The 68777-nt window shown below is 55.8% G+C and overlaps 3 protein-coding genes across 8 annotated transcripts in view; all 3 read right to left on the bottom strand.

Annotated features, from left to right (window-relative positions):
- CPNE7 (copine 7) overlaps positions 1 to 4072 on the bottom strand; it is a 12158-nt gene extending 8086 nt beyond the window's left edge. For all 5 annotated transcript variants that reach the window (XM_070398365.1, XM_070398362.1, XM_070398363.1 and 2 more), the window contains exons 1-2: positions 3803 to 4072; positions 1943 to 2125 (exon numbers count right to left, since the gene is read on the bottom strand). In XM_070398365.1, the coding sequence (XP_070254466.1) occupies positions 1943 to 2125; positions 3803 to 3976 (357 nt within the window). In that variant the 5' untranslated portion in view covers positions 3977 to 4072. The remainder of the gene's footprint in view (positions 1 to 1942; positions 2126 to 3802) is intronic.
- Positions 4073 to 13316: 9244 nt separating this feature from the next.
- Positions 13317 to 35848, bottom strand: DPY19L3 (dpy-19 like C-mannosyltransferase 3). 2 transcript variants are annotated; one of them, XM_070399062.1, is made up of 19 exons: positions 35716 to 35848; positions 34622 to 34774; positions 34097 to 34233; positions 28654 to 28744; positions 26688 to 26809; positions 26017 to 26162; positions 24864 to 24987; positions 23829 to 23963; positions 21984 to 22115; positions 21415 to 21516; positions 20441 to 20514; positions 20091 to 20249; positions 19268 to 19381; positions 18844 to 18955; positions 17076 to 17132; positions 16343 to 16425; positions 15761 to 15893; positions 15484 to 15642; positions 13317 to 14605 (listed from the first exon to the last, which is right to left on the bottom strand). In XM_070399062.1, exons 2-19 carry the CDS (start codon positions 34740 to 34742, stop codon positions 14399 to 14401), a joined length of 2208 nt encoding a protein of 735 aa, XP_070255163.1. In that variant the 5' UTR covers positions 34743 to 34774; positions 35716 to 35848; the 3' UTR covers positions 13317 to 14398. The 2 variants fall into 2 exon arrangements, with proteins under 2 accessions (XP_070255163.1, XP_070255164.1); XM_070399063.1 differs by lacking the exons at positions 13317 to 14605; positions 15761 to 15893 and having other exon boundaries at positions 15486 to 15642.
- A 2238-nt stretch (positions 35849 to 38086) lies between these two features.
- ZNF507 (zinc finger protein 507) lies at positions 38087 to 53839 on the bottom strand. The gene is made up of 6 exons (XM_070397786.1): positions 53709 to 53839; positions 47248 to 49379; positions 45950 to 46067; positions 42525 to 42639; positions 41621 to 41755; positions 38087 to 41530 (listed from the first exon to the last, which is right to left on the bottom strand). The coding sequence occupies exons 2-6, from the start codon at positions 49375 to 49377 to the stop codon at positions 41182 to 41184; spliced, it is 2847 nt and encodes a 948-aa protein (XP_070253887.1). The 5' UTR covers positions 49378 to 49379; positions 53709 to 53839; the 3' UTR covers positions 38087 to 41181.
- Positions 53840 to 68777: the final 14938 nt, after the last annotated feature.

Raw genomic sequence — 68777 nt, 5'->3', positions numbered from 1 at the left:
GCAGCCTCAGGCGGCTGGGTGTCCTCAGCTGGTAAGTGATGGCCTCCCCCCACTGCTGGGAGGAGCAGTGACTTCCCGCATGGGGGGAAGGGGGAAGGGGACCCCACCCTTCACTGGCCGAAGACCCAGGGGGTCCTCAGCTACGCCACGGGAGGGTGGCACCGACACTCCTAGCGCTGACCTGACCACCCCACGCCAGCTCTGGTCTGGCCCGAGCTGGGCGACCATGAAAGAGAGTGAGTCCAGGCAGGAGCCGGGATCTGCCCACCCACCCCTCGGGGGTGCCTGGATGGCGGCTGCCGAGCCCTCGGGAACATTCTGTGCAGAGAGAAGCCAGGCCCAGGGTGGGAACGCTCTCTGCGAGGTGGGGGGGCCTCGTGCGGGCCCCCCCCTGACTCTCCCATGGTGGGCTTCCCTTCCGGGCCTCCTGCCAGGGACAATGGGCAGCTGGCCGGGCAGCTGTGGCCATAGCGCTTCCTGCTGTTCAGTTAAAATCGACCCTCAGCAGCGGCCGCAGGGGCTTCGCTCTAAGCACCCTGTTTCCTGGGAGGAGGTTCAGGCAGAGTCAGGGACTCCCTCAAGGTCGCCATCGCCTCCCCGCTGCCCCCTCCACCACGGACTGACCCCTCCCCCACCGACTGTCACTCCCCTGAGGGCAGGGCATCCGAGGGAGTCGGCCAGGAAGATGCTGGGCAGGAGGTTCTCAATGGGCGTGTTTGTTGTCTGAAGTTTATGTGAACATCCAGACATGCGTGTCCATGGATCTGCACCCATGTGTGTGCACGCATGTGCCTGTGCCTGTGCGCACACACATTTGGGGCGTCTGTACATATGTGTGTGTTTGTGCACGCATGTGTCCGCATGTGCATGTATGCAAACACATGCATGTATACAAGTGCTTCTGCACACCTTCCCGAGCGCATGCTTGTACACACATGTTCGTGTGTGTGTGTGTGTGCGCGTGTGCTGTCCTCTTCCGTGCTAGTGATGGCAGGTGGGGGGCATGCTGCCCTGATGCTTTTCCCCGGGACCATGTCCTTCCTAACTCTCAGTCCTCTCATCTGTGAAATGGGTGACAGAGGGTGTGCCCTAGACCAGCTCCGGCCCAGGCAGCGAGGGGATGAGTCACACAGACATCACGCCGTGTGAAAGACTCAGGACACAAATAGGAACATCCCCTGTGATTTATGGACATGAGGCTCTAGAGCAGCCTGCGGAGGAGGGGGGGCCTGCGTGATCTGGGGTGCTCGGTGCACACAGCTGCCTGACTCATCCCTCTCAACCCTGAAGGTCTCCATGTCCTACTGCATGTAGATCAGCCTCAGTAAAATAGAAGTGCCCCTCAGGGCATTGGGGGCATTAAATGCGGGACAGCCTGGCAGGAGCCCCTGTTAACACTGCGGTGGGGCGGTGGGGGGGCGGGGACACTGTGCCCCTTGCGGGTGGGGCTGGGTGAGGAGCCCGCTGGGCCGGCCTCGGCCGCAGGGAGGGACGGGGAGAGCCCGTGCGCCCACGGGGAAAGGCTCCCTCATGCCCTGGAGGTGAAAGAGCAGCTGCAGGACAGAATACTATGCACTTTGCTTTAAAACTACACAGAGAAAAAATCGCACGCCTGTTCCTCCTGCGAGAGTCGTCTCTGGTCAGATGTAAGGACCCGGGGAGAGGCAGGCGGGAGACGGGCCCGCAGCCCTTCTGTGCTCTCGGAATTCTGAGCCCCACGAAGGTATGACCAGTTTAGAGGGACATGTGTTTAAGGATGGCCCCTAAGGAGCTTGTAGAGGAGCCGGGGAGATGGCAGAGCCAGGATGCTGGTCCAGAGGGACCGGTGGTGCCCACGCCCACGCCACCCCGGGCATCGCGCCAGCTCTCAGGACAGCCCAGGAGCCGTCCTGCCCTCCTGGGTCTCTCCTGCCTCGTCCCTCCCGCGGGGAAGGGCGCCCACCTGCCCCAAGGTGCACTCCATGCCCCCCAGGAAGTCGTCGTCCTGACAGCTGAGGCTGCCGGGCCCGTGGCTGTCATAGACCTCAAACCGCAGCTTCTGCGCCTCCTCGAAGTAGTAGTCGAGTGTGAAGACTTTGGAGAACGTGGGGTGCAGGCAGCTCCGGACCACCTCCGTCCTGTCCACCTGCAGCAGCGGGAGCAGCCCGCGGGGGCTTCCACCAGGCCCCGCCCCGGGCCCAGCCCCGGTCCCCGGCCCTCAGGCGCCCTCTCCTGGGGAGACCCCCACCAACCTGTGCCCACCCATCAGGACCTAGCTCACCAGGACCCTGGGCACCTCCCCCCTGAAATGAAAGTGACCCCTGGCAGACATGGCGGCCCCGTCTCTGCACCTCCTCATCTCGCGCCCGCTTGGCCTGCCCTATCCCCATATCACGTGGGGAAACAGAGGCTCAGCTCTCTGAGTCAGGGGCGGAGCCCAGGAACCTGGGCTGGGCAGACCCACAGCAGAGACCTCTCCCCAGCACCAGCTGGGCAGGCAGGGGGGGCCCCGGTGGGGGCACAGAGGCCGGGGTCCAGCTCTCTCCTCCATCTAACGCGCCCCCACCCCCAGCACAATCCCCCCTGTCAGGAGGTTTCTGTGCGGACCTTCGGGGTCCCACAGGCTCCCGCACCCAAATGAGTGTCGGCATTAGGCAGCGCCCCAGCCGAGCTACAAGGGCTAATGGGGGGGAGGCTGGGGCACAGGACTCCTCCCTGCACCCCCTCTCCAGCACCCCTACTGCCAGGCAGATCCTGGGCCGAGCCGCCCTTTCACCCCTGAGGTGGGTGACCTCGGGGTTCCTCAGCCCCAGGAGGGGGGGCAGAATGACGAGAGACTGCACAAGGTCAGAGCTCACCCCTCAGCAGCGGGGTCCCCTCCAAGGCCCCCACCGAGGCTCCTGCAGCCAACACCAGTCCCCCCTCGCCCCCCAGCACCTCTGCTCTCCCCCTTTGAGGTGAGACGGTGACTGAGGAAGCACGTTGTCCGAGCGCCCAGGGCTGCCACCTCCCAAAGGGAGGGCCGAGCCGGGGTGACGGGCGCCCGGGTGTGGGAACCACCCTCAGGACGGAGCGTCCAGGGGAGAACCCCGCGTCGCGGAGGCAGAAACGCCCCAGAGCCAGGTCCACGGGGAGCACGAAGGCGGACCAGCGACCCCCACCCGCGCCCCCGGCTGCACTGGCGGGTCACCCTGGAGGCGCCCCAAAGTGGAGGCGACGGGCTGGGGCCCCTCTCGAGGGGCGTCCCGGTCTCGGGGTCCAGTCCTGGCCGGAGCCGTGCCCCCTCCCTGCCCCGGACCCCGCGACGCTGCCTCTGCCGGAGGAGGAGGACCTGGCACCGAAGCGAAGCTCCCGGCTGCCCTGTGCAGAGGACCCACGACCCCAGCCCAACTCCTGCTCCCACTCGCAACCCGCCCTCCCGGGCCCTCAAGACCCGGGGACCCCACTCAGCACCCCCTCTATGTCCCTGGAGCTCGCCCGCCCCTGCGGCGTCCAGTCCAGCCCCGACCGGCTCCCTCGGCTCCTGGTGCCCACTCTCTAGTCCTGGTAACCCCGACCCCGTGCACCGCACCCTGACCCGTGCACCCCACCCCGACCCCGTGCATCCCACCCCGACTCGTTCCCCCCACCAAACCCCATGCACCCCACCCCGACCCCGTGCACCCCACCCCGACCCGTGCACCCCACCCCGACCCCGTGCACCTCACTCCGACCCCGTGCACCTCACTCTAACCCCGTGCACCCCAACTCCCGGACGCCCCGCCCTGCGCCCTGCCAGCGTCTCCAGCCCCGGGCTCTCTGCGCCCCCGGCCCCGCCGCCTACCTGCACCCACTGGCCCTGCGCCTGCAGCAGCAGCACCACGCTGGGGTCCGACTTGGTGAGCGGGTCGCGGTCCAGCAGGTGCCGGCAGCTCAGCCGCAGCTCCACCTTCGAGGCGCAGGGCGCAGGCACCACTCGGGGGGCCACCGCCGCCCCGCGCGCCCAGCCCGTGCTCATGCTCCCGGCGCGGACCCGGCTGGGCGCACCGAGGGGGCCGCTGCCCGCCAGTCAGCGCCGCGCCGCGGGCTGAAGATGGCCCTGCTCGGCGGGCACACGCGGTTCCGCTGCCGCCACCACCGGGGACTGAGGCGGGCGGGGCGGGGCGGGCGGCCGGAGGCGCGGGCAGTGGAGGGGCGGGGTTTGGCGGGTGTGTGATGGGGGGACTGGGGAGGGGACAGCGGCGGGGAGCCTGGGCCGAAGCAGCTGGAAAAGGCGTGGCCCCGGAGAGGGTGCCCGCGAAGGCTGGGCTGGGACCCGCCCAGGGCACGCGGCGCCCTCCTGGACTGTGGCCGGTGCCCGGGGCCAGGGTCCCCCAGGCAGGAAGCGAGGGCGCCGCGGAGCGGGTTTAGCACCGAGTCCCTGCGTCTTCCGCGAGCTCTCGCCCATCTCGGGTCCCAGGCACTGGGCGCCGCTGTGCGCCGGGCGCGCCTGGGCTGGGGCTGGTGGCAGACGAGCTGGCATCCACTTTGGTGGGACTTGCCCAAGAGGAGGACCAGCCCCTCCCTGTCCTGGGGGTGCCAGGCTGAGGGTCAGAGACTGACCAGGTGTGTGTGGGCCTTCCACACCCCCCCCCCCCCCCCCCAGCCAGCGGGAGGCAGCAGGTCCGGTCCATGGGAGGGGCTCCATCTGCCCCATCTTCACCCCCACCACCGGGTCCTGGCAGGCGAAGGGCTGTGGGCAGAGGCCAAAGCCACCTCCCCGCACACTCTCTGCCCGTTTTTGCCTAAAAGTGGGGCACAGGCCTGCCCAAAGCCATGGCGGGAAGAGGGTCCAGGTCAGTGGGTCCAGCCTTGTTCTGGCCACGCCCCACCTGAGCCTCTCTGACATCCTGATGCCCCTGTGACAGGGAATTCTCATTATTCACAAAGCGAACTCCTACTCACAGGGAGGAAGCCTAAAAGGCCATGAGCTTGGTCTAAACAAACTTCCCAAGAACATGGCATCCATGAAAGAGAAAAATAAAAGAACGAAAGCACAGTGGAAGTACTGAGGAAGAAATCACTAAGAAATTATTTAAAAAATAATAATATAAAGTGATAGGAAAAAATAGCAAATAAAGTTTCAAAACATATAATAGAGAACTGAAATGCATAAAAATGTCACAATATATATATACTGTATACGAGGCCCCTAGAACCATAAGAAATACAAAAATTCATGGTTAAAAACTCATTCTCAAATTGCCCCCCTTAAACATCAAATTGCCCCCCTGTGGGTGTGTGCCCCACACTGGGAACCACTGGTCTCAGGTGAAAGGGGCCCAGGATGAGGGGAGCAGGGACTAGGCTCCGTGCACTCATGCTGCTCAGGGCTCAGCCTTGGTCCCCGGGACCCCAGAAGACGACCCTGGGGTCAGAGGGCCTGCCCCACAGGAAAGGGTGCTCCCAGTGGCCGTGGACTGCGGGAGGTCCCCACGGAGGAGGAGTCCGCGGGCAGGAGGCAGTGGATGGTGTCCCTCAAGGTTGGACAATAGGGTTGGGCCCTGGTGCCCTGGGAGGGCTGGCCCGGCACCAGACTCACTTCCTGAGCCTCTGGCTGCTGAGGTGAGGGGCAGGCCACACACAGAGGGATGTGGTACCCCTTCTGCCCCACCTGCCCTCCGTGTCCACCCCTCTTGGCAGCTGGCCCAGGTTCAGGCCGCCTTGGACACCAGCCTGCACCCCATGCGTCTTTCCCAGGCCAGCTTCCCAAGGATGGAGGTGGGGAGAGGGGGACTCCGAGTCCTTAGTCCACCAGCTGAGCACGTGGGCTGTAGGGGTGCCCCTCGGGCTTGTAGGGGCTCCAGGCCCTCCCAGAACCAGCTTCCCCAGGACACCTGCCCGGCCTGCACTTTGGACTGGACCCTCAGCCGTGCTGAGCGGCTGTGAGGATAAGGACGGGGACCCCGGCGAGTGGCTTGCTCTGGTGGGCACCCAGCCCCACAAAGGCACGTGCAGTGGCTCCTGGCAAGGCTCAGGGTCTCCCCTACCCTCTTGCAGGCTCCTCCCGCCAGGCCTCGGGGAGCCATCGCGAGGACTGACCCCCAAGCCTCACTTCAGCACCAAGGACAGCGCCAGCATCTTGGGCTCTCCATGCGTTTGGCTGGGCTGACTGCCATGGGGTTAAGCCTCACAACCATCCCACAGAAGAGGAGAGGGGTGTTTCCGGGCCCGGACGGCGTGGCTCAGTGGTTGAGCGTCGACCTATGAACCAGGAGGTCACAGTTCGATTCCCGGTCAGGGCACATGCCTGGGTTTCGGGCTCATTCCCCAGTGTGGGGTGTGCAGCCGATCCATGATTCTCTCTCGTCATGGATGTTTCTGTCTCTCTCCCTCCCCCTTCCTCTCTGAAATCAATACCAATATGTGTTTATTAAAAAGGCAGGCTCTGGTGACTTGCCCACGGCTGCCCCAGTTCAGCTCTTAGACATCACCGCTCGCACCCTGGGAAGTAACAGGGACATTTCCGTCCACTGGGGTCTCCGGCCACAGCCTCACAGTGACAGATCCCACGCGGTGACCTCGGGCCTCTGCTTCGGGGCGCGGTGGCTCCAGAAAGCACTAACGGAGAAACCGCAGAGGAAAACGCTGGAATCCATGCAGCCCTGGCCTTCGGGGCCTGGGTCAGTGCAGCCTTCCTGAGGGCCTGGGGGAGGCAGCCAGGCTGTGGGGCTGCATGACCATCCTCACCACCCAGCCCACAAGGGCCCAGGGACCGGGCGGGGCCGGCGGGGAGGGCAGGGCGCCCCAACGCAGGAAATGAGTTCCCCACACTTCATATATTTTGTTGCCATTTTACAGGAAACAATAACACATGTTTCCTGTTGAAAAATTAAAAAAATGGAGATAAGCAAGTGAAAATAAAGATCCAGACATAAACGGCCAACAGTCTATTTTTGTCCCCCAGCTTTTTCCCAGGCAGATCTATTTGAGTTAATTTCCTATACGTTGTCTCCAACCCTGAGCCCTTACCACTCATGGCTGCTCAGACAGCCAGCCTGGGGGACCCTCCCATCACGTCTCAGAGCCAGGTCCCCGGGCCCAGGACTGCGCCAGGCACCGAGTTAGCGCTCCGTGAACGCGTGGGAAACAAGGTCAGGCTGCTATGTCTGGCAACCTGTTTCTCTCAAAATTTTTTTTATTAACAACATTGGATGGCCTTCCTCCTTCCATTGATGGAATGTTGTCACCCCACAGCTCACAGGTTGGAACCCTGACTCCCAATGTGATGGTGTCAGGAGGTGGGGCCCGTGGTGATTAGGTCAGGAGGGTGGGGCCCTTGTGAATGGGGTTAGTGCCCTCACAAAAGAGACGCCACAGTGCTCCCTGCCCTCCACCACCTGAGGACACGGGACAGCCGAGGGCTCTCGCCAGACACCCCCAATCTGCCGGCACCTCCGTCCCGGACTTCCAGCCCCAGAGCTGAGAGGAGAGTGTGGCGTCTGTTACAGCAGCTGAACACACTGACATTTCACACCTACAGCAGGGGCCAGGGAGCGGCAGCCCTGGGGCCAAATCTGCAGGCTGCCTGTTTGGTAAATAAAGTGTTTTTGCAATAAAACCTTAGCAGCTCCAGATGGCACTAACGGAGAGAAACCGCGGAGGAAAAAGCTGTCCATTCAAACAGAGCTGTGTCTGCTTCCCTCTCCAGGAGCTCAGCGGGGTCCTGTCCCAGGGACCACGCGGCCCAGAAAGCCGGATGTGTTTAGTGTCTTACACGTGGTCCTTTAAGAAAAGGTTTCCAGGCCCTGGCGAGCACACTGTGCAAGACCCGCTCTCCCCTCTGGCTTCCCTGCCCCTGGCCCCCCATGCCCAGAGGGCACCCTGCTTGCCCAGGGCGAGGGATGAGAGAGAGAGAGAGAGAGAGAGAGAGAGAGAGGGAGAGGGAGAGGCCCACTGACCTAATCCTGGAAACCTTTGTAACCTGATAGCAGCCCAATGCCCTTTACTTTTGTCTATTCAAGTTGCTGGGTACCGCCCTCATGTAAGGACGAGGGGCCGGATCAGACCAGGCCTGAAGGTCAGGAGGCGGGGACACAGGGCGGGAGCACGGAGACCCTGACGTGGGCCAGGGAGGCGGACGGTCCACAGGGGCCGTGTCTCCAGCTGACGGACGTCCTGGTTTCCTCTCCCTGACTCACTGGGCATTTGATGATATTCTGGGTAAGCGCCCGCCCGCGATGGGCTCTGCCTTTCCCCGCACTCTCTCTGTCCCTTTCATCCGTGACCCAGTTTTGCCGCCTCCTCCCCAGGAAGCAGCGCCCTTTCTGGGGAATTTCCAGAGGGGTGGGAGCTGGCCGGGCGCTGGGCTGCGTTCTGTTTGCCCCCCACACTGTGGGATTGAGAGTCCACCACAGCGTGGGGACCGAGGCTTAACGAGGAGGGAGCCCCACTGAGGCCCCGCAGCCAGGCCTACTGCTCCCCACACCCCCTCCTCACCTCTGACCGGGTGGCCGGACCTCAGCATTTGGGAGGCGCCCGGAAGGGGGACATGCAACTGAGGGCCATGCCCGAGCCCTTCCCAGGAGGGGGCCTGGAGAAGGCTCTGGAAGACCAGCTCTCCTCCCGACAGTGCTCCCGTTGCCTGGCAACAGGTGGCCGTCTTCACTGGCAGCCCTGGGGAGGGGGTTCCTGGCTGTCACAGTCAGGGTCCCAGAGCCGCCTGGCCAGGCTTTCTGCACACCCTGCACACGGCACCTGCTGTGTCCTGCCTGTTGGCAGGCGAGGAGGTGTTCACGGTGCTGCACCCGGGGCCCAGCGTGCAGTCGGTGCTCAATAAGTGTTTGCCAGGTGAGCAAAACAGAGAGAACTCGGAGAACAGAGGGAATCAGGAGAGAAGCACGAGAACGCAGAAAACGGAGAATCAGGGGAAAATGGAGAGGTCCTTGACCTTTCAGCCTTGACCCCTGACCCTGACCCTGACCCATTTTCTCCCGATTCTCTCCGTTTTCTGATCCTCTCCCGAGAGGAAAGAGCTACCAGGCACCTGCTGGCCCTCATGTTCACTGTGGACGCTCCCTCCCGGTGAAATCTCTGTGAAGACAAGAAAGATACAGGTGTTGGTTTGTTTGTTCCTGGCCGTGTCCCTGCAGCCTGGGACCGCGCCTGCACACAGTCCATGCTCAGTAAGCATCTGTTCTCTCGTCACCTGTCTGTCTTCACCAATTCCCTCCATCATGTCCGCCTCTCCTGGCCCCCACCCGTCTGCCTGCCAGTGCCCACACCCCCTCAGCCCCCGTGGACTTTCCGAGGCCCAATACCAGCTGCGCCCGGCGTGCGGCCAGCACTCAGCGCCTATAGGTCAGAGTCCTGACGGTCAGCGCCAGGCAGGCCCAGGGCCAGAGCCGGGTGAGCCAGCGAACATAGGGCATGTTCTGGGGGGGTGTCCCACAGCCCATGGAGAGGACAGGCCTTGCCGGGGACAGGGGACCACTCACTCCGCCTGGGCCGGTGGCCACGACAGACTGTTTGCAAGTCCCAGGGGGGCCAATGGACAAAGGACCTTCGGAGGCGGAAGCCGCAGATCGGCGCGAGCCCTAGCGCCCCCTGGTGGCCGCCACGGGCATTGCGGGCAGCACGTTGGGAGCCTGTCAGAGCCCCATCCTGGTGGTTTCTGTTCACGGTGCTTTCCGTTGCCATGGAGTTGTACACGTTGCTTCACGTCATTCCGTTTGCTGATCCTGACTCTGGGCTTGTCTTTTTCACATTCCCGGATCTTGTATATTTTTCTTAGGTTTATCAGGTGTTTCTATCATTTGTCTTTGAAAAGGAAGCAGCCTTGAAAAACCAGCTTTTGGGGAGGGGGGGGGGGAATGCATTTACCCTTTCCACTCATCTTCTAAACTTCCTAATTTCCTCATTTGCTTTGTTGGTTTTCTTTTTTTTTTCCATTATGAAAAGTCCCAAACTAGTTCAAGCGTTTTTAAAAAATATGTTTTTATTGATTTTTAGAGAGGAAGGGAGAGGGATGGAAAGATACAGGCTTTCCACTTCAAACTCACCCTTTTGCAAATTAAATTCACTCCTTTGCGAAGCGAAATCACCCTTTTGTAAATCATATTCACTTTGGGGTGAAAACAGAGTGAAGTAAAAACATCAATGAGAAACATTGATCGGCTGCCTCCTGCACGCCCCCTACTGGGGATTGAGCCCACAATCCAGGCACGGGCCCCCACCGGAATCAAACAGGTGACATCTTGTTTCATGCGTCAACTGCAACCATTGAGCCACACCGGCCAGGCCAAACTAGTTTGAACTGTATCATCTATTTGCCCAAGACAACGGCTGGGCTCCTCCCAGCTCCCTGGCAAACCCCATCTTTCGGTCTCTGGGCTCCTTCAGGCGCCTCAGGGCATTGAAGCTGGACTCGGACGAAGGGACTTAGGAGCTGACGTTACGGAAAGGAGACTCGCACACTGTTGACAGGTTTGACGGAGTCACAACAGGATGACGCCAAGTCGGCAACTGCTCCCAGGAGGCAGAGGCTGAAACTCATCGACTGCCACCTGGAGGCTGTGTGACAGGACATCAGACAAAAGACGCTGCCGACCTTGTTGGATCGGCCTGTCAGCTGCCTGTGAATGGACCTCTGCCGTCTGCAGACCCTCCTACGCACGCAGAGGGCTCCCGGCAGCTAGCGCGTGTGGCCAGCTGCGCGCAGGGTCAGCACAGCACCGGGCCCACTGCGTGTCCTCTGAGGGGAGGGGTGCAGTCTTCCCAAGCATTTCCGTGTGCAGTTCCCACACCGTCTCTGAACAGCTCGCGCGTCACCTGCACGCTGTGACCGAATGTGTGCGGCCCCACCTCCCCGAATGCTGAGGGCCCAGGAAGTGGAAGCGGAAGCCGAAGCCAGCCCAGGGCCCAGACACACAGCACGCGCCCTCCTCAGGGACCGGCTCGCACGCCCTCGAGGCGCCGGTGGACAGACGAGCAAGCGGCTCCTTGGGCTCTGACTTCAGAGGGACACGCCTTGTCGGAAGGAAAGGGCTTTATTTCGTGTGGAATCTCCATAAAGTCAGTTATAAAAGCTCCCGGTGAGCTCTCGCCCACAGGACGTTGACACACAGGACACCGGTCGCCACGCCAGCCGGCCCCTCTGGGGGGCGCTTCCCCCGACGGCCCAGCACCCTCTTCTAGGCCAGAAAACTGCCTGTCATACAGGAAGAGTCTGTGACCACAGTGACCAGGACACATGAACTGAGAACATTTCAACATCCTCCTACGAACCCCAAGGTTTAAAAAATGGGGGATTATGTCCCTTCACGTAAGTTCTGGCCACAGATGAGCTCAAGTCGCTGTAGCTCAGACGAGGCTCACGTGGAACGACGGAATAGCTCCTCCGCCCCGTCCTCTGTCGGCGCTTGTCCGTCACCCACTCACCCGCCCCTGGTGGAGGTCAGAGGTCAAGGACACGGTCATCAAGGGGACAGCAGCCGGCCTGGATGACGCCCCACCTGTGACACCCCGATTTAAACTCTGCAGAAGTGACTGGAACCTTCCAGTCCTCATGGAGCCTCCCAGCCCCGGGACCTGGTTGGTGTTTGGAGAAGTGAGGGTCCCGGCCGGGGCCCTGACCCTGAACACACACTGTGCTTCGTCTGCGACTCCTGCACGGGGTCCTGCCTGGAGCGCCCTTTGAGCATAAACCCTGCCACCAACGGCGGGTACAGCCTAGTACTGCCTGGCCAGCCTAGATGTTTAAAAGGGGAATAAGTACTTAAGTCTATGATGCAATCGGAGCTCAGACAGTTCCTTGAATTCTGTGTTCCCAACATCTGATTATTCCAACCACACCCGATTGTAAAGCAATTTTTATGAGCAAGTCAGCCTTTATCAGATCAAATCATTCCTGTTGATTTTTGCAGAAGCAACTGTTGGCTTTACCCCATTTTCCGGGTTCAGGGGAACTGTGGACTCAGGAGCACAGAGCTTCCCGGGAGGAGGGAGCGGAGGGAGAAGCAGCCTGGGTGCTGGGCTGGCAGCCAGGGGGAGACGCTGGGAGCTGGTGAGTCACTAAATGGGTGAGAGCACTTCCTGCACCAGAGGCCCCGGCTGCTGCTCTAAAGCAGATGAGTGTCATCCTGTCCCTGAACAGCCGCCACCTGAGGCCATCACATCTGAGCTGCCCAGAGCTGTGTGGCGGGGCTCAGGCAGGGGGAGAGCAGCACAGAGAGCATTATTTACATCTCGGCGGGACCTGGTCACTGGGAAGGGAAGTGTCGTGCGTGTGTGTGCGCGCGCACACACGCGTGCGTGTGGGGGACTCTGTCTGCAGGGTGTGGGCACTCATGTTTTTCTCTGAAGCCTGAACCCGCCTGTGCGGCAAGAACAGCACCAGCCTATGAAGAGACCCCCAAGGCCACACACACCGCGAGGACAGGCCTGAAACCTGAGCACATGCTCCCGAGACTCCAAATACGAAAGAAAGGCTGCAATTAACGCGCAGGGACATCCGAGATGAACGGAAACATATCTGAGAAAGAGGGTTTGGAATGGAACCCGCAGCCGGGTGGCTCAGGGGTTAAGCGTTGACCTATGAACCGGAGGTCACAGTCTGATTCCAGTCAGGGCACATGCCGGGTTGTGGGCTCGATCCCCAGTGAGGGGCATGCAGGAGGCAGCTGGCCCATGATCCTCTCTCATCTCTGATATTTCTCTCTCCCTCCCATTCTCTGAAATCAGTAAAAATATATTAAAAAAAAAAAAAAAAAAAAAATGAGCCCGCAGCCCATCAGGCTGTGCCCTGCGTGTGCCTGTGCCCGAAGCTCTCACCTGTTATCACCCATCATCCCCCGCAGAGGGCTCCCCTCGGGGGCACAGGATAGGCAGGATCAGGTGTGCCAGTCGCACGATCTGAGAAGCCCAGCTATCGTCCATTTTTATTTCAACAGGCTTTGGTAAGAGCTGAGCAGCCTGGAGTCCAACGAGGCAGCGTGACATTCCTCTAGAACAGTGGTTCTCAACCTGTGGGTCGCGACCCCTTTGGCGGTCGAATGACCGTTTCACAGGGGTCACTTAAGACCATCGGAAAACACATATATAATTACATCTTGTTTTTGTGATGAATCACTATGCTTTAATTATGTTAAATTTGTAACAATGAAATTGGGGGTCACCACAACATGAGGAACTGTATTAAAGGGTCGCGGCACCAGGAAGGTTGAGAACCACTGCTCTAGAAGCTGCTTAGAGAGGAGTGGACGAGCATAAAATCACGGGACGCGTGACACACACGGCGGTGCCTGTGGAGACTGACTTCACTGTAACCGCAAGGGGCCGTGGGAATCACTCCCAAGGGCAACAACAGGGAGGACGTGAACTTCATCGGCCATCCTGTTTTAATGAAGCGTACAAAATGCTTTCACCAACAGCTTTATGCCCCGTGATTAGAAGTTAATTATGAAACCTCGCGAGCAGACGCAGAGCCCTCATGCGCAGGGGTGGGCGGGACGTCGAGGCACTTGGGTGCGTGGAGGGAGGAAGTGACCCGCCCCCGGCCCCTCACAGTGACGCTGGAGACCAGTCCGACTTGGCAGGAAAAGGCCTCGGCCGGAAATACTGCATCAGTGACGCAGGTAAGAGACAATATTTAGAAAATATTCAGGCTGCAAGGCTCTAGGCTGTAAAAATACAAAGGCTAAAAACAAAGCATTTATAAAATTGTGCAAACCCGGTCAATTTAAACAAGTAAGAAATCAGGAGAAGTTATCTTTCTTGCAGGATAGGAAAGTGGTGTCAGTAGGTTGTAAAATGGTAACACTGGACAGGGACACTCACACGGCCACATACACATTCCCGCCCCTTAAAGACTTACAATGTGGATCCTGAAACCTCCCTGTGTCCGGCACTCACACACGCACACGTATGCGCCCACGCACACACATGCACCCACAGGACACGACACGTGTTACACGGGAGCACAGCAAGACATTCTGGTTACAAGGACCTAACATGATTGTTCTGGAAATATTAAAAGCATGGTCATCTGAAAATATTATAAAACTTGTAGGTGAAACAGGACAACAAGGAGCCTTTGAAAAGCCACTGGCTGGCCTTCACTAGTGAGACAGTGTTACCCAACGTGGTTCCGCACCCTCGATGCATTCAGCCGCCTCGGCCGGAGGTCACCGGAAAGTTCAGACGGGTGTGGATTTCCCACAGGACGCGTGGCGCTTCAGGCCACCGATGGACACGTGCAGTTTCCCGGCCACGGAAGCCTACGTCCCTCCTGGGAAGCTGAGACCATTTAGGCTGGAGAACACCCCAGAGGACAGAGCCGAGGCGATGGAGAGGCTGGCAGAAGAGCCTCCAACGGCGGGGACGGCGGTGTGAACATCGCCGAGCGCAGAGCGCGCTGCGACCACAGCGCCGAGGCTCCAGCTGCATCACCACGAAACGCTAGCTATCGAGCCTGTCCCGACGGAGACGGAGACGGAGCGGGAGGCCCGGCCACGTGCTTCTGGAGCCGGTAGACGTGGAAGGTCTTGTTCTGAAACACGCGGGTGAAGAGCGCCGCGTAGGCCGGCAGGCCCCTCCGGATCTCCTCGCAGAAGCGGGGGTGGCCTGCAGGCTGCAAACCCGCCTCGTTCTCTCCCGGGCCGTCCATCATCTGAAGCCAAAACAAAACCAAGTATAATTTGGTAAAAAAAAAAAAAAAATCAATCAATCAAACTTATAAGAAACAACGCGGTAGGGACAGGAGCCAGGCTTCTTCAGTGAACGTAAGGGACGTGGTTCCGATGGCAGTGGCTGCTGGAGGTCACACGGCGTCCCAGTCCCGGCAAAGCTGGGACAGATCTCAATCTTGTCTGAGGGGGACACGCTGTTTCTCACAAACGTGACCAGGAGGACTCGCTAGGACCCAGCAAACCTCAGCTCACTCAGTGGCCGTGTGAAAACAAGACAGAGCGGAACGCACACAGCCCGGGGCCGGCCGCCCTGCACTCAAGGTGGTGAGGAGGGACTCTGCTTGGGCAAGAATCCGAGCTTCCAGTCCTTCCCCCGGCTCCCCTGAGGCCTTTAGGGTGCGGGAGCGGGAGTGGGCGGTGAATGGAGAGTCACACACCGGTCGGTGGGGGACCGGGCAGGGCTCTGGGCCAAGCTCAGCTGGTGGCCACAGTGCAGGATCTGTGCTGGGCGCCTGAACTTGTCTGAGAGACTAGCTCTTAGCTCTGAGTCTGGAACCTTGTACAGTGGAGTCTGCCTGGAGTGCACGCTGGCCTGGGAGAGCAGGGACATGGGGTCCGGGAGAGAGGGAGACGGAGCGGCTGCCACAGCCACGAGGGACCAGCCCACTGATGCTCGAGCTTCAGAAAGGCTGAGGTTTTGGTTTTGGTTTTAACAGCAAAACCTTCCACATGACCCGTGGGCAGAGGCTCCTGACCAGCCAGCTGTAGGCCAGTGCCCCGTGTGCAGACGCCTGGAGACCATGCTGGCTCAGGGCCTGGCCCCTCTCAGAGCCTGGAGCCCGCCCGCGCCCGCGCTCACGTGTCCGTTGGCCACGTCCAGCAGGTCCCGCAGGCGGCAGCCGCGCCGGTGCCTGCGCTCGAAGCAGATGCTGTCCTCCAGGATCACGAAGTCGGTGCCCAGAGCGCGCAGCAGGGCGTGCACCTCCTCGGGGGGCCTCCGCGCATAGACCTGGTACACCTGCGGGCGGTGACCGATGAGCGGGCGGGGCCTCACCTCCCACGGGGTGGGACCTGAGCCCTGGACACGCTCCTCCCTAGTCCCCGGGCCCTTCCCAGGTCCCACGCAGGGCCCTCACCGCCCGGGTGCGCGCCCGCAGGCCGCTGTCCTCGTAGTGCGGGTGGTTGGTGAGCGTCCTGCCCGTGCACAGCTTGACCCCGGCCAGCAGCTGCATGCTGCCCGCGAACACGGCCGTCCGCGGGGTGTTGGAGCTGAAAGGTGAGTGTCTCAGCCCCAGCGCGGTTTCCCCAGGTCAGGTGACGGGTGGGGGTCCACCTGAATCGTCAACCCCCACGCTGTGCAGAGGAGCCGAGCGGGCATCCTTGGGGTTTGACCGGGGCTGGGACCTGCGCTGAGAGGAGCTGTGACCCATCCCCAGGGGCTGAGCATTTACTCCCATGGATGCTGGGACCGCAGCCCAGCGCCCAGCAGGGCCCAAGCTGGTGCCAGCAGGCGCCCTGCACCGAGTGGGGACCCGCCCATCACTCACTTCCCAGCAAAGGCGCTCACCCACTTAACGCCAGGAGCTTTCTAAGGGAGCAGACGGAGGCGGGATACCCGTGAGAGGCGGGGCTGACCCCAGCCAGGTGACGCCCGAGTGGCGGGAGGTGACGCCCGAGTAGTGGGAGGTGACGCCCGAGAGGCGGGAAGGGCCCCTTACTTAATCCAGTGCATCAGCTCCACGGTGTCGGGGTCGTAGAATTCCCTCAACTCCGACAGCTCATCCATCACTCCCGGCCAGAACTGCAGTGAAAAGCAAAACAAACAACAGTCACCCTCACCCCCAGCGGGCGCTGCGGCGGAGACGGAAGAGCAGGGGCTGCTGAGCTGGGGGCTGCAGGGCAGGAGCTGACTGGGAACTGCTCGCTGCCGGGCTGGGCCACCGCCAGGCGACAGTCCCAGCCTCTAACTATCAAGGTGACAAAGCATCAGGGTCATTGACATGACGAATGCCCATTCCCTAAGCGAGTCCACTGCGAACAGGGACCATTTCCTCCGAACCTGCATGGCAGGCGTTGCGGCCTGGGCTGCCCTGCCTGTGGGTGCCCGCCGCCCTCGCGGGGACGGGAGCCTGTATGACACACGCAGTGAGGGCACCCGCACTCCGTAGAGAGCAGGTCCCGGGGGAGCAAAGCTCCTACTTCATTCACCTCAAAACTGGTCTGGAAACATCTCTATGTGCAGGATTCGCACCATCTGAATAGTAAGTCGAAACCAAAACTGATCAGAAGGATTGAGCTGGTAGTGTTTACCTGACTATCTGGAAACAGACCAGTCCTCCTACCAAAGCCAGCTCCCCGAGGCCAGGGAGAGAGTCCTTACCCCGAGGGCACTCTGCCGGCAGCCCACCCAGCCACGCGCCCATACTGCACCAGGAGGCACCGCCGTCCTACCTTGCAGCCCAGACAGAGCAGCGTCAGCAGGGGGACTGCGTGCCGCACCACACACACCTGTGGAGACAGTGTTAGTGACAAGTGTTTGGGACACGTTTGGCTCACAGTTTTGCTTTGTAAACATATGACTTAAAAAAAAATGACAGAAATACAATGTAAGGGAGCATTTAATGGGGTGAGTGTCTCCAACATGCAAAGCCACCGAGCCATGGTCAGGGTTGGGGTCGCTGCCCACGCTGCCTCCTAGTGAGGCCAGAGGGCAGGACATGCAGGGCCTGGAGGCTGGTCACCACTGCCCATTGCCCACCGCTGTCAGGTAGCGCATTATAGTTACACTAGAGGCCCGGTGCACAAAAATTTGTGCACTCAGGTGGGAGGGAGGGCCCCTCAGCCCGGCCTGTGCCCTCTCGCAGTCTGGGACCCCTCGGGGGATGACCACCTGCTGGCTTAGGCCCGCTCCCCAGGGGATTGGGCCTAAGATGGCAATCAGACATCCTTCTGGCATCCCGGCAGCCCTCGGGGGATGTCCACTCGCCAGTGGGGAGCAGGCCTAAGCTGCAGTCGGACATCCTTAGCGCTGCTGAGGAGGCAGGAGAGGCTCCCACCACCACCACTGTACTGGCAGCCGTCAGCCTGGCTTGTGGCTGAGCAGAGCTCCCCCCTGTGAGAGCGACTGACCACCAGAGGGCAGCTCCTGCATTGAGTGTCTGCCCCCTGGTGGTCAGTGTGTGTCATAGTGACCAGTCATTCCCAGTCTTTCTGCTGTTAGGATCAGTTTGCATATTATCCTGGTGCACGGGTGTGGGCCGGCTGGTTTGCTCTGAAGGTTGTCCCAGATCAGGGTAGGGGTCCCACTTGGGTGCCTGTCCAGCCTGGATGAGGGGATGATGGCTGTTTGCAGCTGGTCACACCCCCTTCAGGGTGGAGGTCCCCACTGGGGTGCCTGGCCAGTCTGGGTGAGGGGCTGAGGGCCGTTTTCAGGCTGGCGGGTGACTGAAGCTCCCAACCTCTCCTTTTTTTCTTTGTATTCTGGGATTTATTTACCTTCTATGGCTGTCACTGGAACTGAAAGCTGGCTTTAGCTCTGAGGCTCGGCTCCAGCTCTGAGACCTGGGCTGCTGAAAGCAGGTATCTGGGTTTGTTTGGCTTCTATAATTGAAACACTGTTGCAACTCCAGCTACGAGGCCCGGCTGGCTGAAAGCAGGTTTCTGGGGTTTGTTTAGCTTCTATAATTGCAACATTGTTTCTTAGACTGCAGCTCAGAGGCCGGCAGCGGCAGCGGCAGCGGCAGGCGGGGAACCTTGGCTTCCTCCATCACTGGAGCAAGCAAGCCTCCTATTCGCTTCAGCTGCGTGGCTGCCGGCCGCCATCTTTGTTGGCAGTTAATTTGCATATCTCACTGATTAGCCAATGGGAAGGGTAGCGAAGTTATGGTTAATTACCATGTTTCTCTATTATTAGATAGGATTAGTGACAGCTCTGGACAGTAGGGTTATTGGCGATTTTTAAGTTTTCTTTTTGTGCTTTTCAGGATTTCTAAATTCTGTAGAATGAGCATATCTAGTTGATGGCTGGGAAAGAAAGAAATGATTACAAAATAAAATTTAAAAAAATCCTTATAAAATCATAATGTATCTGTTCTCTACTTTTAGCTTCACATTTAGTACCCGTTTTACCAGGCGGCTGTCTGGGCAACTCCTACATAACAGAGCTGGCAGGAGGAGACACGAGAAGCCGTGACATGGAGGGGCGGAGGCGCGCACTGACCCTTGCTGGGGTGTAAAGGCGGGCGACCTTCAGAAGCGACCCCCACACTTCAGGGCTGCACAGGCCAGAAGCTGCAAACACGCACACGTGCGGCGTCCACAGGTACTTCATTCTGCGGGGACAGCGGGCAGAGGTCAGTCTCAGACAGCCGTGCGGTCAGATCCTACCCGACTGCGCAGAAACGCCGGCCAGGGAGCAATAACCTCCCGGCCCGAGGGCTGATGCAGGATCAACCCCGAGATACTGTGATCCAGGAAAACCGCTGTGACTGCGGTTTTGTCCTCGGAGGAGACGGCAGACAAGGATGTTCAGTGGGAACCTCGGCCATTAAGGAAGACAATGACAGCTTCCCACGATGCTGCTATTTGAGGCCAGGTGAAGAGCGGCCGGGTAAGAGGATAAGTCGGAGATGAGACGAGAATACCTCATAGTGCTCAGCGCCAAGGCTCCGAACGCCACGGTGTGGGTTAAGTTGTAGGCGGTGTCGGGCCCCAGGCTGACCGCGCACCTTCCCGCGTGACCCTGGGCGGGAGAGTCGCTGGACAAAACAGCACAGACACATGAGAGCTGGACACAGGACTCTAACTTCGTCAACTCTCTTCTAGAGACAATACACTCACCCTTTCATGTCTTTAGAAATGTATTACTTCCCTAAGACAAAATGAATTGCCACTGGTCATTTTAATTTGTTTATGAGGCTAAAAGTGTCACAATATGAACCCATTAATAAGCAGAAAAACTACAATGTAACGAATTTAATTTTAAGGAAAGAAAGTACTTCAGTCCTTAAATTATAAGAGAATAGCAAAAAGAAATCCTTTTGAAATGCGGAAATTAAGATCTTGAAAGCTGTTTTACGAGTTACCAGTATTTTTTAAGTTTTTACAAATAAGAAAAAGTAAAGACGCGCCATGAACTTGGGCTTCAGTTCCTGCTGAACCGACAACAGTGCCCGGGGCACTTCCAGCCGATGGCTCTACCCGCTGCGCCCACTGGAGCGACGCACCCACGTTTACCCACGCGCCTCACGCGTCTAACATCGTTCAGGGCACCTGCATCTCAGGTGGTTTCCGCGAGTCAGGACCCCAGCCTTGCCCACGACTTTCTAAGTCATCTTTCTGTCAATAAAGCCCCCCACCTGCCTTGGGGCCGTGAGGCCGAAAAGCACCGCCCTGTTGTCTGCTGCTTCCCACGACACCGAGACACCGAGCCTCACGGCCCAGCGCCGGAGTCTGCAGCCTGCGCACCTGAGGTGATGGAGGGCGGCAGCCAGCGCCATGGTCGCCGTGACGCCCAGGACGAGCACGTAGGCGTGGAGCAGCAGGGTGTCCGAGAGCCGCCCGAAGGTGTCCCAGGGCAGCAGGCCGAACGCTTCCTCACACAGGTACAGGTTCGCGTCGAAGTCTCTGGGGACAAACGGAAACCTAGGGTTAAACCCAGTGTCAGGAAACTTCCATTTTCCCCCAGATGAGTCTGAAATGAGCAGTTGAAGGCACAATGCTAACTTAACTTTTAAAGTCCTTGCTGATTTAACATAAAAAGCAAACATACATTTTATTGTTTAAAGAAGAAAAAAAGACTTTAAATGTAGGCGTACCTCGTTGCTCCAAATCCAAACTTGGCCTTCAGAAATTTAAATATGTGCTCATCCGACCTCAGGTTCAGCGTTTTCTGTGGGAGGGAGAAGCCGGAAACGGCGTCAGTGCCCTGTGTGCCGCTCGCAGGGCCCCCCGGGCACAGGCTCGGGGCCGTGCAGAACCAGCGGTGGCCACACGTGCCACCACGTCCTCAGGCCCAAGCCTCCTGAGCAGGGACCCGAGGCTGTCCCTTCCTTTCATGGCAGAATCACTGTGTCAGGCAGAATCTTATGCGTAAGTTTAATATGTAAAGTAGATAAAAGGTGGGCTTCTTTGGCTTTAGAAGCCCATTGAGTATGATCTTTTATTTTATTTTTTTAAAAATATATTTCTTTATTGGTATCAGAGGGGAAGGAAGAGGGAGAGATAGAAACATCAATGATGAGAGGGAATCATTGATTGGCTGCCTCCTGCATGTCCCCTACTGGGGATGGAGCCCACAGCCCAGACATGTGCCCTTGGCCGGAATCGAACCTGGAACCACAGGCCGATGCTCTATCCACTGAGCCAAACTGGCTAGGGCTGAGTATAATCTCTTAGATCAGAAAACCAATAACCCGATAATCTGCAACTTTCAATGGCCACAAACAGAATTTTTTAAATTGAGAGAAATACTTGTTTAAGGCTTTTAAAGTTTAGTTTCTAAAAAGTTTAGTAACTCAAAAGGAGTTCAAGGTAGAACACGTCAGAGTGAATAGAAAGAAGGACTAAAATCAAGAAAATAATCCTGTTACTGAAACAAGTTACCACTAAGCCTGTTCAGATCTTGTAACACAGAAACCCACACCTGAAACCTATATGCTCATGTTGACCAATGTCACCCCAATCAACTTAATAAATATAAAACAATATCCCCCCCAAACTGAGCCTGTTTAAAGTAAAACTGGTAACTCTTTAGAAATGCTAAATTAAATATGCCATTTTATTAACCTACCTTAATCGTGTTGTTGAGAAAAAGCGTCAAACATAAGACCACAAGTAAATGTAACAATAGTTTCCCAAGCCTATTAAGGAAGTTTCCAGTTTTCAGATTTTTCTAGAAATTAAAAGAGTTGAGGTTTAATTCTTAAATTTTAACATAACTTCATAAACACTTAAGATTACATAAGCATTTAAAACACTGGGCCATGCAACATATGGGGAAAATAGGTGGAAAACATAACCTACTAGTTTTCTTATAATCTCAGATAACTTTACAGATAATCAGATATAATAGCATCTAAAGAGTTCAAGTATGAGTGACATTTACTTATAATTAAGGTTGAAAGCAGGAATGAGAACGCATGTTTTTGTCAGCGAACAGCCTGTTCTAACCACAGCTGTGGCGGTTTGTCCGTGGCAGCTCTCATCAATGCTAACCATGGATTTCCAAAAACCCAATGATGCCTTCCCACTTTTCAGTGGGAATTTGGTCATCAGTTTTCCTTTGAATGCTGCATGAAAGGCCCCACGAGCTAAAAAATTTATAGACAAAAAAAAAGAAAAAAAAAAAAGAATTCCTACCTGAAGTTTTCTTGCAATTAATACTGAGAGGTTAAAACTGATCAGCAAAGATCCAAGAATCATGGAATTGAAAAACTGCAGGGCACAGACCAAGAGCAGAGCTGTGAGCTGGATGGAGTACAGCCATGTCGCCTGCGGAAGGAGAGTGAGGTGAGGAGGCGGGTCGTCAGGAGACCAGCGCCGCGTCTCCAGTTCCACACACACACACACACCAGGAGACCAGCGCCGCGTCTCCAGTTCCACACACACGCACACACACACACACAAGCACTCGCACACGTACACACATGCACACACACGCACACACACACACACACACACACACACACACATCAGGAGACCAGCGCCGCGTCTCCAGTTACACACACACACACACACACACACACACACCAGGAGACCAGCGCCGCATCTCCAGTTACACACACACGCACACAAGCACTCGCACACGTACACACATGCACACACACACGCACACACACACACACACCAGGAGACCAGCGCCGCGTCTCCAGTTACACACACGCACACACACACACACAAGCACTCGCACACGTACACACATGCACACACACGCACACACGCACACACACACACACATCAGGAGACCAGCGCCGCGTCTCCAGTTACACATACACACACACACACGCACGCACACACACAGACGCAGAGAACACCCACGGGAGTTCAGGCTAAGGAACGTCTGCTTACTTTAACCACACACGTTTGCGATTCTGTAACAGTGAAGAGGCAACAAACTGGATACTATGAAGCCGAGGAAGAAATGATGCTGTAACCGCATCCTGGAAATGCATCTGTAGCCTCCAGCTTCTCCTAAATTCCTTTAAGTTACTGTTGACAGCTGACCATCAGCAGTTCATCATCTCCCACTACTTCCCAACTTCCCTCTTTAGGACCACGTCGTCCATTGCTTCCCTTTACCTATGCGCGTGCGCGTGCGTGTGTGTGCGCGTGCGTGTGTGTGCGTGTGCGCGTGTGCGTGCGCGCGCACCTACTTCCCCAGGGACTGGGACTGCGGGTGAGCACCTCGGCCGGCCTTCGGCCTTGGTGTGGGGACCGGCTGGTGGTAAGACAGGGCCGCGCACCGGCCTCAGGGTCGGGGGGACGGGCACCGGTGCCAGCTGAGGCGACCGGCGCAGGGAAGTAAGTGCACATGATCAGCTCTGGCCAGTGACACTGACGGGATGAAAAGTCAAAGAAGCAGAGCTCAGCCCACGTGGAGGCACGCAAAAATGCCTCAAAAAAATAAGTAAAATGAAGAGCTGATACTTTTTCTCTTTTCTTTCAATTAGGCCACCGCAGGTTCACACCGGTTTATGAAGATTCTTATTCAGCAGGAAGTCACATTTCCCCCTTGTTTTGTGCTCTGACCTCAAAGGAAACAGACCCTCGTCAGCATTTAAAAGCCAGGCCTGCAGCACACGAGGAACAAACAGGGCTGAAGTTCCTCATTTCAGAGGGAAGTCCGCGGGCCTCAGTGGGCTCACCCCCGAGGCTGGTTGATGTCGCCGTGAGGATGTTCTAAGGGGCCACAGGAAAGTCGCTACAGACCCACTGATTTCCTTGGGGAGACGGTGCACAGCCACACATTTTGAGAGCTGTCTTATAAATTGAAATTTAAATCTTCTCTATAAAGGACAATTGATCTAGATATTTGTGCTCCAAATAAATCTGCCATTTAACATACAATAAGCAGAATAAGAGTTAAGATGGTCACACGAGGCTGTTAACCACCAGCTCAAACAGCCCATTTCCGCCACGTGACACACGTGCGCACCTGCGACAGCACAGCACCAGCGCCGCCTCCCGTCCCCGCCGCGTGCTCACCTTGGCGGCCGGCAGCATGCCCAGGGAGTCCAGCGCGAACAGCCCGAGCGCCTGCACCAGCATCGTGAACTGATTAAACTGCCAGGTCAGACTGAAGACAAACGTCGACGTGAAGATGGCGAGCAGGCTCAGCCGCTGTGGAGAGAAAACCTCTGTCACGCCCGTCGTGAGGGACCAAGAGCCTCGCGGGCGGGTTCGAGAGCAGCAGGGCCTCTGTGAGCAAACAGAGAACAGAGACCGTGGCTCTGACAACCCGAGCGCTGGAGGCAACCACGCGCTGCGCGGACCCCACACCAGCACGGAGGTGACACACACCAAGGGGCATCGCAAGAGCCGTGGCTTAAGGGTTCCCACCGTTTTGCAGAAATTGTCTGTGGGTTTGCTGCAACTACTTAAGGCTGGATTATGTAAAACAGGGGTCCTCAAACTACGGCCTGCTGGCCACATGCAAATACAAATATTGTATTTGTTCCCGTTTTGGTTTTTTACTTCAAAATAAGATATGTGCAGTGTGCATAGGAATTTGTTCATAGTTTTTTTTTAAACAATAGTCCAGCCCTCCAACGGTCTGAGCGACAGTGAACTGGCCCCCTGTTTAAAAAGTTTGAGGACCCCTGATATAAAAAGTATATTTAAAAAGTATATATTTTTATTTATTTCAAGAGGAAGGGAGAGGGAGAGAAACATCAATGATGAGAGTGAATCATTGACTGGCTGCCTCCTGCACGCCCCCTACTGGGGATCGAGCCTGCAACCTGGGCATGTGCCTCGACTGGGAATCGAACCGTGACCTCCTGGTTCATGGGTTGACGCTCAACCACTGAGCCACACCAGCCCTGCTGTAGAGCACATTTCAAACAATAAAAGGAAACCATTTATTTGCAAAGGAGGAGAAGGCTCAGAAGAAGGCTTCCTTTAACTCAAAAACTGGTCATGAACCAAGGACTCCGCACGGGCTCTGGGGCACCCGCCCGTCACCACTCCTGAGCTTGGATGACATTGGAGATTAGAAACAGGAAGGATTCTGGGACTTACCTCGGACACAGGCCGCAGGTTTGGCCTCAGGAAATACGTGATGGCCGCGACCTGGACCGCAAAGAAGGGCAGCGCCCAGTTCTCCCGCAGCGGGATGGTGAACTCCACCCGGGTGGTGTCTGTCCTGCACACACAGGGAGCACAGTCCTCACCCGTGCCGTGGCCGCCCGTGCCGTGGCCGCCTCCACTGTCCTACACGACGGCTATGTCACACGAAGGGCACCAGGCTCTGGTGACTGGTTCTCAGTAACCATCTGTCCTCCCCCACCAGCCCCGCAATGTAAACTTGGCAGGGAGGACGTGCAGGTGCCCGTCCACACGTGGCAGCCAGCCAGGGGGTCTGGGCAGAAACACGCGTGTTCCTGTGACTGCCTCACTGCCTCCACTCCCCATGCACGCTCCCCTGTGCTCTTCACGCTGTCCACGTCCTGAACTTGTCACCGCTGACCATTTTCCGAGCCCCTTGCTTCCCCAGAACGTGACCCCTAGAGGGCAGGTAGAGGTCAGGCGTCATCTTTGTCCACTGGTTCCAAGAACTGTCTCTACACATTGTAGGCTTTCAATAAATATCTTTGATTTACTCTTGAAACAAACACATTTGACTTCCATTCACTCTTAGCAGGAATAATAGGCTAGATCAGAATGCTAAGAGGCAGCCTGGCACAGTGGTCGCACCCCTGTTAGAATTCTGACCAAGACTTCGAAGCGTGTGTACTGATTCAGATATGCACATGCCTTGACATGTACTTGTTCTCACAGGTACACAGACTCACCTATCACTGTAAGTTAGCCCTAAGCGTCAATGTCCGCACCCCTAGGGTGGGGTAAGAACAGCCTCTCCTCCGTGAGGCTCGTCGGGGAATACTCGGAAAGCATTTTGCACGGTGCTCGGCCTGCAGTAACCCCTCAGTAAGGTCACAGGAGAAAGCAGTTTGTTTGGGACTCTGACACAGAATCAATGTCAGACCCTGTGTCCAGTTTGTAAGTTTCCTCCTCAGTACTGGTGTTGCGACTGCAGGCCAAGCAGTTTTTCCGAGCGCTGGCAGAGGCTCCCGAACTGACAGGGCTGCAGAGCAGCTTCCTCTGAGCTGGGAAGCCAGCGACTGCCCTTTGCTCTGTGTAAAGGGAGGAGGCGACAGCGGCTCCGACTCACCTGTTGGTGACGTACCAGAAAGCCGCCAAGAGCCCTGCCAGCCACGTGCCGCTCAGGAGCCAGCTGGTGGCGTACAGAGCCGCCACGTAGACCGCCTGCAGCCCGAACAAGGTGTAGATGTAGAAGTAAACGGGCTCGAGGTACTTCTGCAAAAGGGACGATGAGGCTACTCGTGAGGGAAGCCCTGCCCTTCTCCCTGCCACGCAAACAACACACAGTAGGACTTCATCCAGAAGCCTGGAGCTGATCCCACTCCACAGCCCACATCCCCCAGAGAGCCTCCGGGGGGCTTCCCTTGTCAGACGAGGGCACACCGGTTTTGTCCGGTTTTACTCTGCTCAAGTGAGAAGAGGTCACTGTGATTTGGTAACTTTCCAATGTCTTTTATTTCAAAGATAAGTGAGGAGCGATCACACGTGTCCACCTGAAAACGTGTATCGCTTCTAGACAGCACACCCATCGTAGGCCGGGAAGCATCACATGTACCACACAGCTTATAAGACAGGAATAAAAAGCAAACACCACAGCATTTATGAAGATGATTAGGGTACTGCTGCTTTTCCACCAAGCCGGTTGAAGAGCAGAATGACATACGTCAAACTTCAACCTGAAATGGCAGGTTTTGATGTCCACCTGCTCTTAACTCAACACCACACAGCACCTCAACATACCTGTATGGGCAGAACTCGGTATAAAACACTGAGGAAGACCTCCTGGTAAATGTTCATTCGCTGAAGGAGGTTAATGGTCCGCATAGATTCTGTTTTGTTATCGTACATTAAGCCACGAAAACCTAAGGTTGATATTTGAAAAACCAAGAAAAAGAATTACAATTTAAATAATTCATTTATTCAAAACTACTCACAGAGTCTTTGCAAGGGCCAGAGAACGTGCCTGCTGTGGAGCGGACGACACCCTCCAGGAAGCATCCCGACCAAACCAGAACCTGGACCCAGCCAGCGCCAGACCCACCACCACCTGATGGGCCGCTCAGACCACAGAACCACGGCAAGGCAGGCGCTGGGGGCTCCAGCAAAACCCAGAAAGTGGGACACTATCCGACAGATGACTCAGTGTTTTCCACAAACAGTTACAAGGAAAGATGGGAAGAAGCCTACAGATTAGAAGAAACAGGCAGAGACGTGGCCAACGCCTGCCACGCGTGGCTTCGTCTGCTCTCAGGGACATTTACACCCCGGGAGGCAGAGCCGCTGCAGGACTCGCCGCCTCGGCATCTGCTTGAAATGCTCTGGAAGAACCACCGGGACAAGCGCCGGGTGAGCCGGGTTTAGCGACACGTAAAAAGGTGGCAGTCACCTTCCCGGCAGCTTCTCACCTCACTACGGACTTATGCCATGCTGGGCTCGATGCCTCTCTGTTGGGGGGACTGAGTGATGATGTTTCTGTTTAAAGACAGTCTTTTTCTTTTCTTTTGCAGGAGGAGTGGTGTCTGGCCCAGGGCCACGTGCCCCCCAACTCCCAAACTCCACCCTCTTTCCAGTCCCAGCCCGTGGCCTGAGCCCGGGTCATCAGACAGGAGGAGGGTCACCCACTGGAGGCGGGACATGCTCCCCCCCCTCGTGTGTCCTGCAGGGGCGGGAAGGACAAACCCTTGTGTCCAGGGCTGACTCTCAACAGGTCACAGCGAGGGAGCTGCTCTGCTCCCCACGAAACCCCACCCAGAAGCAGGTAGACACCCACTTGAATGCCCACTGCTGAGCCCTGGCCAACAGCGCCCTGACTCGCGCTCACCTCAGCCTGCCTTTCCTGTACCGACTGTGCCTCGAGGCCACCGAACAGCTGATGAGAAAAAGGGTTTAGACAGCGGAGCTCCAGCTGGCAGATCCGGGAGGGAGGGCAGTCAGTGTCACTCTGCAGCTCTACTGAGTAACAGGTACAGGCGACGCAGCCTCAAACAGCTGCTACACCATTACGTGTTGGCTGAGGGGTAATCAGCCTTTTTATGGGTAAAACTGCCTTTCCACACAGGAACGGACTAACTTTCATGGCACAAAAAGGAAGATAAGCAAAATCGCAGGCCTCTCATTGTGACAGGGAAGCACAAAACATCACCCCTGGAGAATTCTCGCCAAAAACACATCTGAGGCCGAGGCCGGGACAGGACCGCTGTGCCTCGTGCCGGGTGACGCGCATCAGCACACAAGACGGGGGACCCTCCGGCTTCCCTTCGCCGGAGCCAAGGTGAAGAGTGTGGGCTGTGAGCACTTACAAACAGTGGAAATGGGGGAAATGGCCACTGCAGAAATAAAGGAACGCATGGGGCACTGGGACGGCTGTCATTTCGCTTGGTTTATCGAAATCCCTCCATCCAGACCACAGCCCTGTCACCTGCAAAGACCTCTTCCCAGAGGGTCATGAGAAAAGTCAGCTGCGAGGCCGAGAAATCACAAACATGAATATGGGAGGGGCGGCTCGCAGAGGCGGGGGAAGGAGGGATACATAAGGTATTAGACAGCTTCTAGAGCAGAACGTTTCCTGTCATTTAACAAGGAAAACGACAAAGGGTCGAAGAAAGACAATACACGTTCCATGGAGCATGTCTCGGGCTTCCGTGCCAACGTGTTTTCTGGCCGACACAGGGGAGCAGGTGGGACCCGCACGGCGTGGGCGCCTTACCGTGCGCGAGGCTGGGCGCCTGCAGCATCTGCTTGTAGTAGGAGTAGTACAGCCCGCACTCCGTCCGGAAGGAGATCTCCCGCTCCACCTCCTGAAACGAAGGCGGTTTTCATTTGGGTTCACACGACCTAGTCTGGTTACGTCTCTGTTGTCACTATCGAGACAGGACACAGAACTACAACTTAGAAGGGAAACCAACTCTGGAGACAGAGTCTTAAGAAATCTCGGCAAATAGAAGCAACGGACGGCTGATAATGGCTGAGGCTGGGTGTCTATTTAGGGGTTTATTATACGATTCTATTTCTATGGGTGTGTAAAATTTTCTGTAACAAAGCATTTTTAAAAGCAGAGAAAACTAGTTCCATTTAGTTGATGTTTCAGAGGCAACATTTTTCTTGTATTTCACACAAATTAAAACAAATAAACAACCCCCCACCACCACTCTTATGTAATATTAGTGAGAAACAAAACATAAAAAATTCCCCCAAATGAAAAGAACTGTAATTGCGTTAGACACTTGCCTAGAAGCTGACAATATTACATGAGATGAATAGTTTTACTTTTATTTTAAGAGTATAAGGATGTCGTACTGAAATGCAGTAGACTTTTACATGTGAATTTTACTTTGACAAATGGAAAGTGTTCATGTAGGAAAATGGATACAAGATATTTAAAGGGCTTTAACATACACAGTCCATTTTTAGAGGAACGGAATTTAAAGCAATAGCTGTTAGTCAATTGGGTTGTAACATGCTTTTATAAAATTTAAGACATTAACATAAAATATGCAGGAAACTGGTACTGAGGATAGGAAGACTTCGGGAATAATCCCACGACTATGCTTCGATCCTGTATTTCATGTATGTACATGTGAAGCATTCTGCGTGAACAAACGGTTATAATCTGTGTCATTCTAGATCCCTTTACACCAGCGTTCGAAACCAGGACCTACGTCTCCTGTTACAGCGGGTCCACACCCCACAACCCCGGCTTCCCCGGGGAGACGGCAGACACCACACATCCAGCTTCCTCGCCGATAGCCTCTTCTACCACCTCTGTAGTTCCCGTACCGCCAACTATTTTTCAAATACTAATAAATATTTCATTAAAGGAACCACTCATGCTATTTATCGTCATGCCTGGAAATTATTTACTTCTTCTACCTTTTAAGTATTTCTTTAAATATCTTTCTTATACTTAAAAAAAAAAGGTGGTATAAATCAATTCATGAATAGCGCATTGAAGAAATATTCAATTATGTAAGAGTATAGACATCTAATTATTGACCTTGAAAAACAAACTATTATGTTCTATCACTGTTTACTCTTTTAAAAAATGGGAGGAGGGGTGGGGTAGCAAATTGGAAATGAGCTTCCTTTCGTGGAAAAAAAACTTATTCTGGAAAAATAAAATATTAAAAAGAAGGCCCAGCCCGGCCGGTGTGGCTCAGTGGTTGAGCGATGACCCACGAACCAGGAGGTCATCAATCAGGTTGTGGGCTCGATTCCCAGTGTGGGGCGTGCAGGAGGCAGCCGATAGATGTGCTTTCTCTCTCATCGATGTTTCTATCTCTCTATCCTTCCTCTCTCTAAAAATCAGTAAAAACATATTAAAACTAAAAAAAGGAAGGCCCAGTCAGGTTCTGACGTTTCATCTCATCGGCACATCTGCTTTGCGGGAAGGACAGTGTGGAATGACGGCTCCTGAGCTCTCCTGCGGCTCTGCGGTGTGCCTTCCTCAGCAGGGCAGGCAGCCTCTCCGACCTCGGCTGTTGCTTTGATGACAGTGAAGTAAACTGGCATCGCTCCCCTCTCCAATGTTCAGACTCCCACTGGGTCAAGGACCCCCAGAGGCTGGCATGGACGTTAACTGAGTCGACATTAGCTTCCTTCCATGCAAAACAGCCACACTCAGCTTAATGACACTCCTCCTCTTCTCTCTGGCCGCCTTCCAGGGCGCATGCTGCCGTCACACCGACACCCCAAATCAGCCTGCAGAGCCCCATCGGTCACTCTCTTGTGGGGGCTTCTTCCCCCACACGGTTTCCGAGAGGAAATGACTTTTTTAAAAAAATGTATTTTTATTGATTTCAGAGAGGAAGGCAGAGGGAGAGGGGGATAGAAACATCAATGATGAGAGATGTATTGATCCTCTTGCCCACCCCACACAGTGGAGAGTTCACAACCCGGGCCTGTGCCCTGGCCGGGAATCGAACCGTGACCTCCTGGTTCACAGGCCCATGCTCAACCACTGAGCCACGCCGGCCGAGAGGAGAGACTGATTTCATCGAGACGGGGGAAGAAAGGGCTTGAAGTACGCACGGGAGAAAGCTTTTGCGCCCTCTCCCCTCCTTAATCCACCCGGAACGTGTGAGGAACAGAGGGTCGTAATTAGGAAAAACGCATTCAAACATGATGAATTGGTGATCTTGGCACCAGCTGTGGGGAACCAAATGCTATACTTTATCAGACAGACATCTGCAAGTTTTACATCTGCTTCCTGCTAAGACGACATCTGCTTCCCCCATTCAAACCCTTTCCCAGTTCCACAGCAATTTATACTTCGCCGGGCGGGTGGGTTGTGCCACGGCCGACGCACAGCAATAGCGCTGCCTCTGAAGAATGCAGAACGAGCAAATACCTCCCGTTTTACTTGCGTGGGTTCCACCGGGAAAGCGATGCCGAGAGATGCGAACATCTTCTCTAAAGATAATGACAGAAAGAAGTGGAGAGACAAAGGAAGTGTATTTTTAAGGAACTGTACAGCTCAAACCATTCTGTAGTTGTGGAGACAGTAATTTAACAGAAGCACTAAAAGGAAAAAAAAAGTGACTGCCCAGAATGAGCCATCCGCCTCCTTGGCAGCACACAGGGTAACAAGTCCTTTTAGACAAACGACACCAAGTGTGCAAAGGGAACATCTCACTCGGTCCTTTAAAATCTCACGTAAATCACTTCTGCGTATAAAAACTGCCCCCCAAATGACGAGGCTGCAGGTGGTGGGGAAGCCACGGGAAGATTAACCTTATAACCAAAATCTGTTTCCGAATTAGGTCGACAATCATCTCACCAGCGAACAGCAGCTCACAGGAAGACAGCTGTTCCCCGTCCGGCGCTGGGAAGCGAGCCCTCAGCAAACATCTTCCCGGCACATACACGGGGGACTGTCTGGCAAGCCCACGCCCACCCGTCAGAATGCAGGACTCGCGCCCTCGGGGTGACTGGAGCTGCGGCCCGAGAGTTGCCAAGCTCTGAGGCGCTCGGACACCTGTATGTCGAAGTGACTGCCCTTGCACCGGGCTGACCCTGAGGTGACCAGCCCTGGTCTCACTGTGGCTGCCACGCTGTGCACTAACCCTACTGCTTCTGAAGACTCCTTGCTTCGTAAGAGTGTTCAGTGGGAAGATATTCAAATTCTGCGACAGCAAATAAATGAGGGACAGTGGGAAATGCTAGCGTGAGGAAAAACGACTAAAAGAATCGAGGGTCTCGAGTGCGTTGAGCCCAGGGGGAACTACTTCTCCTTTCACTGGACTTTGATTAGCTGGGGAGACAGAAAGGTGCAAGAATTCAGCCCTTGTCGTCAAGGGGTGTATTTTTCAACGAGAAGGAAGAATACACTTTAAGAAAAGGACTTCGAGGGAGGCCGGCATCAGCCCGAGGGAACGCAGGGCCTTTTGCCCGGAGCGCTAACCCAGCCCCGCACTGGACGGGTGTCTGAGAATTCCTTCCTTCATTCCACAGACACCTGCTGACCGACTGGTGACCTGACAGGTGAAAGCGAAGGTATGGGACCTCGTCTGCACCCTCCTCACTCTTCAGTTACCAGCACCCGCCTTCGCTGTGTGCCCACACGGGGGGATTTGAGTCTTTATTCAAAATACTGTGCTAATCAGTAAACATTAAACTGCTTAATTCTAGGGAACCTGTTGATCAACATTCTGCTTTAAAGAGAGATCGGTGACTGAAATTCTTCCTGACAAGAAAAACTAGCGATCGTCACTAAAGGGTAAGGACCATTCTTCTTTGCTATCATCACACTGTGTATAAAGGTGCAATGATACAGGCTGTGCCATAAGCTACCAGAGATCAGTCAGATAATTAATTGGTCATTCCAACGTGGAACCAAAGCTCAAGATACTTTGGCAAACTCTCTGTGGGAACTCTCTTTAGGTCCCACGTTGTTTCTTCTGAATATTCTCACAGATGAGAAGTTCTTGGCCCTCGAAGGTGAATTTCACCTTTGTAAGCAGCCAGTCACGAGACACCACGGTGGTAAGTAAGGTCACAGGTCATGACACTTTGGGTTAAAGAAGAAAAAGGCATATTTGGTTCAAAAACACTGTCAATATGTAAGTTTCCTTGCGTAATATACTCGTTCTGAAAACAGTGCCAAATTAAAAAACCCTAGAGCCGGCTGGTGTGGCTCGGTGATTGAACATTGACCTATGAACCAGGAGGTCAGGGTTTGATTCCCGGTCAGGGCACAGGCCTGGGTCTCAGGCTCGATCCCGTGTGGGGCCTGCAGGAGGCAGCCGATCCGTGATTCTCTCTCATCATGGATGTTTCTATCTCTCCTTCTCCCTTCCTCTCTGAAATTAATAAAAAAAAAAAAATTTTTAAAAAAACACTAGAAATGCTTACAAAGAGAGAGAAAAGAGGGACAACAGGAAACTGGTGTGTAAAACACCACAGACTTCCTGAGTGTGAAGAGAATTATGGCTCCTTTCCCGGAGTCATGGCTGGCCCCCGCCACGCGCACACCCAGTTAGACGTGGACACGCTGCGACCACTGGGCGGAGACTCCATGGCGCAGAGCAATGCCTTTCGAATTTCTTTCTTTCTTTTTTAATACCACCCAACAGAAGAGACGCGTTTATACTGTGACCTCATCTGTACACACACACACACACAATGAAGAGTTTCATGGCTGACCCCGCACCCCAGCACACCTGACGGCACTCTCTTGTACGTGATGTCACGAAGGAAAGCGTTACTCGTGACCCACGGCACTAAGTTCACAATCCAGCGGCTCAGTGGATAGAGCGTCAGCCTGTGGAACGAAGGGTCCCGGGTTCGATTCCAGTCAAGGGCACGGACCTCGGTTACAGGTTCCTCCCTGGCCCGGGGCCCTGGTCGGGGCACATGCAGGAGGCAACCCATCGATGTGTTTCTCTCACATCGATGTTTCTCTTTTCTTCCCTTTCTCTTCCTCCCACTCTCTCTAAAATCAGTGGGAAAACATCCTCGGGTGAGGATTAACAAAAAGAAAAGCGCTGGTCCCAGTAACTGCTGCTTCCCTGGAATAAGTTAGGAAACGCCCTGGATTGTAGACATTCTGATCTTATTTTACCAAAAACCACAAAGTCTTTTTACTCCATCACCACACTGTTTAGGGACTGGATTCTCTGGGAATCTCACGCCAGGCTCACGGAACCCCGTACCTTTATGTTGGAAAACCACAAGTCATTCTCATGTAAGGTGGCCAGGTAGACGGACGTCAGGAGTCCAGCACAGAGGGCGACAGCTCCGCCGACTGTAAATGACAGAATCTTCCATAATCTTCTACTGGTACGACCTTCTGGAAAAGTCAAACCGATAAAGAACTAAGTCGGTAAAGAACTGCACAGTCCGCCCTGGCTGGTTTGCTCAGTGGACAGTGCGCGGCCTGCGGACTGAAGGGTCCCGGGTTCGATTCCGGTCAAGGGCACAGGCCTGGGTTGCGGGCTTCATCCCCAGTGGGGGGCGTGCAGGAGGCAGCCGATCAGTGATTCTCTCTCATCATTGATGTTTCTCTCTCCCTTCCTCTCTGAAATAAAAATGTTAAAAAAATAAAGAATTGCACAGTCTGTCTCAGACCCTCAGGTATGCTAACTTATTCATCGGATTGAAATGTGGGGTGTCAGGACAAGCAGGGCTACAGGGAGCTGCATCCTGTGGGAGTGACCGAGGCCACATGCCGCACCCACCGGAGGGCAGCTTCGGTTCCGGTGCCCCGTCCTCCTGCTGGGCTGCGCCGTCCCCCGACGCGTCTGGGGCTCGGACTCCTTTCCTCTGCCTGATGGACATCATGGTGTCAACAGCGCCCATGCATGGCTCGTCCCAGGCTCCTGCAGACTCACCTGTGGGGAGCGGAGTGAATGGCCTGCAGCCCCCCTCCCCCACACCGGCACCCCGGCTTAGGTGGCCTTCCTGGGCACTTTCCCGTCACCCCCAGCAAGGCTCCCGGAGCCCCGCAGAGAACCTATGGAACCCCGCACGGAACCCCGCACGAGAACCTACGGAACCCCACACGAGAACCTATGGAACCCTGCACGGAACCCCGCACGAGAACCTATGGAACCCTGCACGGAACCCCATGGAACCCCACACGGAACCCCGCACGAGAACCAAGAGCAGCACGTGTGGAGGCACCGGCAGGAGGCCGCGGAGACCCCTGCAGCCCCGCGCTGGTGGCTTCCGGGGCCGCCGTCCCGCCAGGTGACCTCGCCCGGCACCGACCCCGCAGCTGCCCGCCCGCCCCGGGGCCCAGCGGCGGGCCGGCGGGGAGAGCCTGGGCCGGGCCGGGTGTCCGTGCGGGGTCGGTGCCGGCCTCGGCCTCCCTCCCGCCCCGAGCGCTGCCCATCGGCTCGGAGTGGACGCTCCACTAGTGACCTGCCCGCGGGAGCGGAGCCCGCGTGGAGCTTCGGGCGGGTTAGGGCCCTGGAGGCACCGCCTGCTCCCGAGCAAGAGCCCCCGGACCACCCGCCCGCTCGCTCCTTCCTGCCTTCGTTCGTTCACACGTCCGTCCACGCGCTCAGTCCTCCGTCCACGCATCCGTTCACTCACGTGCTCCCGCACTCATTCCCTCATTCATTCACTCACGCATCCATTCGCTCCTTCGTTCACACGGACCCACGCGCCCCCGGCGCACGCGGCACGAGCCCGGAGGTCCCTCCTGCGGGCGCGGAGGCTGTCGGAGCCGCACGCAGCCACCCCGGGCGCCACGACAGCGGGACACCCGCCGCGGGCCGCGCCGCCAGCTCCCGTTCGCGGAGGCCCGCACGCTCGCGGAGGGACGGACCTGCGCTCGGCGTCCTCGCGCCGCTCGGGCGGGCAGGGCTGGCTGGCGGGACGCCGAGGGCGGGGGCCGGGGATGCCCGAGGCGAGGAGCGGCGCGCGCCGCTAGGAAATGGGGCCTCAGGCGTCAGCGGCCCGGGAAGGGGCGCGCCAGGGAGGCCGGGCGTCCCGGCCGCTGCGGCCGCGCCCATAGGTTCCCGGCGCCGTCCGTTAGCGTGGCCCCGCCCCCTCCGTGTGGCGCCGGCCGGAAGGAAGCGGTGCGTTTCCGGTGGGTACGCAGCCAAGCCGCGCCGCCGGAAAGAGAGCAGCACACTTCCGGTCATCGGCCCGGCTGGAGCACATTTCAGTTGTGCAGGCAGCATCGAGCCGGTGGGCAGGGGCTTGCGCGGTGGTGGTGAGGACGCGAGACGGTCCTGCCCACGGCATTGTTTGCATTTTTATTATTTTTAATCCGCACCCCAGGATGCTTTACCATTGGCTTTGAGAAGGTGGAAGAGGGAAGACAGACAGAAACATGGATGTGAAACGGCGACTGGGTGCCCCCTGCAGTCGGGGAGGAGCCTGCAACCGAGGTGCGTGCCCTTGACCGGAACCGAATCGGGACCCTTCAGTCCGAAGGCTGATGCTCTATCCACCGAGCCGAACCGGCCAGGGCGCATTACTTAGTGTTTAGTTGTGCGGTTGTTTTAAACGAGTTGCTTGGTTTTCTGTAGCAGCGATGATGAGCAGTGAGCTAAGAATTATGGAGACCAGGAGCGCTTTATGAAAATTACCGCGGGAGGAGGAATATTTTAGTCCTGAAGCGGTGCTATATAAAGCTTTCTTCTCGCCCTAGCTCGTGTGGCTCAGTGGATAGAGCCTTGGCCTGCAGACTGAAGGGTCCTGGGCTCGATTCCGGTCAAGGGCACGCGCCTGGGTTTCGGGCTTGATCCCCAGTGTGGGGCGTGCAGGAGGCAGCTGATTGATTCATGTTTCTATCTTTCTCTCCCTCTCCCTTCCACTCAGAAATCAATAAAAACGTATTAAAAAAAAAAGCTTTCCTCTCTGGGAGCTTTAAAGCACAGAGCATACTTTCCCTTGTGGGCCGTCCCATCTGTCACAAGTCCTCCATGCTGCCGCCCTCACTGGAGAATAGCCACAGGCAACATGTAAGCCAGGGCGTGGCTGCGTTCCAAGGACATGTTACCTGCAGACGTGGAGGAGGGCCAGGTGTGACACAGCGCTGTCAGGTCATCCGTCTCTGTACAGGTGTCCAACAGCAACTCAACGTGAGCCAGGTGTGCAAGATTTTCCAGTCGTCACGTTAAAAAGATAAAAACGGGTGAAGTAAATTTTAATGACATATTTAATCCAAAATGTCATCATTTCAACATGTAACCAATATAAAAAAACTATTGAGATACCGCCCAATTTTTTGTACCGAGTCTCTGAAACCGTGTCTTGCACACGTAGGGCACACCAGTCGCATCTCGGTGCTCAATGGCCATGCGTCCGGTGGCTCCCACACTGCTCCCTCCGTGCTGGGCTTTCCTCAGTGAATCTGGAGCTCGGTGCAGAGTGGAGTTCGGTTCTGGGAAGAGAGGGGACATAGCTGTGGCCCCAACGGAGGCAGGACAGGGGTCACCGCTATTGTGAGGGAACGTTTGGCCTCAGACGTGTGAACACATTGCAGACGGATCATGAGAATTCTCGCTTCATATTACATAGTGTTTGTAAAAACAAAAGTATCATACTTTAAAAAGATATTAGCTTGTAAGAACATGTAATAAATAACAATGGGTTATTCAAAATGCAATGGATATTTAATTTTAAAGCGTGCCTTTAATGTTTATGTAAAGCGTTTTTTGTACTTGTTCAGTAGAAACTTATCTGGCCACTGGGTAAAGCTGCCATAAAACTACTGGTCCACAGTGCGTTAAGAGAAGGCGGCCCAGGGTACTCGGGCACAAATGGACAACCAGACCAACGACAGTCAGATGACGTTCGCTTCACGGCCCAATGCAGCTAATCTAATGTGCGGAAACATGTGGTGTGGCCACACAATGGCCGGGGTGGCACAGACGGCGTCTCTGGCCTTCCATCAGGAATGTGACTGTCATGCACAGAGCTAGTGTGGAACTTTGCACAAGAACATAAAGCACGTGAGGGCAGGAAGACAGAACGAACGTGTATCGAGGAAAAGGCTTCCAAGTTGGCTGAATTCTTACCATCCTTTGGTGCTAGTCGGCATTAGTTGGATAAGTTACCAGAGGGCGATCCTGAGCCTTGGTTGACTCCTTGGGAAGTGCATTACCTAAACCTAACTTTCTAAGCAATCAAATCAGTGTTTCCAAGGTAAGTACGGACATAATCTTTTGCTAATAAAGCCTCGAGGCAAGTGTTTTTAACAAAAAGTTTATTACCAAAATACAATATTAAAGTCAATACATGACAAATTTCTATAAAGCAAAATAAATTATTCTAACATTGTACAGTATTCCCGAAGGCAGCTGGCGCACGGCAGCCCTGCCTCACTGGTGAGCGGGCAAGCTGTTCTGCCGTGAACACAACCCTGGAGTTTCGGGCATTAAGGCATGCAGCTCGCTGTGCAGGATAATTTCACAAAATGCAAACCATCCCATTTTACACATTGTCAGGATGAACTGTAGTCTTCCCATGTCAGTGTTCCAGAAATGTTCAGACTTTGGCTATAGAAGCAATGCTATAGTGTTACACAATACTCATTTCTTAAAAAAATACATGTATTCATGTCCTTGAGTAGCAAACTCAAATTTCTATTAAATATATTTTATAGAATATGACTTAGAGCACCTTGCTGTACAATAAAAAAAGGTTAAATAAGTGACTATGAAAACTGAAAATATACCGAGTCTCACCAGGGGAGTCTGCTCGTCTTTGCCAAGCCTCGTACACTGCAGGAGATGCAATGTAAACGTGGATGCCCTCCCCTGCTCTGTGAGGAAAGAGAAGTAACACCCGGCCACAGATAGCCCCCTCGAACAGGATGCAAGACCTGGGCAAAGGCTGTACACTTGTCACTACCATGTGGTGCCTCCCGATCGCGGAGTGTTGGCACTTCGGGGCCCGGCCAGTGTGTTCTGGATTATTAGAGAAAGAGAAAACAGCGGAGCCCTGAAAAGTGTTACTTATAATGGGCACATGCATCACCTTCCCCTCCCCACCGCTGCCTTATCCAGTAAGTTTATTTGAAAAACTATTTTCACTATCAACTCTTAGAATTATCAAGTGTTCAGAGTGGAGAACAAAAGGTCTTGTACGGCAACAGGTCAGAGCCAGTAAATAAAATGTTACTCCTAGAAAGGGGAATCCTGCTGGTTACTTTAATGCCTATCTCTTCCTCAATTACCACGGCATGTTTAGTCTTTAGAAATACCCCATTGTCTCTGGGAGGGATATTTAAGGCTGGCCACAACCGATAAGGAGAATGCCTTGGGTATGTGGTTCCCCCTACAGGCCAGGAGAGAGCTTTGAGGATTGTCTAGGCCAGATGAACATTAAAAGACTTTGAACTTCTGAGCTAGTTTTTATCCCACGAGCTAGGGATACTTTAAATCCATGATTCCAAATGAAAAATTTAAGTAATAATCAATGGAAGTGGTTTAAGGAAATGAAGAAAGATAATTTAAAAATTCACTGTTGAAATTGTTGGGATTTTTTTGGTTATTCGTATTTTCCAAATGATCACACAAAATTAAAGCCAAGGAAAATTTATAAAACAAAATTCTTCCAAGGTTGTTAATTTTCAGAATCAGAGATTTTTGTAAAGAAATAGTCATAGCTACAAGCAATGGAGGAGTGGACTGAGTGGTAACAATGTAAGTGATAATAACGGAACTATTTAAAATATTTTATTTGAGTTTGAAATGAAATGAAATTCTGAAAACGGGAGGCAATGGCTACAGACCCACAGGCAGTGGACCCGGGACAGAACTTACGGTAAGTAATCTGTTTTATCTTTGTGAGATCCACACGTCAGGAACGGAGGAACTTCCATAAGGAACTTACAGCTTCCATCCCTTCTGTGTGTTTAGTCATCAGGAAAGTGAAATGATGCCTGGCCCCACGGAAAGAGTTCCTAATGCTACTTAGAAATGGTAACTCGTTCAGGTCACACCTGGACTTTGGGAAGAGCATTCTTCCCTAAAACGTGAGCATCACATTCAAAACCTGTCCTCCCTGTTTCCCGCTGACCGGCGCCGGGGCAGGAGCCGTTCAGGAAGAGCACCAGGAGGCGGCCCGCACGCACCGCCTCCAACTATGGGTACAGTTTACTTCAACCAAACAAGGCGTAAGCAAATGACCAAACCACTAACACAAAACACAACACGCATCCTCTCGACTGGGAAACGCGTGAATACAAAACCTGTAAAAAACGAGAAGTCACATCTATGTGACGGCGTGCTCTAAAGCAAAAGCCCACGGGAGGAATTTCCTAGAAAGGAGAAACCCTGCAGACTCACCAAATGTTATTTGTTATTAAAAGCTTCAGAAACCACCCGAATTTTCACATTTTAGCCACATGTGGTTACATCTCTTAAGTGTAACTAAACCAATGAACTCCAGGAAAGAAAAACCTCAAAGCCCTCATTTTAAGGGATTCTGGATCTCACCCTTCTTCCCTCAAATGATTATTATTTAAGAGATCAAACTATTAAAAAAAGAGAGATCAAACTACTTCCAAGGCCTGATGATCAAGTGCAAATCTGTATACTTTGTTGTTTTAATAGACTCTTCAACCAAACGCTCGGACTGGTTCAGAGGAGGGGCAGACAGCTGTGGAACTACCGAGACCCCGTGGTGACCGTCAGACCCCAAACAGAACCTCTGGGGAGCACCTGCCCTGGGCTGAGACAGTGTTAGGAACCCCAAGGTCTGGCTGAGTCTAGTGCCCACAGGAAACCCTGTAAATTTAAGACAGTCATTTACTCCTTAAATGCCTATTTACAATCTAGGGGTGGATTCAGGTCTCCTTTCTTTCCTTTTTTTGAAGGAGTAAAGCAACGTTTCTGAGACTGAGTATCTGATACGTCCTCTCCGTTGGGGAAGACTCAGGTAGAACGCTGGGAAGCCCTCCCTGCAGAGCCGCTGTCTCGCTGCAGGAAGACAGCCAAGCCCTGCTTGAGACTGTATTGCTTTTATAGCAATCGTTTCAGGACAGTTCCTGAAAAACCCTTTCTTAGCTCTTCTGCTTGCATTTCTAAACTGCAATAAGCTTTTAGTAATAAATACACTCAACACTAACAGAAGGTAACAGAGGGTCAATACAGGGTCCTATCTTTGCTTCCTCCCCAACCCATTTCCCCTCCCTCAGAATAGAATACTTAAATATTATTGCTGCTCATCCATTCGGAATTCCTTTGATTACATCACACATTTGGTTCCAAAGCCACACCTGTCAGCCCCCCTCCTGTGTCTCCGGGCGTCTGAGGTGAGACGCAGGCCTGTGGGTCTAGCTCGTGTTGAGAGCTGCGCCGGGCTCCTTGTTCAGGATGATGTTGACAATCTCGCCCTCGTGCTCCTTCATGTGATCCAACAGGTTTTCTTTGCTGGTAGATTCGAAACCACAGATACAGCAGCAGAAGAGTAAGACGCAGTACTCCATCCCCGGGGGGGCCGCCCCGGGGTTCTTGTCTAAGCGACACGAGGAGTTACTGGCAGGGCTCAGTTTCTCGAGCTCGGTGGGAGCCTGGGGAGCCGGCTCCGAGGACGACACCACAGTGTCCACACCCCCAGTGGGAGGGTCGGCTCCGTCTTCACTGCTGTTTAACAGAGTCTTTCCAGGGGACTTCCCTAGAACCCTTAAAGTCAAACAGAGCACCAAACCGTGAGTGGGTTAGAAGGCAGGGCTGGAACTTACACGTGACAGCGCAGCCGCGGGGGGTCCGTACCTGCCGCTCTGGGAGATGGCGTCGTTGATGGCCTTGTTCACCTGCTCGTAGTTGTAGTTGCGGTCGCTGGCATGCTTCCACATGTGCGACTTCAGGGAAGGCGGGTGGCTGCACACGTACCCGCACAGAGAGCACCTGCAGCGGAGGGAGCCATGTGTAGAGGAAGCCCCACCACAGGATGAAAGCAGGGCCCTGTGAGGTTTCACTGAGACGTCACACAGACCTTCCCGCACTCACCCGTGCTGCACCCAGGACCCCAGGGGAGAGCTGGCACATGGAACAAGTTTCCCTCGGGTGCGAGTCCGAGCCCAGGCCCGGCACCCTGTCTTGCCGGCCCCCTGGGGTGGGAACCGGGTTCCTCCGGCTGCTGGCGGAACAAGCTGACTACGAAAGCAGCGGTTTATGCTCAAGAGGCCAAGTTCACTTAGGAGCAATGACTTCTATCTATCAGCGCATCTCCATCAATTGAGAATGCTGCTATTTCCTGAAAACGACTAGAATTAGCCTCTATGGAAAATCAAGTAATAAAGTTAAATGATCTTGTTCTGCACGTGATACATTTCCAGAAACAGGATCTTCCATAGGGAATTTTACTGCTTTTAAGCGTTAGGACTCTTGCTGGAATACTCAGGGCCCAGATGACGGAAAACTGCTGTGACGATTCCATGAAACTGGAACCCGGAACTGACAGCCACGGGCATGTCCCTCATTCCAACCAGACACAAGGCCTGCGGGCCGGGCTCCAGCTTAGAACTCAGTCTTTAACAACTAAACACCACTTGTGAAAGCTCCTCAGCACTTAACCTGTGTTCAAACAAGTGCGTGAGTGTTTAATAACTTCTACTTTTTCCTTCATGATAAAGTGCTGCAGCACAAGCATTAGAACCGGGGTCGGCACACTCACCTGTACGGCTTGTCCGAGTTGTGGGTCCGTCTGTGGTTTCTGACACCAACGTATGTTGTACTTGTGTAATCACACACGTCGCATCTGTACTGTTTCTGGACTGAAGACTTATTCTCTGGACAAGGCATTTCAGAGTTTTAGTGACAGGCTTTCATTAGATTCAAATGGCTGCACTTACATCCCACTGTCAATGAGCATTTACACCAGCGGTGCTAATGCCGCCATCCAGGCTCTCGAGATCAAGTTAACAACCAGAAATGGCTCACAGGTCACCTGGACCTGGACCACCGCAGATAGAAAGGGGACATCCCCCGACCGGGAGACCTAGGTCCACTGGTTGGTCTTTCATAACCTGCACAAAATCTAAAAGAATGGACTTGATGCCAGTGCCCGCTGACTACTAGCAGCTGAATTAACCACAGACACAGTTAATGGGAAAGGTATCAGTCTAATCAACATGGGCACACTGTCTTAGGGAAACAACGATTTGCCAACAAGCTGTAATTTAGCATCAGAATCCAATAATCTAAAGTGTGACCACAAAGTCCCTGTAACACACGGAATACAACAGCCTAGTGCTTTCTCAGTCTGTGGGTTTCCTCTGTTTATGACTGTCAGCTGTCAATGCAACAACCAGGGAAAAGTAACTGCCTGCTAGTACATGCCACCGAACGCTGTGCAGTGACCTCCAGCACCCTGGCAGGTCACGAGGACAAAGGTTACAACCAACGTGAATATGCAGCGCTCTGAAGCCACAGGCCACTGTGCAACAGGGCTGGGCCACTGAGCCCGGAAAGCCTGGACAGGGCTGTGACGTGAGCCCCGGAAATGGCTCCTGAAGATGCCCAGCCCTTGTTTACTCTGTGAGCACCGAGTCCACAGCATCCACAGCCCGACTGCTCTGCACTCCGAACAAAGCAAGCACAGCCACGGGAGAGGGCAGAGTGGGAGGAAGCTTAGAGACAACCCGCCATAGCACAGGGAGGGGAAGTGCAGGCACAAGAGCAAATCCACACTAAATTTTAACAAAACAAAGAAAACCCTTAATGTAAAGCTTTGTAAAATGGGTATTTTCTTTTGCTAGTACCTACTTTTGCCAGGCAGAACAAAATGTCCTAATATCCTGGTATAAATCCATTACATTAATAGACACACTAATCATGATTATAATCTAAGTATTTTAATTGGTAGGTAACAATTTGGACTTGATTATAAAGGGCACTGTCCCTGAAAGACAAAGCATGGGGTCAGGTCATGGCTCTGTGTGCGCAGCACTGCAGCTCAATCACAACGAACAAAAACACCACGAAAAGCTGCTGCACACAGGAGAGGCTGTGCTGCCTTGCGCTGCCTTTTCCAGGGAGAAGGCACTGGGTTTCAACTCAAGACCTTGGGCTTCATCTTTGCTGCCAGCACTGTGTGATCACAGGCAAATTATTTCCCCTCTGGGGACTTGGCTTTCTTATCTACAAAACGGAGTGAGCCGAGGATTCCAGTGCGGTCAGCACGCCAGGGGCACTGTGTTCTTCCTTGGCGCACCGTACGTTCCTGTGAAGTCTCTGACGTGTCCTAGCTGCTAACTCCTTGCGGGCAGGAACCTGCCTGCTGTGTTTACAGCGACTCCCCAGGGCTTGACAAATTGCAGGTTTGCAACAAAGAACAGTTTACTTAAATCTCACAAGGAAGCACACACGGAGGTGCTCTGCCCGCGGCTCTGTTGGAGCACCATCTGTCTTGGTCACTGGTCTCAACGGTGCTGCCGCCTTTACCGTACTCCAGGCACCAGGGCCAGCTCAGGATGGTCCTGACTTGGGCAGAACACACGTCCCAAGTACTGTGGCCCTGCGCCTCTGAGCTGAAACGTGCCTGAGGTGCCCGTGCCGTCCTAATGGGCAGAGACGGACCACAGGGGCACACGCCTCCTTCTTCTTTAATGAGACCACGAAACGGTTCAGGTTTCAGGGAACGCCAATGACTAATTCCTCCCTTCTCTGCGAGGTAGGAACTTGTCCTTTGGTTTGACTACCAGATTTTGAAGGTTCAATGCTGAATGAATAAAGCGCCCAGGAGGTCACCTGTCATCTGAACTGTCACCCTCTGATGACAGAGATGGGCGAGTGGGCCGGTGGGGAAGGCATGGCCTGCATGTGAAATCCACACTCGACCCCAGGCGGCTACAAGATGGACTGTGGCAGAGACACTAAGGTACAGCTCGCCATACAATAATGAACTAGTTACTTTAATTCTGAGCTCATGTGTTAATCTTTCCATTAAAATAGTGATTTTAATTTGTTAATGGCCCATTTGGACAGTCAGGTGACTGCTTTAAAAGACATATTCCAGCCCTGTGCTCACCACAGGCGGTGCCACTGAGCAGGACTGCCTTTACCCGCCATTAGGGATTCATGGTCCAAAGCTACCAAATGCTTTAAGGCTCCTTCACAGGGATGAGGAGCACAGTGTGTAGTGAGAGGAGCACTCGGGTCATTCTGCAGAAAGGAAGCAAACTGTTTAGCTCAGCCGTCTCTGCAGAGGCAGATGCTCTGTCATAAACTCCTTTGTCTGGGAGACGTTTGCAGGGGTGACAGCTGCTTGACAGGGGATGTGGGTGTCAGCACAGTTCTCTCAGAAACATTCCCGCGTCGGTTATGCATGCTGGGGTATAATGTAATGAACATTACAGGAAAACATTTCACTCTGCAACTGTTTCTAACTTTAATTCTTAGGAAATCTAAAAAGGAAAGTCACCCCAATATGTTTTATTTCCCATAAACACGATGCACCACACTCAAGACACTTGGAGCTTATCAATTTAAGTGAGCTGACGCAGGGAAGCGCAGCTCAGCACCGTCAGCCCAGATTCTCTGGATGTGGCACCCGCCTTTTCATGGGATGCGAGTGAAATCTTTTGATTCTAATATTCCTATTAGCCGAAACTTGACTGAGTGGTACCTAACTCGTACATACAAAGATCTGGTGCCGTGTTTTAAAGAGAGTGCAGATGACATCTGGCAGCAACCTTGGTTACGATAAGATCACAGCAGGGGCCTCAGTTAGAGTCTGGGGTGGGGGGGGCTGCCATCTGTGAGCTGTTCTCTCGGGTCAGCTGGGCTGGGGGAGGGGCAGGCTGCTGCTTCGATACGGCTTCCCTGGTGCGGGCCCGGCACCTAAGGTTCCTGCTGCCCTTGGCTCTTACAGGACAGCAGAAATGTCAGTGTCAGATCTCCCTACCAGGTGAAGCTGAGGACTTACTCACAGTACTTCGTTCAGGACCCAGAGTGTCCCCAGGAGGAGACCAGAACCCACAGTGCAAAAGAGAGGAGGACAGACGCAGCTTTAGTCCTGAAACCCCCCACCTGACCGACTGCTCAGGGCGCTTCTCACCTGGGATGCGAGTCGTGCAGCCTGTGGGGATGCACACCTACCTTCCTGGGCACACTTCGCCTCCGCGCTGTCCCTGGGAACCCTGGGCTCAGCAGAAGCCACGACTGACAGGGGATCTGGAAGGCTGTGTTGCTCCCTCTCATGGCTCCTCAGCTGACTCTGGACACGAGAGAAATGAACAGCAATTCCTAATGCACTCACTGCTGTTACAGGAGCCTGTGCTTCCGTGGCCTGGAGCCTAGAACCCAATACCAACGCTTCAAATGCCAATGGGCCTCAGCACTATCCCAGCCTTTGGCGGTTTGTGGGAAGAACTGCCCGGGGGGAGCAGCAGGAAGGCAGTTCTCTCCAGGTCCTGGCGTGGGGTGTGCACTCAGCACCATGGACAGGCCCAGGGAGGGGGCCGGAGGGCTCCCAGGGTCAGTGCTTTCACAGAAAGAAGTCCCATCAGCCACTGAGGCCTCCTCCACTGCATCCCAGGAATCAAGAGCATGGCCGCTGCAGGCAGCCCTGGGACGGGCCTGGCCCACCCAAAGGGCCCCCCTGTCCAGTGGCCGAGGCCATTCCGGATCCCAGGAGGCCATCTGAGTGGAGCTGAATCTTACTCACAGGCCCTTCCTTCCTGAACCCTCTCACTACCAGCCGACCCTGGGTCGCCTGAGAGCAAGGCCACGTCCCACTTCCCAGTGGGCCCTTTAGGACAGCAAAAAACAGCCCCCCCGCCCCCATCAACTGGCATCTTGAGGAAAAAAGTTCTAAATCATGGACTCAAAGAATGCAAGTTTCCTTTACAGAAACAGCATTTCATGCTGGTTGTTGGTTCCGAGGTCGCACATAAGGTGAAAGTCACACAGTCAAAGTGACCTTGAAAGTCCCTTAAACTGCCCTCACAGCTAACACGTGGCTCTGTCCACGGCACTGTCCTCATCCAGCCCACTCTTCCTTCTGCAATGACAAGAGTCCCTGTGGGCTGGCTGCGCAGCCCTTGGAGTGAACGACTTGCATTTCAGGGCCGTGCGTTGCTGATGTGGGTTACATCTGTGCATTCATGTGTATGTATGCTGTCCCCCGCGTTACATCTGTGCATTCCTGTAACAGCCCCCTGCACTGTAAAAGCCACACATTCTGAAGAGACTCTAAAACACTATCTAAGGCCAGAGATGGCCAGGGAGAGTCCCACCCCAGGAGTCCCGATGACCCAGATTTCAGTCCCCATCGTCTGGGCCAACTGTCAAACCTTCCTGGGTGCATTTCCCGATTGACCGAATGTGGGAGGACTGCACCCGCCAGGCCTGTCCCTGCTCTGAGCTGGGGTTCCCGGGAGCACGGGGCCGCGCACCTTGTAGGGGAAGGCCTCGGCGCAGCGCTTGCACTGGTACAGCCGGGCCTTGCAGTGGTGGACCATGTGGCTCTCCAGCTCCTTGCTGCTGTCGGCCACGTGCTCACAGATGGGACACTGGTAGGGCTGCCTCTGCCGGTGGACCCGCAAGTGCTGCTTGATGTAGCCCTTGTTCCCGCTCGCGTAGTGGCAGAGGCGGCAGCGGTAGGGCCGCTCGGCGTTGGGGATGTACTCCACCACGCCGCCGCCTGACAGGCCGGCCTCGCCGCTGGGCTGGCACTGGGCGTTGTCCTGCAGCTCCTTCAGGATGTCCTCGTCCGAGGCGTTCTGGTCCGTCCTTTCCCGCAGCTTCTCAATGACAGTGAGCAAGGACACGCTGATGCCCGTCTTCACCTGCCCGTCGGACAGCTCCTGCCTGCCCTCCGGGAGTGCCACCAAGGGGCAGCTGCTTTGGTTAAAACTCGTTAGTCCATTTGAAGCGTTTTTAAGTGGGGACATCATTTTAGAATAGGCTGCCAAGGTGCTATCCACCTGCCTCTGCCCGGTGTCTGGGTCTAAGAGGTTGACGTTCCCGTAGTGCCCGAGGTTGGCTCTCGTGAGCTCGGCGGCTCTGATGGGCATTGTGACCAGGGCCTCTGCCGCCAGCGAGTGCAGCCGAAGGGACTCGGAGTTCGTCCTTCTTCGGCCCGGGGGGGCGTTCTCATCAGGGGCCAGTCCCTGATGGATCAGCTCGCTCTCCTTCTTCTCTGTGTTGCTCCAGCCTATGATCAGCCCCCCGATGTCGACGGTACACTGATCGGCACGATAGGCCTCCCCTCTCCCCTCACAGCCTGTCGGGGGCCCTGGAGGGGCCGGGAGGCCCCCCTCCTCCAGCGCAGCATTCACGAGGAAAGGCTTCTGCGACCCGGTCTCCTCGGCGCCGGGCAGACGCTCCACGATCACGTTCACATGCCCTTTCTTGTTGGGGCTGCTGCTGATGATCTTCTGTGCCGACGAGAGGAGGCTGTCGGCCATCAGACTCTCCTCCGCGTCCGAGATCACCTCCAACATGTCCTCCTCGTGGGGCCCAAGGGCCACCGACCGGCCGAGACCCGTGTCTCGCTCCGCACCCGGCAGGGCCGACGCCGAGGACAGAGGCTCTGAGCTGCAAATCTGCACCTGTACCGCCGGCCCGTTGTGGATGCTCAGCTCGTTCTCTCCGATGGCGATGACCACGGCATCAACCCCGCCTGGTGCCGCCGCCACTGAGGAGCCCAGCAAGCCCAGGGGCTCGTTCTCATTTTCAAATATCGGGTAGGAGCAGTCCACCTCCCCGGCGTGCTTCCATGCATGTGTCTTCAACATTCGCTGCTGCCCGCACGTGTAGCTACAAAATAAGCACCGGTACATGCCGTACTGTTCGTAGGCGTACCACTTCCTCCTCCCCCGGTCCTTCTCGGAGGCGGCGGGGACGACGTGCGTCTGTGGACTGCGCACGCTAACGGAGAGGTCGGGAGTGCCTTCGCGCTTCCGCTCTGTGGGTCTCAGACACACGGAGCTGGAGGGGCTCACGCTCGGTTCGGCTTTGGGTTGCGTGGGGCCGTGGGCGTAGTTTTCGTGGTCATTCACCACGTGGGCTTCGAGCTCCTCCTGGCTTCTGGAGGTGACGTGGCACTCGGAGCACATCAGGATCACCTCATTCTGCGGGCCGTGCTGCTTGATGTGGTCCCTGAGCACAGAGAAAGATGAGGACAGGAACTTGCAGAGGCTGCACTGGTAAGACATCGCCTTCCCATCGTTCTGGGCGAGAGGGTCTGGGCCGAAAGGGATTGGCGACGGCTCGGCCCTTCTGATGTCAGCAACGGGGGGCGGGGCTCCTTTCGCTGGAATCTCACCGAGCTCCTGGGCTTCAGGAGAGCTCGTCCCAGCACTTGAACGTGAGCGCTTCTTCCCAATTAAAAGACATTTTTGTGATTTTTCATGTTCCACTATCTTGCTCAACTTCTGGATAACATGGATCAATGGATCTGTTTTAGCTGAACTTTGTCCATCAATTTCCAGTGAAGAACTGATGACAGTGTCGGCCGTCAACAGAGCTTCCTGTTCCCCAATGTCTGGCACCAACATGGCGACGTTGCTGCTCACCTCCATACCTAGAAAGGGGGACAGACCACAGAGACGCCAGGTCACACTGGTTGAACGAACACAGCCATTCCCAGGCAGAACCACCTTAAGTCACTATGAAAGACCATCCCTAGAGCCGATACGTGACTGATGCAATTTCTCACACCAAATGTAACTGTAGTTTTTCTTCTCTGCGAGCCTTTGGAATTGTGAACATATAGTAATTAACTTACCGGGAAGGGCACAGTGAGCTCTGAGACGTACTATGCAATGAAACTAAAGACAATAATCCAGTTCCTCCTTTTACTTCCTTCATCTTCCCGAAGAGAAACCACAAACTACGCTGTGGGCTTTCCAGAGGTCATATTAGTGGTCAGCTATCACTCAGACATGTTATTTTTTTTCCCCTGAAAGGAAAGGGCCATCGAAGACGGAAACAATTGACATCCTAGTTATCCACATATGCACGTGTCCTTAGAAAGTGATACGTTTGGCCAAGGGAAATGCAATCTCATTCAGCCTAATCTTCAACACTGTTTCCTGACAGCACGTACGTTCATTTCAAACACTCCCTCTGGCTTAAAGTGAGATTATCTGTTGACTTGGATCTGTTTTTTAGGTTTAGGCTTTTTTTTTTCCAGCAACAAGCTTTGTTCTTCCATATTTCAGGTGCATCTGGGAATCTCACAACATTCAATAAACTCCAGCCAAAGTTTTAGTGGCCCCAGCTGTAGACCAAAGACCATCCGATTTCTTAACCCCCCGTCACAGGCCCTGACTCTTATTTCAGGAGTTGAATCGTGGCCCCTGCTAGCGCTGTACCCAAACTCCCGCCAGACCCCACAGTGCTCAGGCGGCTCAGCACGGTCTCCCCTACCCACTCCCAGCAGCCAGGGTGCTCCGTACTTCCTGCTCTCAGGCGCACTAGCTTTCCATCTGGGCCCACATCAGGCAGAAGTGCAAACAGTTACCCAGGCTTCTCTAGTGCCCTTCTCACCCCGCCCCCCCACCTTCCCGACTGACCACACTCACACCGGGATGTGCTCCAGCCGTGACAACAGGATGACCACCCAGCAATCCGGGGCCTGTGGCCCTACAGCCACTCTCTCCTGAACAACCTGAGGGTATTACCTCCCAAAAGACGACAGATGCCCCTCGACTGACAAGTCAGAAAGCACACTCCACACTGCTCTGTGGAGTCTGGGTTGCTGACCTTCGAGACCGTGGCTGGCCGGGGCTGCCACTGCCCAGAATCAGAGTGTCTTTCATACACACATTCCCAGCCCAGGGAAAGATCAAAACTCAAAGTCTGGAGTCTGCCAAACATGCAGCTTTTGCACCATCATGAAGTAGACAAATGCTGCCTGGGGACCATCTGTATTCCCTTACGAAGGTCTTTCTCAGGCAGAAAGAACAAGTGTCTTAAGTCTTTACACTCAACCTCAATCACTAAGAGGGACCAGTGACTGAGAGAACAATCTGTTTCTCTAGAAAAACCCTGTGTGACTTTCCAAGTCACGTTGCTGCCTGTGAACGCCACATGTTTAGGTCAAGGGAGCTGCGGCTCCTCACCTGACTACGCGTTCCCTTCTGGGCCATTCTCAGGTTTTACTTCTTTCGTTCAGTTGTTAACTACAAACTAATGATAGGAACCCTGGAACATTCAATTTCTTGCACAGACTTGGGGCTCTACTGCAGACCTAAGGCCTCCTTCCCAGGAAATGTGACCTCAGCAAGCTGACTGATAACCTGGAGGCTAGCTTTGCACACCCACAGGCTATCCCTCTTCACTCCTGGACATGGCAGGAGGGGGGCAGAGCATGCCAACTGCTCCCTGTGCAATGAGGAGGAGGAGGAGTCATCTCACCTCAAGCAAAACACATTACGAAACAAACTGACAAGAGACTCACGTGGAAAGCCGTGTGCTCAGGGAAACCTGTAGCAGGTGCCCCATCTCCCTGGGCATTTATGTGTCTCACTGCAGAGGCTGCCCATGTCAGGGATAAGTACAGAAATGGCATCTTTAAGACAGACAGGACAACATCAGATACACCGAGAAACACCTGAAAAACCAGTTTGGGGACACTTGCAAAAAAAAGTTAAGTCTCAGTAGAACAAAGTCTCTGCTAATCAGATTAGATAACAGCTTGTAATAAAGTCTACAGGGAGAGTCAAGTTGACCTTAAGGCCAACTCTAAATTTTCACAGAGTTCACTTAGGCCACCAATGTGCATAAGCATGTGGGACTGCATGTCAAGTGAAGTAAAATTTATCTGAATAATAATAGCAACATGGACTGTGCTAATCTGCATACTATGCACGGCCTCCAAGAGGTCAGTGTAAAAGCACCTACAGAAAACGTTACCCTGACGGGAGGCTGGTGGGAGAGAGTGAGGATTAAAGAAGATTGGCAGATTGTGTAACTGGAGTGATGAGCAAGTAGGGGCTCACTGTACTATTCTACTTGTGTAAGGCTTAAATTTTTAAAATAAAAAGTTATAGAAAACATTGTTATGTGAAAGGCACCAAGCAAAGTACCAGGAAGAATGAAAAACATTCAAAGTTACAGTTCTCACAGTTTAAAACTGAGTTGAGAGAATAAGACAAACCTGGTTAGAAATTTAAAAGAATTAACAGCTTTTAAACAATGCGACAGTACACAAGGTAAGATCGTCAGAAACAGCCAATGACCAAATCCTAACAGAGAGTGAAGCGCTCTTGCTCCGTGAAGGGGTGAGATTTAACATTTATTGGGCACCTACAACGCGCCAGGCACGGTACAGGAGACCGTGAGGATGACGGGGGTGGGGGCGGGTCCTTGCCCTTGACAGAGTCTGTGCAGATTCTGTCTATCGCTCATGTAATTCCTGGTACTGCGAACCTTTTCTTTTTCCTTTTTAAATCTTTATTGTTGCAAGTACTACGTATGTCCCCCCCTTGACCTCTTCTATCCTGCCCCTGGTAATATTAATCTCTTTTTTGCAGATGAGGCATCTGAGACTCACAGACATAAAGTAACAAATGTCTTAAGAATTGGAATCCAAGGGTGTACGAGTCTAAATCTATCCTTCCTCCACACACCCACTTCCTTTTGTTTCTCCGTGAGAACAAAGTGTCTACGAAGTGACACGGAAAAGAAACAGGCTCTCGCTGCTAGTCTGTATCAACCTGTAAGCTGTCTGACCCTTGGCAGGGTCTGGTGACGCTGCCAATCAGGACGCCGCAGTGCCTCGGGGTGACGGAGAGGCTCCTGGCTGCTCGGCAGCAGCCCGGCGTCTTGCAGGTCAATTCCTGAAACGAGCAGCTCCTCGGGTCCGTCCTCAAAACCCGGCTGCGGCCGAGAAGGACAGTGTGAGCGTCAAACTCTCTCCTCCTCGGAGAGGCACAGTGATGACTTGTTGGGGCGGCGGGACATTACCCGGTGACGGGGCGCGTTCACAGAACTTACCGAACAAGGAGGGTTTCGGACTCGGTGTAAGTTACAACGAAACGCCTCTGGGAACTTCTCCCGTGATTGTGAGTTTTATGCTTTAGCTCTGAACTGATCTGACTCGAAATGCTACTATTGGTTTTGCTGGTAACCACTTTCTAATGAGGAAGGAGCGATGATCCGCATACTGTTTTTTAAATCTTAACTGAAAACAACCTAATAGCGGTGATTCTGCAAACTTCATGCACTTCCGTGAGCTGGCGGGCGGGGGGCTGGGGGCGGGCGGCCGCGGCAGTGTCCCCGGGCCCGGACCCCCAGCCCCGCTCCCCGTGTCCCCGCTGCCGGCGGGTTCACCTTAAAGAACCTGCAAGTTCAAAGGGCGCGGAACCGTTTCACCTGGAGGCGACCTTCCACCTGGGGTCACCGCCGGGGCAGGCAGCACCTGCTCCCCGCCGGGGGCGAGCGCTAACGAGGGACCGAGGAAACGGGCCGCGCTCCCTCCGTGACCAGCGCCGCGCGCGGAGCCCGGAGAACCAGAGAGAAAGGGCGCGGGAGGCCACAGCCCCGAGGCCGCCGGTAACCGGGACGCGGGCGGAGGGCCGAGCGCAGCCCGCCGGCACCGAGGCGGCTTCCGGCGCGGAGGCGGCCGGGCCCGCCTGTCACTCAGCCGCACGAGCCGCTGCCCGGAGCCCGCGGCGGGCGCTCTCCTCCCGGCCGGCGAGGCGGGGGCAGGGCGGCGGGGCTGCTGCGCGGGCGGTTCTGCACCCGCAGTGCTGACGAGCCGGCGGCGGGGGGCGCGGTGCGTGGCGGCCGGGGGCCTCGTCGCGGGCGCACGGGGGCCGCAGGGGGCGGCGGCGGGGCCCGCGGGAGGCGCACATGGCCGGCGGCGGCGCCCGCAGCGGCGAGGGGCGGCCTCGGGGCGCGGTACCTGCGGTCGGGCGGCGGCTGCTGCTCCGCGGGCCTCTCGGCGCCGGCCGGGCGCCCCTGTGCCCGCGCCCTCGTCCTCTCCCGCCGCGTTCCCAGCTCAGCGCCTCCTTTCCCCCGCTTTTCCGCTCCTCACCGGAGATCCAAGATGGCGGCGCAGAGCCGGTCACGTGAGACGCGGGCGGTCAGGTGACCGAGGGGCCGCGGCGAAGGGGCGGGGCGACGCGCAGGCCACGCCCACAGGCTCTCGAGGGCGGGGCGGGCGGGGGGCGGTGGGCTCCCAAGGCCACCGCGCTGCTTCCTGGGTCGTCGGGGCGAGTCCGCGAGTGTCACCTGCGTCTGCTCACGCTGCAGCGTCTGAGTTTGTGCAGCTTTTGGCTGGGCTGCACCTTTAGTGGCTGATTCGCAGGGAGGTCCTGCTGGGGTCCCGCTCAGCGTCAGGCTGCGGGAGGTGGGCAGGGCCGGCGGGCACCCTGTGGAGGGACTGAAGCTTTCCCAGGGGCTGTGGGCAGACCTGGCAGCTTCACCCGGTAACGGTAGCGCAGGCAGGCTCCGTCCGGGGGGGGGGGGGGGGGGGGGCGGGGGTGGCACTGCACCGTCCGTGGTGTCGTTGGGATCTGGTGCCTGAGAAACACGCAGGGACGCCAGCAGCCCTGCTCGCACACGCAGCTCACTGCCACCCTGGGTGCTGGCGGTGTGGGTGCTGGAGGTGTGGGTGCTGGAGGGTGTGGGTGCTGGAGGGTGTGGGTGCTGGAGGTGTGGGTGCTGGAGGGTGTGGGTGCTGGAGGTGTGGGTGCTGGAGGGTGTGGGTGCTGGCGGTGTGGGTGCTGGCGGGTGTGGGTGCTGGAGGGTGTGGGTGCTGGCGGTGTGGGTGCTGGCGGGTGTGGGTGCTGGCGGGTGTGGGTGCTGGAGGTGTGGGTGCTGGAGGGTGTGGGTGCTGGAGGTGTGTGTGCTGGCGGTGTGGGTGCTGGTGGTGTGGGTGCTGGAGGGTGTGTGTGCTGGCGGTGTGGGTGCTGGAGGGTGTGGGTGCTGGAGGGTGTGGGTGCTGGAGGGTGTGGGTGCTGGAGGTGTGGGTGCTGGAGGTGTGGGTGCTGGAGGGTGTGGGTGCTGGAGGTGTGGGTGCTGGCGGTGTGTGTGCTGGAGGGTGTGGGTGCTGGAGGGTGTGGGTGCTGGAGGTGTGGGTGCTGGTGGTGTGGGTGCTGGAGGGTGTGTGTGCTGGCGGTGTGGGTGCTGGAGGGTGTGGGTGCTGGAGGGTGTGGGTGCTGGAGGTGTGGGTGCTGGAGGGTGTGGGTGCTGGAGGTGTGTGTGCTGGAGGGTGTGTGTGCTGGCGGTGTGGGTGCTGGTGGTGTGGGTGCTGGCAGTGTGGGTGCCTTAGGAAGGAGCCCGCTGGGTGCTGGGTCTGGGTGCTGGGTGCCACAGTGGGAGACAGTGAAACTGAAGCCTTGGTTGCAGCCGTGGGCTGAGACGCTCCTGGGGACTGGCGGGTGCGGTAGGGTCTGGCAGCAGCCGGGCTCTCACGGGGGAGGAGGGCCCGCAGGACTGAGAGCCCCTGTTCCGACGTAGCTCCTGAGATAGGAACTCGATGCGTGTTCACCTGAATTTGGGGCTTGGCAAGCCAGCAGTTAGAAACCTTATTTTTTAAAGAATATCTTGCCGATTGGACTAAATAAGAAACAGGAAAAAGGAGGGGTTGGAGATGTATCTGTTTTTCAAGAAAAGAGACTGAGCAGGAGAGTAGCGTGGAAGGGTGGAAGGAAAAGAAGCGGAGGCGAACCAGGAATACCGAGGAGGGAGACCGTGAGCGCACACAGTCCGCGGGCAAGTGCCTCCCCGCCCCTCGCTGCCAACACAGCAATCCTAGTTAATAACACTCCAAAGGGAGGCTTTTCTGCAGGAACATCCTCAAACCTGAAACTGGGCAGAACTGAAATCAGAGGTTTAGTTGATTGGGGGGCGGGAGGGGGGAGTGTAGAAACATAGCGGAGAAACCACAGTCTAGGGAAAAGAAGGGAATTCTAAAACAATGAAGGGAGGCAAATGCATACTTGAAGTCCCTGAGTGCCCTCCGGTGTCCACCAGCGATTTCCAACCTCCCCGTCCAGCCCCAGGCTAGGCAGGGCTCCTGCCCCCTCCTGGCCCCTCCTGGCCCCTCCTGGCCCCTCCTGGCTCAGAGGTGCGGCCTGTGGCGGCGCTGGCTGTGAACGGCGGGCGGAAGTGAGGGGTGCCACGTCCATCCTGGAGCAGTTAGTGGCCAGTGCAGTTTCGTCCAGAGCACTTGTCCCCCGCTGGCTAGATGACCGGTAGTGTTGGCAGCGGTGGCCACCCTGGCACCCTGCGTTTTAGAGTGACACGAAGGCGCGGAGCCCTCAGCCGACCCACGATGATGGCTCTGCAGGGGGAGGAAGTCCTGAGGTTTTAGAGCTCTTTGTCACGCAGCGTGACAGGAAGGTTAATGGAAGATCAGCACCTTCATTCCTGAAACAGAGATGGTATCAGATGCAGAGTCTAACAGAAAAAATCGAGGTAACTTTCAAAAGCCAGTACAGCCCGGCCGGCGTGGCTCAGTGGTTGAGCGTCGACCTAGGAACCAGGAGGTCATGGTTTGATTCCCGGTCAGGGCACAGGCCCGGATTTCGGGCTCGATCCCCAGTGGGGGGCGTGCAGGAGGCAGCCGGTCCGTGATTCTCTCTTATCATGGATGTTTCTACCTCTCTCTCCCTCTCCCTTCCTCTCTGAAATCAATAAAAAAACATTTAAAAAACAAATAAAGGAGGAGTCTGATAATAATACATGCTGTTTCCTTGACAACCCAAGCCAGAGCACTGTTGACGTTTTGGGGACCCCGAGGGCCGTGCAGAAAGTAAGATGAATGAGACGCCGAGCCAGGCAGAACCTGAGGACAACTTGTTCCCAGGTACGATACTCAGGAAGGACTCCCTGCCTTTGGTGTGGTCAGATGAGGTTAGGTTTCGTTTGAGGGGATGACTCATGTAAGCCTCTGGCCTGGCACAGAAAATCGGAGGAGACACGTTAGCCTGTATTTCTTTTTGTTGTAATTTTTACCATGACCTTAAAATATGTATACACACTTTGAATAGAGTGCCTCCAGAAAGGATAGATCGTGGAAGAGTGAGAGGAGGCGGGAAGGCAGAAAGGGAAAAAGGAGGATGCGGTATTGCAGCTGAGACGGTGAGCAGACACGTCCGTGACTTTCCGTTCCCCTCGCGGGGCCACGAGGGCTCCGTGTTCCTGGCGTGCTCTCCCGCCTGTAAGACGAGATTTCAGTCCAGGCTATTTCTGAGCCTCAGATGCATGGTATATGGAAATGGGGGAGTTTAATTATAGGATCCTCTGGGTTCAAGATGGGACTTCGCCTTAAGAATAATGACGAGGCTGGATTGTATTAATGAGTGAAAAGGTGGCTCGCCGTAAGTCAGAGGGGATGCAGGGTTAAAAGGCACGATCTGTTATTATGTGTACGGCTGTCAGTGACGCATTAACGTTAGCTCTGGGTTCTTTACACGGTGCGTCCTGAATAGATACCTAGAAATACTTCATAATTACAGTTCAGGTCTCAAGAATCATCATAAATTATCCGTCTGTCATTCATTCTCCGCCAAAAGCCTACATGATTCCCGCAGCACGCCGACATCTGCAGCGACACGTGCTGCGAGGCTCCCGTGTTGGTTCATTTCTTATTGCGGACCTGAGTGTGCCAGAGGGACACTCCAGCCGACGACGAGGAAGGGCTGGAGGAGAGCAGGGCGCCTGAATATATTTTTGTTGATTTCAGAGAGGGAAGGAGGGGGAGAGAGAGATAGAAGCATCCATGATGAGAGAAAATCACTGATCGGCTGCCCCCTGCGCGCCCCCTAATGGGGATCGAGGCCACAACCCGGGCCTGTGTCCTGACTGGGAATCGAACCGTGACCTCCTGGTTCCTAGGTCGACACTCAACCACTGAGCCACGCCAGCCGGGCGCCAGTAAACCTTTTAGACATTCAGACGTAGTTTCATTGGCTCGAGCTGACGTGGGTCTTGCCTAACGTGGGTCTGAGTGGCTGAACGGTGTAGAAGGGGCCCCCGAGTGCTCATACTCTCATTGCGTCTCAAGCCGCTCTGCCGTCCAGGTGGGGATGGACCCCCGCAGGAGCTCCCTTCGTCCCTGGGACACGCACTGTCTGGTACCCAGGACCTGGGAGGAAGGACCACAGTCTGTGGTGGTGACACCTAGTGGCTCACGTGGGGTGAGCGGCGAGGCCGCAGCACGCAGGGAAAGATGGTCCAGGCGGGGGACCAGGCCCAGCCCCGGCCCCTGAGTCCGTCGGGAAGCCTGCTGTCTGGCAGAGTCCCTGGATGCGTGTTGATTGGCGGCTGTGCTCCAGGAAAGGCACCCGCAGGCTGGGAGGGGGGTGCAGAGGGGCCGGGAGGACACGGGGGCCTCCTTGGGTTGGCATGTGCCACAGGAGGTGCGTGGCTCTGGGAGGCTCGGCACGGAGCTCACCTGCCAGGCTGTCTCTCTGCTCCACGCGGGCCGGTGACGGGAGTGCTCCCACAGTCCCCCCTCCACCGGGACCGGGAATGGGACTCTGCGCCTCCCAAGGGCTGCCTCCTGGGGCCACTGTCCCTGCCGGCGCCTCCGCTGGGTGGGTGGCAGCTCTCTGAGCCTGGTGACAGGTAATACCACCTGCCTCTGAACGCGACGGCGAGATGATAGGATGTGTTAACGTCTTCCCACAGCTGCAGCCTCCTTCCCGCGCAGCCTCTATTGACGGGAGGCGGCGGGAGGGAGAAAAGGAAGAGAAGAAGGAGCCGGGGGTGAGAAAAGGCACCACAGCAGAAGTAACAGCTCGTCAGGCCGGGCGAGGGGCAATGCCGTGACCTAAAAGGTGTTGTTTGTTATTCTGACAGCTCCTCCGGGGGATAGACCGCAGACGCCCTGGCGTCCTCACTGCTGGCGGGAGGGAGGGCCACTTCCTGCTCCCCGAGGGGCAGCCACGGGCGGGCAGCGGGCAGCGAGAGGCAGCCACGGTGGGGCAGGGTGGGCAGCGAGAGGCTCCCTCGAATCCCTCCAGCTCAGAGTCCCCAGCCCCCGACCCTGGGGCACCAAGCCGGACACTGCTGTTAGTATGTGACCTTCTGGATGTTTCTTCTTCTTCTTTTTTAAAATATTTTTTTTGATTTCAGAGAGGAAGGGAGAGGGAGAGAGATGGAAACATCCATGATGAGAGAGAGTCATGGACCGGCTGCCTCCTGCACGCCCCACACTGGGGATCCAGCCCACAACCCGGGCATGTGCCCTGACTGGGAATCGAACCGTGACCTCCTGGTTCATAGGTCAACGCTCAACCGCGGAGCCACGCTGGCCGGGCAGAGAAGGGGCTTTGTTGGCAAGGGCTGCTCACTGCCCTGCACGCGGCGAGGGTGGTGTGTGGGCTGCCGGTTCCCACCGTGTTGCTTGGGTTGCACCTTCTCCCCTCCCCTCCCCCCTTTCTCCTCCTCTCCCCTCCCCTCCCCTCCCCTCCCCTCCCCTCCCCTCCCCTCCTCCCTTTCTCCTCCTCTCCCCTCCCCTCCCCTCCCCTCCTCTCCCCTCCCCTCTCCCCTTTCCCCTCCTCTCTCCTCCCCTCCCCCCTTTCCCCTCCTCTCCCCTCCCCTCCCCCCTTTCCCCTCCCCTCTGAGTTGGAAGCTGAAGCAGGTGCAGGAACCCAGGAGCAAATGGGTTTTCAGGTGTGAGGGCGTTTTGGCATCCAGTTCCGGGGCGAACAGACTATCTTGTCTGGTAATTATAGTGAATGGCTCTGTCCTCAAACGTATCCGTCAATAAATCTCTTCTAATAACCGACTGGGCGCAGCCGCGGCCACGGTGACGTCTCCGAATCGGGCCGGGTGGTTGGCCGCCACACCGACCTCACGGTGTCAGCCTGCTTCCTGACCCCGTGACTCCTGGTCCGGGCAGGGACGGTTCCCTCCTAGCGGTTGGCCTGGAGCCAGCTGAGACACAGCCCCCCCCCGCCCCCCCCCCCCCCCCCACGGCGTGGAGACTTCCCGTAAATCTCCTAAATGCCGAACGAAAACCTTCGAAACCCCGCCACGTCCACAGCCGTAGCCATGAATCCCGTCCAGCCCACTTCTGTGCGACGCTGGGGCGTGGCCAGCAGGGAGGCCCACATCCATCCGTCACCCGCCCGCCTGTACCATCAGGGCAGGCCTCACCCAGGCCCTCCTGTGTTTTAAAAAATATATATTTTTATTGACTTCAGAGAGGAAGGGAGAGGGAAAGAGAGAGAGAAACATCAGTGATGAGAGAGAATCATGGATCTGCTGCCTCCTGCACGCCCCCCACTGGGGACCGAGCCCGCAGAGAGTGGCCAGTGGGTGTGGGCTCAGACCGGAAGCCGGTGAGTGTTAAACTCGGCCCATCGGTGGCTCAGAAGAGGATTTGATGCTGTTTGAGGGGATTTGAGTCACTAAGTGATATCGATGGGATGGCGGCTTCCCTGTTATGATGTGTCCCTGGAAGGACTTGTAAAGGGAGCAACTCCCCCCCTGCCCCCGGGAATATGTCCAAGCATCCGGACTCTGTCCCCAGTGTCCCCCGCCTCCTGGCAGAGCTGCTCGTGGGGTTTAGGGAGGCAGCTAAGTGCTGGAGCTCTCGCTGAGCCCGAGCCCCAGTGGAGGGCGGGTGGCGGCGGGCTGTCCGCAGTGAGGCCTCTCCCCTGTGGGCCCGGAGCGCACACAGCCTGTCCCTGGCCGGTCGGGCTGCACGCGGCAGCAGGAACAGGGCGGGCTCTGCTCCTCCTCACGTTGGGGACAGGACAAGGGAGAGGGGATCCCCGGGCAGGGACTGGGAGAGGCGGGAGCGTGAATGCGAGGAGAGCAGGGGGACAGCAGGTGCTGGCTGCTTCGGGGAGGAAGCAGGAGGCTGTGCGCCCGCAGCCTCGGCCCCACCGGCCTTCCTGCCTCCTCCTCTGGGGTCTCCTTTGTCTTTTCTTCATCATTTCACTTTCCCCTTGAATTGCGATCTGCAGCAGTTTTTAAAAATATTTTATTTTTTGGTTCATCTTCACCCGAGGATACTTTCCCATTGATTTTTTTTTTAGAGCGAGTGGGAGGGAGGGGGGGAGACAGAGAGAGAAAAAATCATGTGAGAGAGACACATTGATTGGTTGCCTCCTGCATGAGCCCTGACCAGGCCAGGGATTGAGCCTGTCACCAAGGTACATGCCCTTGACCGGAATTGAACCCAAGACCTTCAGTCTACAGGCCGACGCTCTATCCACTGAGCCGAACCGGCCAGGGCACAGGGAGCATTGCTGGTGGTTCACGGTATTTCTCACAGCGAGGTCGCGTGCAAACCCGTGCACGGAGCCCAGCCCACACGCTGTTCCGCACGCCCCCCTCTCCCCACGGAGGCTCGCGATCTTAGAAACCCCGCGAGTGGTGGGCAGAGCTCCCGTGGACTCCACAGGCTCCCGGGCCCTGGCGGCCGGCGTGCTGTGATGTTGCTCCTACTCCCTCTGCGATGGGCCTGGGGTCTGTTTCCAGTGACGCACTGTAACCCGGTTCCTTGGACGCACAGCTCTGTGCACCGGTGTGTTTCTGTCCGAAAAACGAAGTTTTAGAAACAGGACGCTGGGCAGAGGGCGTCTGCGTGTTACATTTTGAAAACACGCCCACCCGCCCCTGGCTTCCGACTCGCAGCACCGCCTGCCAAACCGTGAGATGGAAGTGGGTCCTTGACAGTCTGTGAGGCACAACACGCGTCCCGGGCGCGCCGGCTCCTGGCACTGCCCTTCCCCCCCACCCCGTGCGCTGGGGGGCGCATGAGGGGGGGTTTGATAAATCCTTTAGGAAGAGAGCCAGGCTCAGGGAGGCCGCCCACTGGGGAGACTGAGGAAGGAGAGGGACGCGCCCAGGGAGCTTCAGGAGAGAAAAACAAACCGGGGGGCCACGCTGCCGGCAGAAGCCGGGGAGCGGGATCGCGCCTTCTGCACAGATGGCTCCTCACGACGAACCGACGTCTCTGCCCCAGACGGTGATGCCAGAACCTCCCTCCCGCGGACCTGGTACTCAGGACGCCCTCGAGCACCGCCGGAGCATGTTTGGTTTTTTTTTTAAACCGCTTTTATTGATTTCAGAGAGGAAGGGAGAGGGAGCGAGAGACAGAACATCCATGATGAGAGAGAGTCATCTATTGGCTGCCTCCTGCACGGCTCCTACTGGGGATCAAGCCCACAACCTGGGCCTGGGCCTTTCTTTTATTTCCTTTCGTATTTATTTATTTATTTATTTATTTATTATTATGTTTTTGGCCTGTGCCCTTGACTGGAGTCGAACCTGTGACCCTTCAGTCCGCAGGCCGACGCTCCGTTCTCCGAGCCAAACCAGCGAGGGCATCGCTGGAGCCGCTTTTGCTGCCAACTGCAAATACAACCCGTTGTTTCGCTGGGATGGAAGTTTAGGTTTGCTGCGACGGGACCCCGAGGTGACCTCGCCCCCCGTAACGCCCGCAGCGACGCGCCGGCGTCCGTGCGTCAGGCCCACGCGAGCCGCCTGTGCTCAGGAGTGACCCTGAGGGGGCAGCAACGTGGCGTTCAATTCCGGGGCTCCCCACGTCCATTCCAAACGGAAAGTGAACATCGCCATAAATCAGCGCAATTCCGACGGCTATAATTTTGTTATCGGGGCAGTAAGTCCATAGAGCAGGGCCGCGAGGCCATTTGCATGGTGCACGGCTTCTGCTGGTTGCTGGGTCTGTCTGAAAACGCACGCCGAGACAACGCAGGGAAGGAGCGGGTGGTGCCAGAGCTGGGATCTATCTCGTGCTGGAGTCCAGCGAAATGCCGCCTGCGTCCTCCGCGTGGTGAGGCAGTCTCTTTGCAGACTTTTGACGATGGCCCGTCTGCGTGGTCTGATTGCTTATTTCCCTGCAGGTTGTGTAACGCTTTTCTTAAATTTATGACTTTATATAGGAAGGTCATCAAATATACGGTGTCCTTTCAGGGAAGGAGAACGTGTTGTGTTAAATAATGAGGCATAATGAAACTTATTTATGAAGGAAATCAGAGAAATTTATTGCTGAATCGGTATAAGAGAAGCATGCAGATTAAAAAAACACACACACCACCCTGCTTAATAGCATATTCATTACCAGGGACCTTCCAGGTACCGAACCAGTTGTGTGAGAGGCAGGGTCGTGGGTGGGGTAAAGCTGCTACGTCAGTACGATCCGTGGTTACTGGGCTTTTGGGTCTTGTCAATTGCTGTGAGATGATCATAGTATTTCTGAATAATTAAGATGCAAGACACTAAAAATGTTTCGATCTCGCCCGGACAGTTTGGCTCAGTGGATAGAGCGTCGGCCTGTGGACTGACGGGTCCTGGGTTCGATTCCGGTCAAGGGCAGGCACCTTGGTGACAGGCTCAATCCCCAGCCTTGGTTGAGGTGCATGTGGGAGGCAACCAATCGATGCGTCTCTCTCACATCGATGTTTCTCTTCCTGTCTCTCCCTCCCCCCCCCCCCCCCCACTCTCTCTCTCTCTCAAAAAAAAAAATCAATGGAAAAATATCCTTTGGTGAGGATTAACAACAAAAAAATTGATCTATATTTTTGCGAGTTTTTTTCATTACGTATGATGGCTGGCGACATGCAAGCTATAGAAGCTGGAGAAATAGACCCCAATGTCGCACCCCCGCCACGGGCCTCCGCGTTGTGTTTTCTTAAAAAGGTTTCGTCAAAGACCAAGACCAACGTGATAACCAGCACATTATTCGTATGATGGACTTGGGGGACATGTCCAGAAACTTCTCCAAGGCCGACTGACCGTTTCCGGGACGGGCTTCCTGGGCGTGAGCCTCCGGAACTCTCTGTCCTGGAGCCGCGGTCGGGCCTGGGCACGGGCGGCTGTGGGCGCTCAGGCTGTGCGGCTGGCGTTGTCTAAGCCTGCGGGTCTCCGTGAGAGGCCGCCTCCTCCGAGAGGCCTTCCCTGGCCTCCCAGGCGGCCCTGGTGGCTGCTCCGGCCCCACCATCGTCTCTCAGTCACTCCGTCTGCTGTTCACAATGTGCAGAGGTGCCTGGTCTGTGGTGACGGCCTCCCCCCTCCAGCAGGGAAGTGCCAGAGGAGGGTCACCTTCTTAGCGGAGCCGCGTGGGGGTTCAGCACCCAGGACAGCTCTCCCAGGCCCGAGGCCAGCGCGCTGGCCACTGACCCCCCTCTTCGCCGCCTTTATCCCCACAGAGGCCTCTGGACTCACTCCCCTCTGTCCTGAGAGCTTCCGGGTGAGCAGCCCTTTCCAGGGCTACTTTTTCTTCTTCTTTTAAAAAAAATATGTTTTTATTGATTTTTAGAGAGAGAGGAAGGGAGAGGAATAGAGAGAAACACCCATGAGAGAGGAATGTCGTTGATCGGCTGCTTCCTGCACGGTCCCTGTGGGGACCGAGCCTGCTTGGCCAGGCCCCAGTTTTCTGATCCCATGGAGGGCGCTGCACCCTTTAAAGGGGTTGTGCCCGGCCGGCCGGCATGGCTCAGGGGTTGAGCGTCGACCCAAGAACCAGGAGGTTACGGTTGGATTCCCGGTCAGGGCACAGGCCTGGGTTGCAGGCTCCATCCCCAGTGGGGGGCATGCAGGAGGCAGCTGGTCCATGATTCTCTCTCATCATCGATGTTTCTCTCTCTCTCTCCCCCTCTCCTTTCCTCTCTGAAAAATAAAATAAATAACAGGTTGACGAGGAAGGTCAACATGTGACTGACGTGTGTGTCGACATGTGTGTTTGTCGAATCACGTATGCACAGAGGGTGGCTGAACGGGCGCGGACAACGTGGGAACCGGGAGATGCGGAAGCAGCGGCTGCTGGTCTTGGCGTGTCAGCGTCGCTGCGGGTGCAGGGGCCCTGCGCTGGCTGCTGCTCTGCGTCCGGGTTCACACCCCCGACAGCCCGCGAAGGCAGCGCTTATGGTCGGGCTCACGCGTCTCCCGGGCTCAGCCCGTGAGAATCAGGGCCCCCCTGGCAGCCTCGGAGGCTGGGCCGCGGCCAGCCCACCGCTCCAGGCGAACGGGGGAGCGCTCCAGCCCCACCCGACGCGCTCTTCACAAATCAAAGGCTAATCGTTAGAAAATGAGAGAAAGAGGCTTTTACAATTATTATTGTTTTTTAAAATATATTTTTATTGATTTCAGAGAGGAAGGGAGAGGGAGAGAGATAGAAACATCCATGATGAGAGAGAATCATGGATCGGCTGCCTCCTGCACGCCCCCCACTGGGGATCCAGCCTGCAACCCGGGCCTGTGCCCTGAACGGGGGAATCAAACCCTGACCTCCTGGGTCATAGGTCGACGTCAACCACTGAGCCACGCTGGCCGGGCAAAAGATGCTCTGGTGAATTATTTTTCCCAGCTCCCAGAAGATCCCCCAAATTCCAGTTGTATTGAACCTGCTAGGATTTCCCACACGGTCCTGACATCCAGGGTGTGTCTGAGCTACGCCGCTGCCCGTGACCGAGAAGGGGCAGGTTCTGGCTGTGTCCTCAGTGCCGGGCTGTGGGTGGGCCCTCAGATGCCATCACTTCATTCACCCCAGATCCACCGAGAACACAGCTCCCACCAGATTAATACCCAGAAAGGCCAAGTCTCACATTCACAGCTAAAAATACACAGCACAGAATTCCCAGCGTCTTGTGATCTGAGTGTGTCTAAGGCAGATCAAACATTTTCTATTGATTTCAGGGAGAAAGGGAGAGGAAGAGAGAGATGGAAACATCCATGATGAGAGAGAATCATGGGTCAGCTGCCTCCTGCACGCCCCCCACTGGGGATCGAGCCCACAACCCGGGCCTGTGCCTTTGACTGGAATCGAACCTGGGACCCTTCAGTCTGCAGGCCGACGCTGTATCCACTGAGCCACACCTGCCAGGGCTCATTTATGACTCTTCAGTGAATGCATGAAGACACTTGGGGAGCCCAGTGTGGGGCTGCGGGAGGCTGTTGGGGGGGGTCCCCAGAAATCTCCACAACTGTGGGAAGTTTGTTTAACGCAGGAACCACGTCGCCTCTCCCCTCACCGTGGCTCTTTCTTGCTCAGGTGTGCGCCCGCCTACATTCCGTCCAGCGCTAGCACAGCCCTTTGTCCTGGCGGCCAGCACGTGTGTGGACACCGCGGTGGGGACAGAATGCTGACGCAGGCTCCCCGACTGGGGCCTTTTGTTCTTGGCGGAGCCGTATTTTCGGATCTCAGCTCCCCTATCACGAGCCGGCGTTCTCTGCCTCAGCATTACGGCGACATTAAGGCATCGACTTCCAGGATAATGACCGTGGCTTCCGCAGCGATCTGCTCTGAAGGGCGCCCTGGGAATATTTCATACTTATCAGGCTTTTGACCTCGGAGGCTGTGTCTGCGTAGCTCTCGAAACCAGTGTCATTCCAGAAACTTTAAGAAAAAGCAATTAGCCAGCCGCCTAGCGTTGTACAGATAAAAAGATCTAGGTAATCAGCCCATCTTTGATTGGGCCTGATTGATTCATTAATTAAACGTTTATTGAGCCGGCCTGTCCGGGCGCTGCTATGCGCTGTCTGAGAGTCAGGGGCCTGGAAGGTAATTTGCCAACGTTGATGCTGCCGGGGGCGGGGGGAGAGGGGCGGGGGGTGGAGGTGCCGGGGACAACGGCCTCCACAAAACAGCCTCGTCAGCAGGTGCAAAGAGGGCCTCTTCCTCACCTACCTCCCCCTGCACCCAGACACGTGCCCTCGGGGGTCGGAGGGTGCCTGCTTGGCTACGGCAGGCGGTGGCAGCGGGCCTCTGCCTGGGGCACACAGATGTGCACTCACACCCAGATTAGGGGGGGCGGCGCGGAGGGCCCGGCCGGTGCGGCTCAGTGGTTGAGCGTCAACCTAGGAACCAAGAGATTACGGTTCGATTCCCGGTCAGGGCACGTGCCTAGGTTGTGGGCTCGATCCCCAGTAAGGGGTGTGCAGGAGGCAGCCGGTCCACGATTCTCTCTCATCATTGATGTTTCTCTCTCTCCTTTTCTTTCTAAAATCAATAAAAAACACATATATAGAGAGAAGAACCAGGATCTACGCTGAGCCCTGGCTGCCTCCCACGCCGACCACGGGTTCTCCCTAGTTGGGTCCTGGTTAGGATCCGGGCTGGACCGATTGGGGCGTTACCGTCGGGAGGACGATTCCCTTCATCTGTGAAGAGGAGCAGGTGGGCCAGCGGCTTCTCTCCCAGCAGAAATGTCCGCGTGGGGTAAGAATGCTGCCAATAGGAACCGAGGGACCAGGAACGGACTGGACACACGGCGTCTTACTCAGTCCTCTCAGGTGCTGGGACAGACGGCCACAGACGGGGCGGCTTCCGGAGCGTTCTTGACCCCAGTGGTCGCTCTCGAGTGTGTTTCTTTCGGCGTAGCGCGTTGACGTGCACACTCCTGACATGGGCATTGCTCCGTATGCAGGTTGCATTTCAGCAAAGAGAGTTTAATGCGTTCCAATCAAAGCCGGCATCTAAGGTGAAGCTAAGTGGCGTTAAAACATCTTGGAATAGGTGTCTTTCTGTGCTGTCCCCCTTACAGAAAGTCACCGCTTAATCTGACTTGTAATCTTAATGAACAATTTAGAGAATATATCGGGCAGCATCTTGGCCCTACTGTTTGCCTCGGTGCCCCCAAATCTTGACCAGGGAGGTGTGTGTGTGTGTGTTAAGAAATATATTTTTATTGATTTCAGAGAGGAAGGGAGAGATCAAAACATCAATGATGAGAGAGAGCCGTGGATCAGCTGCCTCCTGCACGCCCCCCACTGGAGGTCAAGCCCGCAATCCGGGCACGTGCCCCGACTGGGAATTGAACCCTGACCTCCTGGTTCATAGGTCGACGTTCAACCACGGAGCCACGCTGGCCGGGCTTGACCAGGGAGTTTGGAATCACTGGGTCTCCGCTCCGTACGTAGCACGCAGGAGGCAGCCGTTAAATCCCAGACGGGAGTGAGTGAGTGAGTGAGACCTCACCTCCAGGAAGGGGTTTTGTGAACCCCTCGGAGTCGGGGGTGCAGGGCCGTCGGCAGCCAGGATGCCGAAAGGCACAGGGCGCTCAGCACAGGTAAGTGGCCGTATTCCTTCTCCCCGTGCGTGAGCGCGGGGCCTGGCGCCTGCTCGGCGGAAGCGGAGATCTTTGGTCCAACCCAAGGCTGGGTCTGGCGATGCCGGGAGCGGGGGGCTTGTTGCATTTCACACCCCGGCGTCCACTCCCCTGGTTTCTCTGGGAGGGAAGCCCCCCTCCGTTCTCTGAGCCCACGGCTTCCAGAAGCCTTTGTCCTCCTGCTCCGGGGAGGGCACGTGACCCGGTCTAAGCCAATCGGGGCACGGCTCCCCTTGGCTTAATGACGGGCTCAGGTGCATCTCACACCCAGTTCCACGCGGCCTGGGCCCCAGGTGTCAGGGCTGAGCTCTGGTTGGGACGCACCTGGCCCAACCCTGAGGGAGGGCTCTCCAGCCAGGGGAGCAGGGGCCCAGCACGACGTCCTCTTGGCCTTGAGCCTTCCGGGCTGAATTTTCTGTCACTGGCGACCAAGGGTGTCCCAGCCGCTGCAGGACCCAGCCCCTGAACCACCTCTATTTCTTTTTAAAAATATATTATTTACTGATTTCAGAGAGGAAGGGAGAGGGAGATAGAAACACCAACGATGAGAGAGAATCACTGATCGGTTGCCCCCTGCACGCCCCCCACTGGGGGTGGAGCCCGCAACCCGGGCCTGTGCCCCAGCCGGGAATTGAACTGAGACCTCCTGGTTCCTAGGTCGACGCTCAACCGCTGAGCCCCGCCGGCCGGGCCGACCCACCTTTATCTCTGGGTCTGTTTTGCCCCAGGAGCAAAGGAGGGGATTCTAATGCCCACATCCGTGGACGTGGGGAAAAATCCCAGGCTCCAGGCTTGCACACTCCCCTTGGCCCGGGGACAGCTCGGGGGGGGGGGGGGGCGGGGGGGAAGGGGTAACAATGCGGCTGCACCCCCGTTTCTCCAAACTCAGTCGCCGCCTGGCAGGTTCACACGTCTCCACTGGCAAGATGGGTAATGAC

This window comes from Myotis yumanensis, unplaced genomic scaffold (assembly GCF_028538775.1).
Source record: "Myotis yumanensis isolate MYYU_CA2020_CCGP unplaced genomic scaffold, mMyoYum1.0.hap1 SCAF_18, whole genome shotgun sequence".
Taxonomy (NCBI): domain Eukaryota; kingdom Metazoa; phylum Chordata; class Mammalia; order Chiroptera; family Vespertilionidae; genus Myotis; species Myotis yumanensis.
Note: the sequence above shows the minus strand (reverse complement) of the source record. Positions and strands in the feature narration are given on the sequence as shown.

Coding starts and splice junctions, on each gene's coding strand:
- DPY19L3 (XM_070399062.1), bottom strand. CDS start 34,742: ATGGGCGCTGTTGACACCATGATGTCCATCAGGCAGAGGAAAGGAGTC. Junction 28,745..34,096: donor TGTGGTTTTCCAACATAAAG/GTACGGGGTTCC, acceptor CCTTCGTTTCAG/GAGGTGGAGCGGGAGATCTC. Junction 21,517..21,983: donor TAATTGCAAGAAAACTTCAG/GTAGGAATTCTT, acceptor TTTAATTTCTAG/AAAAATCTGAAAACTGGAAA.
- ZNF507 (XM_070397786.1), bottom strand. CDS start 49,377: ATGGAGGTGAGCAGCAACGTCGCCATGTTGGTGCCAGACATTGGGGAA. Junction 46,068..47,247: donor CCGAGGCCTTCCCCTACAAG/GTGCGCGGCCCC, acceptor TCTCGTGTCCAG/AGTCAGCTGAGGAGCCATGA. Junction 41,756..42,524: donor AACTCGGACAAGCCGTACAG/GTGAGTGTGCCG, acceptor CCTCCGCTGCAG/GTGCTCTCTGTGCGGGTACG.